The following is a 72,089-nucleotide window of genomic DNA, read 5'->3' as shown; positions in this document are numbered from 1 at the left end:
TTAATAACATGCATAGATGTTGCTCAAATGAACTAGTTTTCATAAATATTTCCTTCACTTATCTTCCTTATAATGAAAAGGATCTTGTTTTGCATCTAGCGTTCAAACGACCATATGAGTACTTGAAGGCTTCGCTTTATCCTTATTTAAGCAACACATCAACTTTTGGGTGTAGTTCGATTGAGTATCAAAATACCATCCAGGCAATGCTCGATCTCTAGTCTGGCCTAATATCTTTCATCTCAGATTCTGATTTAGGTGTATGGCAGTTTTCTCAAGCTCTTCCAGAGTGTTATTCATGTCGTCAACATAAACTGCAGCGATCGCAAATTCGAAATGTGACTTCTTAATAAACACGCATGGGCATAGTTCATTGTTCACATAACCCTGACCAATCAAATACTCAGTCATACTACTATACCACATCCATCCAGATTGGTTCAATCTATAGAGTGATCTTCTCAATCTAATCGAGAAGGTGTTCTGTGGTCTAGACCTATTTGATCCAATCAATGTAAGTCATTCGGGAACTTTCATATAGATTGCTGCATCAAGATACCCATAGAAATATGCATTTTCCACTAGGTGGGTTCAAATAACCGAAAACCAAAAAAATTGAAACGAACACCAAAAAATACCGAACAAAAAAGAAACTGAATTGAACCAAAATTGGTTGGTATGGTTTCGATTTCAATAATTTTAAAACCGACCAAACCGAACCGATATATTTAATTAGTTTATAAAATATTCAAATTAATTATTTTTTATATATTTAATTACTTTATATCTCTTCACTTTGTCTCTCTACCAGTGTTCTAAAACACGGTCTAGGCGGTCGCCTAGGCGCTAGACGGCGATGCTCCGCCGCGATTAACTCGAAATCGTTCACTAAATCGGCAAGGACATTAAGCGGTGTAAGGCGGCCGCTTGGACGGGCTCGGCGGACGTCGGGCGATCTGGGCGGTCTGGAAAAGAAACTTCTGTCACGAGACTCACAACCTTCTTGTCTCCCCAAGTCTCACCGTCTGCCTCTCTGTTTGCTAGAAGAAAAGTCGAATATGGTGAGAGAGAGAGAGAGAAAGAGAGAGAGAGAGAGAGAGAGAGAGAGAGAGAAAGAGAAAGAAAGAAAGAAAGAGAGAGAGAGAGGGGGAGGTAGTGCAATTGCAGGGATGGGTGATGGTGACATGTTGTAGAAGCTTTGCAGAGAGAAAGGGAGAGAGGTAGTGCAATTGTAAGGATGGGTGATGGCGATAGGTTGTAGAAGGTTTGCAGAGATGGGGAGAAAGGTAGATGAGATTTGTGTAATTGTAGGGATGGGTGATGGCGACGGGTTGTAGAAGGTTTGCAGAGAAGGGTGCAGTGGCAAGTTGTAGAGCTGTGAGTTAGGGTTTTAACTTTTAAGCAATATGCAACTTTTTGGTTTTTGCTTTAGCTATAGCCCCTTTAAACCATCGGTGAAGGATTTAAAAAAATGAATGCAAGGCCATTTTAATTTATTGAGAGGCCCAACAATATGGGCTTACAAAATGATACAATTTTTTAACTTTACATGTATCCTCATATTTAACATATATACCTATATATATATTCTTTATTTTTTATTTTTTTTAAAATAACATAGTATCAATGTTTATTTATATATATTATGTCATAAATTTGATTAATTTATAGGTGGTTTGAATTGTGAACTTGTTGTACATGTTTCATCCTATAATACTCCTCACTATTGTTATATGGCATATATGTTTAATGTATTTTAAATTTTGGACTTGTTAGATGCTCTTTTTGCATTTTATCAGTCTTTTATTATCTATGGATTTGATACAAATATAATTTTTTGTAAGTGTCAATATGCATTTATTTACAAGATATACAAGAAATTTACCTAAATCCGCCTAAGCCACCTAGGCGCCCGCCTAGACCCCGCCTAGCTGCCTAGGCGCTAGGCGCTATCCCACCGCCCCGACTAGCGTCTAGCGTTTTTTAGAACCTTGCTCTCTACCTTTCAAGAGCTCTGTTTTTTTTTTTCATTTGTTTGTTATGCTGTTTTCTAAGTAATAAAATGTCCTCATATTTTTTTCCTCCAACATTAAAAGTCCTCATTTTTGCAACATTAAAACCGCATCAGTGGCCTTCTCTCTAATAAAATCCTCGCGTTGTGACAGAAGCTGAAAAATCTCTGACGTTGTACTTCCTTTTTTGGTCCATCATTAAAATCCTCAGAAACCTCACGCTCTATATTCATCTTGTCACTAAATCTCTCACTTTCTTTCAACTTTTGTAGCCTTGCTGGGTTGATTCATTTGGTTGAAAGGATAAAGTTTTGTCTTTTACTTAGAATTATAGATGTTTGATTTGGTTAAAACGATAACAATGTCAAGTTAAAAAAATTAAAAAAAAAAACTGAACTAAACAGAAACCGCTCCAAAATAAACTGAATCGAAAGTAAACTGAACCAAAACTAAACCGAGAAAATTTCAAACTAATCCAAATCGAATAGTAAGTTGGGTTCGATTTTCTATCACGTCCATATTCAATTTTTTGAAAACTACCAAACTGATAAGTGAACAAGCTAAAGGTCGAGCGTCAGGCTGAGATATCTTATGGGAATTCTCTAAGACTCGGCCCTCTTACAAGGAAGATCCTTAATACCCTTTTCTAAGCAAAGACAAAACAAAAACTTGCTTTGTAGTTGAACACCGGAAAAGAAGAACCGATTGAACACCTTAACCTCTTTAACCTCTTTGAGGCCACCATAGCATACCGGATGCATGTTGATGAAGAACAAGGTATTCTTTTTTCATCCACTACCCTTTTTGGTTGAACTCTTAATTAGTACTGCCATCTTCACCTCATGACGGTAAATTCCTCCCATGAGTTGAGGAAACTCTTTCTTGCTCAACACATCTTCAAGACCACTCGCTTGCACTCTGCAAATGACATGTACATTATCCACCTAAAGGCAGACAAGTCATTGCGTGAATATGCCAGTCGTTCCAGCCATAAGTAATTTTCCCTCAAGGCCTTCACAGCTGGTATACGTGACTGTTTCTTCAAGTACATGATCAAAGTCAACACTTAGAAGACTTACTTAGAGTTAACGATACAAGCTTACAACCATGCATATCTCGAAGCAAGAAAATATCAAGGGAACCCCTACGACTATCCCCCATATATAGGGCTAGTGGAGGTCACGTTCTACCAAGTGAGAGAGCTTCAACCTTTTAGACAGTTGTTGCATCTCCTTCTACCTTACCTAGCACTGTGCTAGGTTAACAGACCTATCAATCTTAGGGCAAGAGGAAAGATTTTCACCCTCAACAGTCTGATTTTAATAAGAGGGGATAATGTTTGTATCAAGACACCTAAGGTGAGCATGTCTTTAACTAGTATGATAATAGGTTAAGTCTCACTTTTTTAAAGTAGGGTACTGTGTATTGAAGAATGGCTACTTGGTGACAAAGACTCAAATGGATGAACTATTACAATTATTAGTGAGCATACACACTACAAATGTTTTGACCTTCAGCCATTCGAGATTCATTATAACACAAGTCATTCGAAAAATACTTAATGAAGAGGCAATCTTGAAAACTTCATCATCTAAGTCTTTTAATTTCCAAACGATGAAACACTTGGTCTAACTCTAAGCTAACTTTATACTCTAACTCAGAGCTTCAACATGTATACTTTAACACAAAGTAAATTAAACTAAGTGGTACAACCAGTATGATTGGTCAAGAAAGCAACATTCTGATGCATATTCATACCAACCAGGTAAGGAACAGTACAACTCGTACCTGTGGACTCCTAGTATTTACCAAACAATAAAAAGCCTTTAAGCCTTACAGCTTGAAAAGGGCATAAACAAGATTGACTCAATCCAGTTAGAGGTGCACTTAAGCTTGACAAGTGTTATAGTCAACAACTAAGTCTTATTACAAGTTACACGGATTTCAACAGTGTGCGATGCTCCAACAAGCCAACAAGGGCTTCAGTGCATATGTAATGCTTCAACTTAATATTGTCTACAAGTCTCTTCGACAAGTCTGAAGTTTTACTAACCTAGAAAGCTACACATGATATTCAAAGGCCAAAATTTCTACACGATTATTTCCATCAACTTGCTAATCACAATAATGGTGGTCACTTGCCAAAACTCTTCCCCCTTTTGCATCTGCTCAAGACACTAAACAAATCTTTTAATCTGAAGCTCTCCAACAAGCTTCAAACACCATCAAGCTCTAGGACGAGTTCCAACCTTTATTAGGGTCTTGCAGGAGATGAAATGAAGAAAAATTAATTTATATGATCTTATGAGAGCTTCAGACCTTTCGCTCTTCAACAATGCAAACTCTTAAATCTGGTGTGGGTTCCGATGGAAGGTAAATCAATTTATATAGCTTATTGAGAGCTTTAAACAAGGCATAAGCCCCCAACTCTTTAGTGACCTAGTTTGCAATCAGCAATATGAAGCATTATTAGACATATACTTTAACTATACAAGAAAGTTAAACATCATAGCTTCAAAAAATTATTGGGCTCCCAAGGGTATGGTTCCATTGAAGCTAATTTTGGGCTATTTGAAAGCCTCAAACATTTCTATCGAAATCTAGTTGGGTTCCCATGGATATGGTTCGAATGAAACTAATTTATAGGCTCTCTGAAATAAGCCTCAGGCACTTTATACTCTAACATTTACTAGGACTCCAAAGGCAAAAGCTTTAGACACTTTGAAGCTTCTCCATGCACTCTTGAAAAAAAAAACATGAGCAAAGGAAGCCAACAACGGCTTTGGTGTGTATGATAGGACTACAATGGCAATAAATGGTTAGCTTCGCACACTAATGCTCACAAGTGTGCGAAACAAAATCATATTATGTAGTTTCTCCGAACCATGAACAACTAGAACAAGTAAACAAAACAAAAAGCTTTAAACATTGATGATCGCAAGTGTGCAAAGCAAAATCCATTTATGCTACCATTACCTTGGTATGAATACAAGCTTCAAACGGCCTGCATAAAGGCGTTGGAGGGAAGCTCAACCCTCATAGCCCTTCGAATATTCAACATGAAGGACACAAAAATTTTCAAATTTAGTTTCAACTAATGAGCTTCAGCCAAGACAAACAAGTTTGAAGCTTCCCACACTTATGCAAGTATGAAGCTTCACACTTATGAAGGATGAAAGCTTTACATATCTTCAAAGGCTTAAAGCTTCACACATTTATTAAGGACGGAAGCTTCACACACCTATAAAGGCATGAAGCTTCACACTCGTATTAATGTTGGAAGCTTCAAATGCTAAGATTTGCAATTACTAAACTCAACAAAGCATGAAGCACTAATGCTTAAGACATTGAGAGGCAAAATCCATTTATGTGGTTTCTCTTTTTTGGTCACTTAAGCTACAATAAAAAAAATTTCAACCACAAGCCTTCAACAAAAACCTTGTAGATTTAAAAATTATCCTTCAGCGACTCGGGAAGATAAGACACCTCATTTGGTAACCTTCCTTGCTCAGAGACTTGGGGGGACTCCCATTATATGCTACTACACTTCTACACTTGGTAGCTTCATGATTACTTAGTGAATTGGATTTTGTAAGTCCCCAACAGAGAAGCTTTTCATACCCAAGAACTTGGGGGAGCATTGTTTGTACCATACTTCACCAACCCCGCAACTATCGAGCACTAGTCAACGAAATATCTTTAAAGACCTACTGAAGGGTTCGTGTTAAGACACTTATGCAAAGAACATGAGTTCCTCTTTAATCAAGAGACCAATCACAACGTACACGTGTCAACACCAAATTAAAACTTCTAAAGTCCCACATCGACCGCGAATGAAAACAAGGGACTCTCCTCAACTATAAAATAGATCATTTTTCCAACAATTGATCATCATATCATTATCTACTTAATTCATTGTTAGAACTCACTAGGTGACCGAAGCAACCTAGCAAGGACCACATCTTTACATTTTATTTTGTTCCAACGTCAAGCTGTTTTTATGCATCAACACAACTTATTTATTTAGTGGGAAGACTTTGTAACTGTCTAATACAAAACATTCTTACAAGTTGATCAGTTCTTTCAAATTTCATTTATTTTACTTCGTATTAATAATGACGCAATATCATTGATGTCAATGCAAATTTCTGCTATCTTCAATCTTGACGAAAACGCACCTGCAAAACAATCAACACCTTTGATCAAAGACCTAAGCCTCATGCGCCCACGAGGTAAGGAGGGAGGTTAGGCCAATGGATCTCTGATGCCTAAGTTAGTTTCTTTAAGGAGAGTAAAGTGTTTACGGCTTTTTTAGGGTAGCAAAAGCTTATGAGATTTGGTAGAATATGGGGTATATATAGGGGAGAGGGCCAGCCATAGTGTTAAGGTTTTACCCTACACATGACAACATCCTATTGGCCAATGTTTAAGGAGAAATATTCTTAATATATTAAATTGGAAATAATATCTTGAGATAATGGAGTAATTATCCTTAATTGATTTAAATTCGGATTATTTACTTGATTAGAGTCAATCTTCAATTGGCAATGTATTAAAGACAGGATTTGGGTAATTAATCCTTATCTTTAATGCTTTGACTTTTCCTTGCCAAGGGCAGGTGAGCTATGGGTAGTCATATTCAGCTACTAAGACCTTCAGGGGTATGAGCTATGGGTGGAAGTATCTGAGGAGCCTGCCCATTTATTGAGCGCAATCTTGTCTTTCTTGAGCAAAAATCCACGTGCCGCCTCTAGAATTTTTGGGATTATTTTAGGCTCCACAAATGCTACTAGGCTGCATGTAGGAGGTAGTAGGTGTGAAAATCTCAAGCTACATGGATTTGTAGAGTTGTTTCCCAATTTGAACTTGATCTATTTTCTTGAATTGGAGATAGACTTATTCTAGGAAAAGAAAACCAATGACCCCTAATACCTATTTAATTCTACCTTAAGCAGGGGATTAAATAAATTTGGAGAACAATCATCATCGCAACAAGGAAAAGACAAGCTAGAGAAATTTTTTTCTCCCCTCTCCCCTAGCTTTGTTCTTCTCTTGCCCTTGCAAAGAGTCGTATATCATTATTGTTCTTCTACTCCGTGCTGCACCAAGGTGAGAAAAATTTGGATCTTTTTTTTTTGGGAGTATTGGGACTTGAAAAATTGGCTCGGCAAGGGCCTGAGGACGTGTGAAACAGATGGCAAAGTGCCACGAGGCTGCTGCTGGCATGGCACAGAATCGGTTCAGCTTAGGCCGAGATGCTAGTGGTGCGAGCTAGGCTTATCGTGCGGCTTGCGTGGGCCAGGTGATGGCTAGGCACGGGCCAAGAGTGCAGGGGCGCAATGCTAGGCTCGGTCCCACTGGAATTCGAAAGAGAAAGGGAAAGACCGGTGTGGGCCGGCTCTCTGGTGTCTGTGGTATGGGCTAAAAAGCCTTGGGCCCTTGTTGGGTTTACCCGCGAAACATAAAGGGGGGAAGGAGGCGTGGGCCTCATTCCGCGTTGGGCTGAAGCGGCTTAGGCCGCGTGTAGGAGAGATAGTGTGAAGGCTAGGCCTTCTTATGGCCTGGTCGTGTACGTGAGCTGTGCCTTGGGGACTGGCACTGGGCCATTGAGCTCTGTAGTCATTTATGTTTTTTTTTTCTCTTCTTGCGAGCTGCCTTCTAAATATTTTCATTCGTAGTTTTTGCAGGAACTTTGAGATGTCTTCCTTCGATTGCAAAAGTGACAAATATACTCCACCTTTATATCATTAAGGTGGTTCTTCCGGCAAAGTGGGCTACTTCAAGGCTACACATGTCAAGATCAATTCCAACGAGCTATTCTGGAAGTTTCTTAAGATGTACAAGCATGCAATTCTGTCAAGGGTTCACGTGAAGCGGGTGAAGGATGATAACGGCCATGAACCATGCAAAGAGGGTGTCACTGCTAAGAAGTGGGCTATCAAATTCCATCTATATTACTTTGTGTTGGGATTTACTTTTCCCATGCCACGTCTTTTCTAGAAGGTGATATGCTCCATGAAAAATGCATGCTCAGTGCTCATTGAATACAGTTCTTGCGATGGTGAGGTTCTCAAACTTGAGCAGGTTCTTTGACCTTGGCTTGACCATAAACGAGTTTTGGTACTTCTTTGAAATCGGCCACAAGGAAAATGATGTGAAAAATAAGTTAACACACAAAATTAAACCCTCTTTTTATCAAATGTAGTAAAGTATGTAAGTAGGGATCGTTCTAGGCCGGGGATTAGGAGGGATTGCTAAACACTTGAAAACTGACTTAAAAACATAAAAACAAAATTTAAAACACTAAACTAGACTCAAAGAATGCAAAACTATACTTTAAAATACTTAAACAAACATAAAACTCAAAACAGCAACCTAATGACTCAAAACTGCCTAAAAACCACTTTCTGGGCAGTTTTGAGAACCTAACAAGAACTTGGACGAAGTTGGATGAAAACTTGAATCAAAACACTTAGAAACACAAATCAAAACACTTTCTAACTAATCTAAGACTTCAAAATAAAGGGGGATTTGTTTTGGACGAAAATTGAAAACAAAACAGAAACTTTAAAACAAAACAGATTGTAAAACGTTTTTGGATGAAAAGGATGGATAAAAGGCTAGTTAGGAGGTTCTTCTCCACACATGACACACTTGCAAACAAAATGATTTTCAGTTGTTCTTTCAATAAATTATGAAACTCAACACCCCAAGTTAATTAGATACGCTTAAATTAACCTTCAAGTTCTCCTTAAGTTAATGAATTGGATGGAAAAGCGCATACAACAATTCAAAGCATTCCTCAAAGGTTCCTTACGTGATGAGCACAATAAAGATACAATCAAGAATCATGAAGCACAATGAGAACTATAAGTGTTGACGAGGCATTCGTTACTATGATGAGCATGAAACTAGTGCCAAGAATTCATTCAACGCGATCGTTTTCAAGCGACCTTCACTACTTGTGATTATAAGATTGTAACTATTAGGTGAAACTCCCTCATAATCTAGCATCATATTCATGCATGAAAACTAAGCGTGCACTCTCAATCAACATACACAAATAAGTTATCAATCAAGTAGATGAACGAATTGCATCCGCAACTTATGAAATAACAACTGAATGTAATCAAATCATATTGCAAGCATGTACATGGTTTCGAATCACCCCCCAACTAAGGGGGTTTAGTTCCTCATTCTTGCAATACAAAGATACATAAAATTAGACATTAAAATCAAAGGAAAGAAAACACCTAAAATGCTCCAACTTGGAAAGCAAGTGCATCAATGGATCTCCCTTCCTCCTTGTTGCGGCATGAAGCTTGTGGACAGATTTTTGGGTGGATTTATGGTGTAGAATGGATGGGGAATGATATGGAGGGGTTTAGGGTGAGTGTGGAAGAGTGTTTGATGGTTGGAAGGTGGTGGAGAACTAGGCAAAGAGGGTGGAAGAAGGTGGAGTGGCTGTTATGTTTTCTAGGCACTAGAATGGTGTTTTTGGGGTGTTTTGCTTCCTAGGGTGTGTATGGACGAATTTCTGTTATAAAATGATGAATATGGGGGATTGTCCTTTGGCCAAGGGGTGTAAACATGTATTTATAGGCCCCAAAAACCTTAGAAAATCAGGTTAGGTTAAGGATGAAATGCATGGTAATTTGTGTGTGTGGTGTGCAATGGTCCAAGGGTGAAAATGAAGTGATGATGCAAAGTGTGAAGGGTAAAATGGAGTGGTCTTGAAGCTAGGGAGCATGAATGATTGTGTACATTGCATAGAGATGGAAAGGGAGGTGAAAATGTGTCAATAAATGGGTCAAAGGTGCAGCAACATGTGGTACACAAGGCATGGGATTCCAAATGTGAATGATGGAGCATCAATTGGTGCATGTAATGGATGTAAATGTTGTCTAAAATCTAATGAGTGAAGGGAACAAGAGGTATCAAGCAATTGAGTATAATAATTAAATGAATTGAAGCATGAAATTAGAAATTATGTAGGGGACAAGAGTGATCAAGCATGGCATGGAATCCAAAGGGAATTCTATGTGGTTTGCATGGCATGGAATGCAAGTTGGGGTGACAGATTTTGGGGCTGTTTTCTTCATCTTTTGGACCATAATTCTTCATATTCTTGGCCTCTTTAGTTCTCAAATTCGTCCATCCACTTGGCCCATGCATTTGCTATCCATTCCAAGCCCGAAACATGCTCCAAAGGCCTCCAAAATGCATCTTCTTGCTTACTTTGTACTTAGAGTCTGAAAACACACGAAAATGACTTTAAACATTAAAATAACTAAGGAAACACGACATAAATGCACAAGAACAAGCCAATTAAGTCGCATAAATATGCTCCTATCAGAAAACGTGGGGCAGCTGAGGTCTTGCCATAAACTGCTTGATGTTTCCTGCAAAGGTGATCATAAGTGGACGAAGATACCTTGGAGGTTAGTGGAGAGTGTGAGTCTGACTCCTCCCCTAAGCTGTGTGTTCTAACTGTCTTTATTAGTGATAAGTGAATTGCTCCATTCCAGGCCTGCTTGAATTTTTGTTGAGCTGCTCCATGACTTTAGTTTACTGATCGTCCTTCTTACTTTGTGTAGATTTAGAATTTGGCTCAACTCCAAGAACTTCAGTGATATGAAGAAAGTGCACATTGTTTTGGGCATTCCCGCTGAGTATAGTGTGTAAGATTCCACATTGTCCGAGGAAGAATGGGTGATGTGCCTTATGTGTACATGTTCACCTGTCTATAGTAATACACGTTTTGGGTGAAAGCCCAAGAACAAATCCGTGAGGGCGTGGCCCAAAACAGATAATATCTAGCTATGGCAGAGTCGGTATGTAACAATTTGGTATCAAACCCATTTCCCGGCCAGAAGTGTGCCGACGAGGACGTCGAGCCCCTAAGGGGGTGGATTGTAAGATTCCACATCGCCTGAGGGAGAGGGAGTGATATGCCTTATATGTACATGCCTACCTCCCTATAGTAAGACTCGTTTTGGGCAGAAGCCTAAGAACAAATATGTGAGGAAACCCAAAGAGGGCAATATCTTACTATGCAGACTAGGATATGACATCGTGAGTGGCGCTGGCTGCTCAGTCCTCTTTGTCATAAGAAATGCGAGCTGACTCTGAAGAAATAGATAAAGTGAATAAAGGATGACGCGTTTACTCGTCTGATCGCTGCTGTAGAGCCTGCTGTAAATGACCTTGGAAAGAATAAGTCTTCCTCACTTGCTTGTTAGCCTTCGAACGATAAGAAGCCAATGACTTCTTCTATTGCTCACGGGGGTTAGTTTGGTACTAAGAAGCTTGTCATCGATCTGACTTCTCCTAAGGGGACAAAAAAGTCTGTTGAGTCTGAGCTTGTGAAACCTACTGCTCCGAAGGTAGCCATATCCATTGCTGAGAGGATTACCCATAAAAAAGGTTCGATGATGCTCTCGATGTCCGGTTTTATGCCGAAGCGTGTATTGGGAACTAAGTCTGGTTCGACTTCTGAAAGGCTCAGTTGCTTTGAAGAGATGGAAGGTGGATTCTGCCGCCAAGGTAGCACCTGGGCCTATTCCTCCTCCTATTATGACTAATTCATTTGTTGAGAATAGGAAATCTGCTTACACGGGTAGTTGTGAGAGATCCCTCGAGTCTGAGGCTGGAGAGTTTCTTGAGGTTTGTGCGCTACTAAAGGCTGACCTGCTTGAGGATGTTGATGTATACGCTAAGGTCGTTGACAGTGTTGGGAAAGTTGTCGTCCGCTCAAACTCTTTTATGAATCGTTTTACCTACTCAAGGAAGTTCTCCCTAATTGCTACAATGCATAAGACTTTGATCTTGGCAGCTAAGCCTATACGCGTTGATCAGGATGCTATCAAATGTGCTAAAGAGGTTGAAGTGGCGTTGACAACTCGACTGCTGAAAAGATCAAGAGGCTTGAATATGTACTCACCGTTTTGAAGGGGTCTAATGTCTTTGCCCCCACTTCTAGGCAGTTGGAGATCGCTCATCAAGAGGTCACACACATTTGAAGGTTAAGTTTAGTGCGACTCAGGAAATCTCGAAAGCTGCAGAGAAGGAAGTCAGTCGTGTTTCTCCGATGGTCAAGAACCTAGAGCGTGTCAATTCGGATTTAAGATCTGCTTATTCTGCCAAGGACAATGAGTTTGTCTTCATGCATGCAAAAGTGTCTCGTCTCAAGGATGTTGCAAATAAGCTTGAGTTCAAGGAAGTGGATCTGCAAGGTGCGCTGCCTGCTAGTGAGAACCTGAAAAAGGAACTGGATAAGCTGCAGGGTGCTCATATTGGGCTTATTGAGAAGAATGTGTAGCTGAAGAATGACAAAGGTGGTCACGAAGTGGCGCTTACTTCTTGTCAGGCCGATTTTCACAAGCTTGGCTATGTAGGCCGTCGAATTATGAGTTTTCTGAGAAGGACTTCGAGACTTTCTTTATTTCTCCAGTTAATCTGCTTAATTTCTCTTTTGAGGTGGCCTTTAATTAAGCAGCTAAGGATGAGATGATGGAAGCTTTGGTTGCTAAGAATGATGCGGCTACTGAAGGTGTGGCAGTTGAGGGACTAATGGTTGCGTAAGTTGCCGATGAGTATTCTTTTAGCTTAGACTTAGGAATTTTCTTATTTTCCTTGTTTTTTTTTTTTTTTTTTTTTTGCTTTATTTGAACTTTGTTGGCCTTTGAGCTGGTTTATCAATTTGCTAGAAATTTAATAAATAGATTTCCTTGCTCTACTTCATCCTTCTATTACGCCATGTCTTTTGCAAAACTTTACCATATGACGGGCGACTAGGTGAGCTGCTTTAATAAAGCAGTCGATCCCACGTCGTTACTTATGTTTTAGTTTTGACTTTGATGCTCAAGGAGCTTTACCCACAAGAGGAAAAATGAAAGATTTCTAACTTATAAAGTTGACGGCCAAACTCATAGCCTCTGAAGGAAGCAGGTGAGATCACATAGCTGCTATAGTCGTGAATGTCAGCGTTAGTGGCTGCACGAGCCTTGGCCTTTCCAGGGCATATTGTGAAGTTTTTAACTTATAGATTAAGTGGCCGGACACTTGTTTCGTAGTAGAACTGCACGAGCCTTGGTCCTCTTGGGGCATGTTGCAAAGTTTTTAACTTATAAAGCCGGCGGCCTAACATTTGCTTCTTGTAGAAAGTAGAGGAAATCTGTGTAGCTACAATAGTTGTACTTCAACTTTAGCAGCTGCACGAGCCTTGGCCTTCTCGAGGCATGTTGCGAAGTTTTTAACTTATAAATCCGGCAGCTAGAAACTTGCTTCTCATAGAAAACAGAGGAAATCCATGTAGCCATTATAGTCATACTTCGGCTTTAGCAGTTGCACGAGCCTTGGCTTTCCCAGGGCATGTTGCGAAGTTTTTAACTTATAGAGTCAACGGCTGGACACTTGCTTCTTGTAGAAAGTAGAGGAAATCTGCGTAACTATTATAGTCGTACTTCGACTTTAGCTCCTCCAATACATAAATCATAGATCGACGGTCGGAAGCACTACTTTTAAATAAGTAGAGAAGTCCGCGTAGTCATATTAGCTATAAGTTTTAGCTAACAGATTACCTAGGGCTGCCTGCCTATTGGGTCATTGGCCAAACGTCTTACTTACAAAAATAAATGACCCATGTGACCACTTTAGGTTGAGAGGATCTTCAAACAAGCATGTCGTTTGAAGATCCTCTACTATACTTTCTCAACGCTACTATACGTGATCACATATGCTTGTTGGTGCTTGTTGGAACAACATGCTACTATATGTTAGGTTGCATGCCTCTTGTTATAGCTAGAGAGGAGCCACTACTGATAGGCCGCAATGTGGGTGATAACCTTTTCGTATTATTCATCTTCCAAGTCTAAATTAGTGGCCATCTCATTCTCTTTCTCCTCAAATTCAGCAATACAGTGTTAATGCTTGGCACCACGATGTTAAGAGGGATGATCGACTCAAAGCCATAAGCTAGGGATAATGGAGTTTCGTTGGTTACTCGTCTCTTTGTGGTACGATATGCCCAGAAAACACTATGGAACTCGTCTAGCCATTTGCCCTTCTTGTCTGATAGGGACTTCTTGAGGCAGTCGATGATGGTCTTGTTGGACGCCTCGACCTACCCATTACCCTGTGGATACCGGATTGTGGACATGTGCTACTTAATGCCATATTTTTCGAAAAACTTCGCCAAGTCTTTGCCCACGAACTGCGGACAATTGTATATGACAATGGAGTGAAGGATGCAGAAGCAGCAGATGATGTTCTTCCATATGAAGCGCTCTATGTCCGTCTGTGTAGTTGTGGTCATGGGTTCAGCTTCAACCCATTTTGTGAAGTAATCGGTTTCTATGATCATCATGCCTCTACCCTCAGTGGTAGGCAACATTGGTCCTACTAGGTTAATCGTCCACTACATGAATGACCAAGGGCTCATTTGCAGATAGAGTTCACTGGCAGATAGTGCAAGCACGGGCTTAAAGCGTTGACAATTGTCACACCTTTGTACATACTCATTGGCGTCTTAATGCATGGTAGGCCAGTAGTAGCCGGCGTTAAGAGCTTTTTGTGCCAAAGAATGGCCTCCAGAGTGATTTCCACAGACACATTCGTGGATTGAGCTAAGAATCTTTAGGTTGTCGAGAAGGATCTTCAAACAAACATGCCGTTCCACATATAGTAGCGTGCTACCTTCATCTGAAGCTTCTTGGACTTTGGTCTGTCTTTAAGGAGCTTTCTGTTGACTATGTAATCGATGATGGGATCTTGCCAGCTTTGAGTGGTGTTGATCTGGGCCACCTCGACTGCTGGTTCCTCATCTATGCTCGGTTTTTCCAAGTACTCGACTAGGATGGAGCGCCTGAGCTAATGGTCTTAGGCAGAGCCTAGGCCTGCTAGGGCGTCTGCGTGGGCATTTTTTGCTCATGGAACCTGAGTGAGTGTGTACATATGAAACTCGCTAGCTGTTCTTGTACTTTGTCAAGGTATCGGGCCATCCTTGGGTGCTTTTCTATGTACTCCCCTAAGGTTTGGTTAGTGATTAGCTGGGAATCGAAATAGATTGCGAGCTTCTTCACCGCTAGGTCGTTTGCCAATCGGAGACCTACTAATAGGGCTTCATACTCTACTTCATTGTTTGACGTCTTAAAGCTTAGAGTGCTCCCCTGCTCAAGCATCGAACCGTTCGGGGTAGTAAGGACTAGGCCTATTCCCGATCCTTGGTAGTTAGATGATCCGTCAACTTGCAAACACCAGAAATCTCTTGCAGGTGGAACTAGTATAGTTACGGTGTGCTCAGCTGCCTCTATGGCACTTTTGGGCTGAGTTGTTGCTTCTTTCAGGCTTGGGGTGAATTCTGCTACGACGTCCACCAATGCCTGAGCCTTTATTGCTGTGCGGGGTTGGTATACTAAGCCGTATTGGCCGAGTTCCAACACCCATTTCATCACTCGTTGAGAAACATCTAAACTATGCAAAATTGATCGTAGTGGGTATTAGGTCATGACGATGACCGGATGCCCTTGAAAGTAAGGTCTGAGTTTCCGAGCTGCAACAACTAGCGCTAAAATTAGCTTTTCAATCTTCAGGTATCTAGTTTCCACATCGATGAGAGCTTTAGATGTATAGAATACATGCGGTTGGGTCCCCAGCTCTTCTTGTATGATGGTAGAGATCATTGCTACTTCTGATACCGCCAAATAGATGTACATGTTCACTTCAGGCTTAGTAGTTGAGGTGACGTCAGGTACAACCTCAAGTCCTAAAACGCTTTCTTGCACTCGTCGTCTTATTTGTCCTTCTACTCTTTCTTGATTACCTTGAAGAAGAGCTTACATCGGTCGATGGATCGCAAGAGGAAACGATTGAGTACAACTGCTCGTCTAGTCAGACTTTGGATTTCCTTCAGAGTTATGGGAGGCTTCATGTCCATGATCACACTGATCTGCCTTGGATGAGCCTCAATTCCTCTCTAGGTTACAAGGTGCCCTAAGAATCGGCCTGATGAGACGCCAAAAGTGCACTTGGCTGGGTTGAGCTTCATTTTGAACTCTCGGAAGATGTCAAAAGTCTCTACCAAGTTATGGTGTGGTTTGATCGCTGCTTGCCTTTCACCATGATGTCGTCGACATAGACTTCCATGCTTACTCTGATCTGCTTATTGAACATCGTGTTTACGAGCTGCTGGTAGGTTACTCATGCGTTTTTTAGGCCAAAGAGCATGACTTTGTAGCAGTATGTGCCTCACTCAATCATAAATGCAGTTTTCTCCTTGACAGGCTCATGCATGGAAATCTGATTCTAGCCTGAGTATGCGACCAATAAGCTGAGCAGCTGGTTCCCAAATGTTGAGTCAATGAGCAGGTCGATTTGAGGAACCAGGTAGTTATCTTTAGGGTATGCCTTGTTAAGGTCGATGTAATCCACGCATACTCTACATTTACCCTTGTCTTTTTTCTTCACCAACACAACATTGGCCAACCATACTGAGTACGCCACTTCCTCAATGAATCTGGCCTTTAGTAACTTGTCGATCTTTGCCTCAATAATCGCTACTCATTCGGGTGTGAAATGTCACCTTTTCTGGATCACAGGTTTGGTTGCAGGACTGACGTGCAGCTTGTGACAAGCTATCATCGGATCAATATCAGGCATGTAAGAGGGTGACCATGCGAAAACGTTCGCCCATGCTTGCTATATGAATTTTATACTTTATTTATATTCATTATTAATTTATATTTCTTTAGCTTGGGGGAAGCTTCTAATGGAAAAAGTACTATCATTTAAGCAGGGTGACATATTGCCATTGACCTCAGACTTCACAAAGGCGGATGCTCCTGTAGGTAAGAGCTACTTCACTTTCGGTGTTCGGCACTCCCTTCGAACTGACGATTTTCCCTAAGGAAAATTGTGAGTTCTTCCTTTTCCATAAGGCTTATATATGAGCCAATCCTAGCCGTCCTCTCCAGCTGGTAAGGGTCAAGAATAATGTTCTCAATGTCCTTTTCAGGTTTTCATCCTGATTCCTCTATCAGGGCATTGTCGACCTTGACCTGCTTGCTGTAATTGCTATTTGGTGGAGGTAGAATCATTTTTCTGCACCTCATCTTCTCCGACTCCTTGAGAACTTTTACGGTACATCACCAAAACATGGCCTAGCCTTTGATCTCTCTGACTGCTCATCCTGAAATGTAAAATCAGATCTTCTGATACTCGATCGAAGTCACAGCTCCAATCTTAACTAGCCAAAGTCGGTCCAATATCTCGTTATGGGAAGATGGGTTTTTGACGATCATAAAGGTCTGCAATAAGATTATTGGAGGGCTGGTTACGTCGAGCGTGATTGTGCTAATGGCAGTTGAGGTGACTAACAATTGTAAGATATTAATTGACTGCCAATTGTAGGATATTAACTGAGTTGGCGTTGTCAACCATAATTCTATCAACGATGGCGTGGCCCAGTTGAACAGAAATCACCAAGGCATCATCATGGGGAAAGTCTAGTCCTTCCGCGTCCTACTCAGTGAAGCCGACGATTGGTCCAGGTACAATATCAATGGCTTGAACCTGAAAGATAGATCTCGCCTATTGGATCTTCCTCTTCTTGGAACTGTTGGTGGCCCCCATATGTTAGGTTTCGGCAAAGATTCTGTTGATTCGAATCGTCTTGGTTGGGGGTTTGGCATCAGTGATGCGTAAATTTCTTGACACACAAATTAAACCCTCTTTTTGACAATTGTAGTATAGATGTAAGTAGGGTATCGTTCTAGGCCGGGGATTAGGAGGGATTGCTAATCTATTCTAAATTAATTTAAAAATATTAAATAAGACTCAAGGACACAAAACTAGGCTAAAAACTCTAATAACTTGAAACACACTTAGAATGACTCAAAATAATGGAAACACTCAATTTAGACACTAGGAACTGAAATGGACGGAAATTGAATTAAAAGACTAACAACAATGAAAACTAACTAAATAATATAATTTAATAATGGGGGGTGTTTGGTTTTGACGAGAAGTAAATTAAACTTAAATAAATTACAGAATTGACAAAAACATGAAATTAAGGTGAAAGGATAGGTGATGGATTAGCTAGAGGGTTCTTCTCTACACATGACACATATGCAACCTAAATTGATTTTCAGTTGTTCTTTCAATAAGTTGTGAATCTCAACACTTCAGATTAACCGTGAACAACACTTTTTTAATCTTCAAGTTTCCCTTAAGTTATTGAATTGGACGGGAAAACGCATACAACAATTCAAAACATTCTTCAAAAGTCCCCTACGTGAAAAGCACAATAGAGATACAATCAAAGATCATTAAACTTTGTGAAAACTATAAGCATTGACGAGGCATTCGTAACTATGAAAAGCATGATACTCTTGCCAAGAATTCACTTAACACGATTGTGGATAACAACCTTCACTACTTGTGAATATAAGTTCATAACGATTAGGTGAAATTCACTTATATTCTAGCATCAAATTCATGCATGTAAATTAAGTATGCATTCTTAATCAACATACAAAAATAAGTTATCAATCAAACAGTTAAGCAAATTAAATCACAACTGAAGGTAATCAATTCATATTACAAATATATTCATGGCTTTGAATTAACCTCTAGCCAAAATAAATTTAGTTACACATTATTAAAACAGAAATAAAATATAAGTTTGGAAAGATTTAACCGAGAGAGAAGGCAGCTTGCTGCTTCTCTTTTTCTCCTCCCCGAGGCTCACGCTGCTCGCCAGTCCGAGTCCTCTCTGTTCCGTGTGTTTTCTGCGCGCCTTCCCTCTATATTTTTTTCTGTTTTCTTGAGCACAGTGCTCTGTGCTCTCTCTCTCAGCCCGCGGTTTCTGCTGGTCTGTTTCTCCCCCCTGACTTCTGTCAGTCTCCCCTCTCTCCTATTCTCACGCTGCCTTATCCCGTCTGACCTCTCTCCACGTTCCCCCGCGCCTGCTCTCCCTTTGACTTCTTTTATTCTTTTCCGCCCTCTGTGCTTGTCTTTCACGCTGCCCGCGGTTTCTGCTGGTCTCTTTCTCCCCCTTGACTTCTCTTCTTTTCTTATTTTTTAATCCGTCATTGTGCTCCACTTCCTTGGATTCTTTTCACCGTTTCTTTATTTTTTTTATTTCCTTTTTCTTAGCTGTCCCAGCAGCTCCCAATCCTCTTCCCTTTATTTCTCTGCGTGAGCTGCCTTTTCCACCTTTTACGCCTGCTTTCTTCTTTTCTCCTTCTTGGATTCTTTTGTTGTCTAGTTGGAAAGCCACGCTTGGTAAACAGATATTGGAAAAATCAATGCCGTGGTGCATATATACATTCTGCATAGGTTTAGGGACAGAGATTTAGTTCAATTATAATCGCAATGAATAAACTAAATTAATTGACCTACAAAAAAAAATCATAATGTTCGAAGTAACTATTCTGTTTATTATTTAAAACTCATTTGTGCTATTTTTATTTTCTTTGCATAACAGATCCTATAAACACAAAAATAACGTAAATATCTCAAAAATATAAGGAACTAACTAAGAAAAGACGAGTGAATTCGAAGTAAAAATATATATAAATATGATCCGATCAATCAGCGTCTGCTTCTCGCCTTGGCCGGGCAGCTAGCCTGTCGACATACTGGTTGCACTTTCCCTTTTTCACAAGTTTCTTAAGGTACTTCATCCATGTGGTGTACTCATTGGTTACGTGCCCCGAACCTTTGTGGAATGCGCAATACTTCGTCTAGTCCATCTTGGAGGTGTCCCCCTTCATGGGTGGCGGCATCTTGAACCACAGCTTATCCTTGAAGTCGCGAATGATCTAGTTGATTAGGACTGAGAACTTGGTGTATGTCTTAAGCGTCGTGCCTCCCTTCATCGAGGATCGGTCCCTTAGTCTGCTTCCTGGCTTATTCTTGTCGGTTCTACGTCTTTGCACGGCTGCTCAGGTGGCTTCTGGGAGCGCTTGGCTTCATCCTAGAATGAGTGTTTTTTTACCAAAGCATAAGAGTCTGCCAGGGTCAGGATTAGCTATCCGAAAAGTGGATGATCTGTTGGAAGCCCCTTCTAGAAGGCTAAGCACGCAATGCTATCATCGCATCCAACGATCTTCGCCTGCTCCACCTTGAACCTCTTGACATATGTGCAGAGTTACTCCTTCGGGTCATTCTTCATGTTGACTAGGTGGTCAGACTTCTTCTTAATTGAGCGGTAGGACGAATATTCTTTAGTTAAAACCAAGGAAAGTTCACTGAAGTTCTAGATTGAACGTGGCGGCAAGGTGTGGAACCAGTCTTTAGCCTTGGAGCATCGTGGCAAAGATTTTGCACATAAGAGTGTTATTGTTGGCGTAGAGGGTCATGGCAATTCGGTAGTGCATCAGGTGCCTGTCTAAATCTTTATCTTTTTTTAACAAGGTGAAATGCAGCTGCCTGAACTTTTACGGTGGCTCCGTCTACTCGATATTGTCTATAAACGGTGACCTGCTTAAGTTGGCCATGTTTCTACAAAGGGCATCATCGGTAATAACAATGCACTAGAATCCGCGCAACTGCTCTGCTACGAGCCTTTATACTTTCTCCTGGATTTGTGCCTAGTAAGGCAGTGAAGCCTCCAGCTACCCCCGGTGCTGACCTGCTGGTCCATGTTGCTCTACGGCATGTCCTGCTCATCTATGCTGCTGTTACGATGCACGTGGTTAGTTCAGTATTGCTCACCGTCATGCTTGGTGGGGGCTACTAGTGGAACTTGAGCTGGACTGCTTTCGTGCTCTCCTCGGTTCGCCATATGGTTACCTACTCTAGTGCCTCGCAAAAGGATCTCCTTGTGGGCTTAGCCTCAAGTGGACGATTAGCTGGGAATATCCTGAGTGCTCTTTGGAGTGTGGACCCAACCTTGAATGCACACTGACGCGTGAGCCAAGGCAGGAAAGAATGCTTCTCTATGCATCTAAACCTTGAATGCACATTTTCCCGAGGTTCCAAACTAGAGTGCGCACTTCCCGAACGCACGATTCGTGACGGGCTGAGCGGCTCTTTACCGGGACGTCACTTGAATGAGTCACGTTATTCCACCCTTGTCCTACTTCAGGACACCTCGTCTAGGGCACACTGTGTCTCGATGCGCTCAAGGAGTTGGCTCACCAAGGTGGTTTGCTGCGTGAGGGCACTTGTTAGATTAATGACATGTTGGGGAGGTCATGCCCGCCATTTGGATTGGAAGAGTTTGGATGATAGGTGTCTCTATGCGTGGTGGAAGTATAGTGGACTGCAAGTACAAAGCCTGAGCCCAAAGCAAACATTCCTGCAGAAAAATGGGGTGAAAATAACCCTAAGTCCATCGCGGGACCGGTGGTTGAAATCTAGATCGATAGAGGTGGCCTCGGATTGGAATGTACCGTGGGTTGAGTCGTCAGAGCGGGTTGCAGAGCGAGCCAACCCGGTTAGGTAGTCGGTCCGTGAGTGTAGATGTGCTAAGCTCGCACATGTGGCGGTTGGCATTGGGTTTGCACTGTGCCTTGGGCTAGCGTTGGTTCTTCACGGGCTTAGGCTCGGTTAGCAGCCAAGTGGGCTCGAGTTGCCTTAGTAGTAAGTTGGGCCTGGGCTGCATTTACAGTAAGTTGGGCTCAGCGTTGGGCTTGGGTCGTGATGGCTGGGCTCTAGTTGTTGCGGCTTAGGTTGCTGCAACTTGGGCTACCTGGCTGGTGGCTTGAGCTGCTGCAACTTGGGCTTCCTGGGCTCGGCTTGCGGCTTGGGGGTTCTGGGCCTCCTACCTAGGGTTTTGAGGGCTACGGCGCTGCAAGGGTAGTGACACTTGCATCTGGGCTGTAGCCTGGTGGCCCTACCGTGCTGCCAGGTCACAGTGGCGGCGGTGGGGCTACTTCCACCGTTGCGTAGAGCCTTGAGGATCGCCGTCTCGGGGCTATGTCCTCATCTCCACTCTCTGGTCCAAATCCTTGTATGTACAGAGTTCCGTTTGTCGTGGTTTCTGAATTTCCCACCATTGTATCCTTTCTCCAATGATTGATCAATAAACTTTTGTAGGGAAAATTAATTGTTACGACGTGTGAGAAATTCAACGTAACAGAAAATTCAATAAACCAAATGCAAGAGGCTTCTTCGAGTATTTGAATCAGCTTTCAATAAAAGCACAAATTTGTTGATGAAAATTTTTGCCATCTTCAGTCTTGACGAAAATGCACCTGCAAAAATCAACACCTTTGATCAAAGACCTAAGTTTCACGCGCCCACAAGGTGCGGGGGGTTTAGGCCAATGGATCTTCAATGCCTAAGTCAATTTCTCTAAAGGGAGTAAAGTGTTTAGGGCTTTTTTAGGGTAAATTTGGTAGAATATGGGGTATATATAGGGGAGAGGGCCGGCCATAGTGTTAGGGTTTTACCCTACACATGGCGGCATCATATTGGCCAATGTTTATGGAGAAATATTCTCAAGATATTAAATAGGAAATAGTATCTTGAGATAATGGAGTAATTAACCCTAATTGATTTAAATTGGGATTACTTACTTGATTGGAGTCAATCTTCAATTGGGAATGTATTAAAGATAGGAATTGGGTAATGAATCCTTATCTTTAATGTTTTGACTTTTCCTTGTCAAGTGCAGGTGAGCTGTGGTCAGTTGTATTCAGCTACTAAGACCTTCAGGGGTGTGAGCTGCGCGTGGAAGTGTCTGAGGAGTCTGCCCATTTATTGAGGGCAATCTTGTCTTTCTTGAGCAAAAATCCACGTATCATCTCTAGAATGTTTGGGATTATTTTAGGCTCCACAATTGACATACCCTCAATATAATAATATTGTGCTAAGAATGTCTAACAAAGTCCTGCTATAAGTTTGAACATAGAAAACTTGCAAAACCTAACGAAAGGAAATACAAATGGTTGGTATGGTGGTACCCCAAAGGCCATTGCTTCCTCATTGAGAAAGTGCACTACTTTATTTATTCGGCTTTTTACTCGTTTGGAATTCGACAAGGAAACGTTGATCCAAGAAAGTGCTAAATTATATAGTGTCAAAATGCCAAACACGTTGACAGTTAAACTACTCTTAGGTCGCACGAACACTCCAAAGTTCCGAAGTATCTGAGTATGTGACACTCCACCACGCCGACACGCCTCAAACGCGTCCAGAATATGGGTTGGACACGATCAAGTCACTGTTAAGACACGATCAAAATACGACCGGAACATTTTTTTTAATATAAAAAAAAATTTTGGGGCAGTTTTATAAATATCAAACCTTCTAAAGCCTAAAATTTCCCGACCCCTTAACTTCAATTCTATTTCAGCCCTTCTCTCCATTCCTTCGCGGCGTCTCTACTCCCAAGTCCTAAATCCAATCCTATTCAGTCTTCTCTCAAGTCATCTATTCGGTCCTCTTTCTCTCGAAATCACAAACCTTTCTTGATGAACCGAAACTAGAGACAGTGAGGAACACGAGTACTTTGTTATGTATTATGCATTCGAATTCGAAGTATTGTTTTTACGTATGTAATTTTTTTTTATTTAATCGTCGTGTCCTAGCTGTGTCAGTATCTTTCCTTTTAAATTTTTTATGTCACCATATCGTCGTATCCCTGTCGTTGTACCCGTGTCCGTGTTCATGTCCTTGCGACCTAGCTTTGTGGGGCTTGGTTGAGCTGAGTGTGTGAACATTTCCTCCACCTCCACATGTACTGAACTTAAAAGTGCGCCGAGTGTTGAGAAGAGAAATGTGTTGACATAGTAGCTTAAGAAAATCAGAAAGGCATCACTGCCGTCCACGTATAATTAAAGTATTGCCAAAACAGTTTATTTGAGTAAGTTGGACTATTTAAGCTTAATAGTCAAGTCAAGTAAAGACAACCAAAATAGAGCTGTCAACTAGCCGTACGTTGTTATCACTTGTGTCATCAAAATTGCGATAAGATGATAACGGTATAATTAAATCCCTAATTAATACGGTCTCAAGTCTCAATCGTATTTCTAATGAATATTATTATAAGGTACCTAAAATCTTAATGTATTAGGCAAATTTAGGGTAGTGGCCAGAACTAGTTAATACCAAACATTTCCCTGCTACTGGTCTACTAATAATTTCTCTTTCATTTTCTAATGAAGACTGAGTTCAAATCTTATAAAGAAGAATTGTTAACCATAATTAAGAATCGTTAGTTCGTTAATAACTCAGTCTTCGCTTGCACCCTTAATTTTGCATTCGTATTTAGTACCTTAATTTTGCATGATTTTTTTGGTGAAATTGCAAGTCATCTCTACTGATGAAAACACACGGTAACTAGGATCCATGATGAAAACACACTTCATTGACGCAAAAGAAAATTAAAGAATACTACATATTTTCAAAGACGACGTATATATAATGAAAAGAGTCTTAGCAAAGATAAATAATCATAAATCTTCGACTACCAAGTATCAACAAAAAAAATAAAAACAAGACTCTAGTACATAGGTATCTCACTTTTTGTAGTTGAAACCAAACACAAAACTAGAACATACCCACAACTATTAATAACATGCTACGTAAATAATTTAGAAATAATTGTCAAAGAAGTAAAAAAGAATAGATGAAACCAAAACCTCCCCCAATCCCCACCAAAAACATTACAATAATCAACCAACCTAAATAAAAAGGAAACCAAGAGAAACACAGATTATATTTCATTCTTAAATCTTAGGAGGACTCAGGTTATTTAATTCTTAAACCCTAAAATAGATAAATAAAATGAAAGAAAAGAAGGTATGAAACACGCTTGTGTTCCAAGTTCCAAGTATTAAATGACACAAATCTAGTTTAATCAAAGAGGAGGTTTGCCCGTACCTTCACTGCAACTAGTTTAATTATTGTTTAACTAATTAATTAATAATTAAGATTCATAAACCTTGAAACGTTGTTTGACCATTCAGCTTTGGTTTACTCCCCTCAGTCTCCTCACTATAAAACCCGCCCCTCCACACCCTTCCTTGTCACCACTCAACACAACTCAAGAAAACCTCAACTCATCGTTGTTTATTTCACAATGAGCTTCTCTGCTGCTTCAACCACACCGGCCGCCGACAAGGGCAACGGAGCTTCAATCTCCGCCGTCCATCACGACATCATCACGGCCCACATCCTCACCCGCCTCAACGGCCAGACCTTGGCCGCTGTGGCCTGCGCATCGTCCGAACTACGCGCTTTCTCCACCGAAGGAAAACTCTGGCGGGACATCAGCACCGCCATGTGGCCTTCAACCACCGATACACGTGTTAACGACCTCATTTCCACTTTCCCAGCCGGTCACCGCTCTTTTTTCTCCGACTCTTTCCCGCTCCTCGACTACTCCCCCTCCCAATTCGCTCTCAGCCCTTCGTCTCGCACCGCGGAGTTAATCTCGGCCGTCGATATTTTCTACAAAGGCCAGCTCATTTTCTCTAAGGTTCAGGAATCAGAGACCGAATCCGGGTGGTTCTTATGCTCGCCCTTCCGGGTGGACTTGCTTGACCCGAAGGAAACCTTTCCGACACCAATCCGACATGTCGGAGAAGGCCAAAAGTCATTGAAGCACTTGGAGGAGAACTTGAGCTTGAGCTGGATCGTGATCGATCCAACCCGGAAACGGGCGGCGAATTTGTCGAGCCGGAGGCCGGTGACGGTGCAGCAGCACTGGCTGACGGGGGAAATACAGCTGCGGTTCACGACGATATTGGCGGGGGAGAAGAAGGGTGAGTATGTGCAGTGCGGTACGGTGGTCACGTGCAAGGGGACCGAAGGTGGGGAGCTGCACGTGAGGGAGGTGAGCATGCATGTGGAGGCCATGGAGGAGAATCATTTGAACGGGAGGGAGAGCTTGGTAATATTGCAGAGGGCGATCGAAGGAGGGAAGAGGAGGAAGGAGATAAACGGGAAGGCGAGGTTGGAGGAGTACTTGGAGATGAAGAGAGAGAGGAGGAAGAGAAACGAGAGGAGAGAGAAGGCTTTCGACATGATCTGCCTTGCTGCTGGGGTTACTATTTTCATGGCGTTCTGGTCATTCGTCTTGTTCAGATAGTCTAAGAGATGATGGTGATGATGATGATGATGATGATGATGAAAAACCCAGAAAAGGAAGCAGTTGGGTTTAGTTAATTTACAGTTAATTACATAGTTAAATTAATTATTTATACCAACATGTATAGAAAGGTTCGTAAAATGGAAGCAAAATGGGATTTCGATTATAATCATTTGTTTATTTATAGGAGTAATTAGGTTTTCATCCTTATTTTTACTACTCTATTGATTAAAACCTTATTACTTTTCAATTTTTGATCAAGGTCCTTTGTATTAATAATATCATTAATTATTTCAATAATAAAATATTTTTTATTTCTAAATATATTCATTTAATATTAAAAATGTTACAATTAGTATATTTATATTTATGGCTAAATTTTTTATCATATATTTTTATTTTTAGTTTGTACCCATTTTTAATTTGCAACCCTTTTTTAATTTGTACCAATTTTCCTTTCAATTTTAATTTGTACCCATATATTAATTTCTTTTTGTGCCCATATTTTTTACAGTTTTATTTGTATTGTACCCATATTTTTTTATTTATTTGTACCCATTTTTATTTTTGCTAAATGTACCCATTTTGAAGAATGTACCCATGTTTTGATACAATCATTTTTTGGTTATTTTTTATGAATGTACCCCTGTTTACACACACACAATAGTATATTTATATTTTAATATTTTTAATCCCACAAATTATGTTTTTTATTTAAAATCTCATTACTATAAACAACTATAAATTTTAATTTTTAATTTAAAAAATATAGTAACGTACATAGAAATAAATTATCAATTAATTTTAGGGACTTGGATCAAAAATTGAAAACCAACAAAGTTTCAGTCAAAGATTGTTCATAACTAGGGACCGCATCCAAAGTCTCCCTTATTTATATGATCGCATATGTGATTATGTAGTGTAGCTCTTTATACCCCACATTAAATTGGTTCAAATTAGGTGTACATGGAAGATGCATGTGTCCCATTTTCTGTTCTAAATCTTGTACGTACGTACTATTGTTCCAAAATATTGTACGTACTAATTGGTTAATATAGTGTTAATCGAAAAAAGTTGAGGTTCTACCATAAACTCATTTGGTAATATATGGAGTAACCTAATTTATTTATAAGTCATTATAAGCCATGTAAGGTTCATCTCCTATCAACGTGAGATTCATTCTCAACATGCTCTCTCATGCATGAAAACTTTTTAAGCCTAGCATTTTGACAACACAAATTGAGTGAGGAGGAGCACATGTAGTCATTGGACTTCACACGTGAGACAAGAACCATAAAGAAAGTTGAGGTTCCACCACAAAAACATAACGAATATCCAAACTTACTTATAATCCACGCAAGGTACCTCTTCCTACCAATATGAAATTCATTATCAAAGTTAATCTCTCACTTGGGTCACTTCACAACAAAATCTAATAATACGAACCGTATTATTTCAAAGATCATTATTTGAAATCCTTCCGAAAAATTAGTGAATATCCATGCAGCGATGGTCTGAGGATGTTGGATCCTTTCAATCTATCTTGATATATGAAATCGCAACTGATTTTCTTCAGTTTAATTTATTAAGAATGAAAAATGTCTTTTTGTAACAACCAACAATTGATTGATGATTAGGTTGTGAGTATTGAGATTAGTATATGTGGAGGTGGAGGCAAAAATGCCTTTTTGTAACAACCAACAATTAATTAAAAGATTAATAACAGCAGTGTTTGCCTTATGTATTAATTTCTTAAGATATGATAAGGACTTTTGTCTTCTAAATTTTTCTCACAAAAGAAGGGCGAGTGCTTCATTAGTGGATTACCCTAGTGGTTATTTAGAATCTTTCTCGCCACTTATTATTTCTAGTTAGTGGTATTCCTTTTTATTTGTAACTGAGAAGTCTTAGGTTCGATTCTTATCAAAAGTGAATTTGAACAATATTATTACTAGTCTATTGTAAGGTTAAGCCCACCCATCACCTTAGTATGGGTAATATCTTTTGTTAAAAAAAAGAAAAAGATTTTTCTCTTTAATTTATTGCGTTTGAGGGTTTAAATCTTTCCTTCTCCTGTTTAAATTAATGTAAAATAATCGTTATTATAGCACTCTAAGGCCCTGTTTGTTTGTTAGGACTTAGCTATTGTCCTAATCCCTTGTTTAACCTGGTTCAAGGATTAATTTTAATGAGAATAAGGAATTCACTTTCACTAAAGGCTAATACCGTCCAAATCTCGGTATTAACAATCCCGTGCCTCCTCATCTGTGGTGACCCAGCTAGCCCACCATCACCACGACATCTCCCTCCAACTCTCCTTCCCCTCCCAATTCCTTCTCCCTATACCTGACTGGAACCCTTGTGCACTCCCACTATCTTGCCGTCGCACCCTCCCCTCCTCTTTTTGTCAATGGTGGCGGTGAACTGTGAGAGATCAAATCAGAAACAAATCTTCAATAATTGCAATTGGATCAGGATCGAAGTCGGAGTCGGAGAGTTTGAGGAAGCAGATTTAGCAATCAAATATGGGTATTTGTTGTGGAAAATTTTTCTTAGAGTGTTTGCAATCAAGCAACCCATTTGATGCAAATTTGAAGCTCTATGTGAGAGAAGATATGGGCAAGGATAACGATGATGGCTTATGATAAGTTTTTTTATATAGTTTTTGTTTTTTCAAAGGCAAAACTAAATTTAAAAAATGGCAAAAAAGAAATATTGGTTTCAAAATTTATTAGTTTATGGCTTAGTTTGGTACTGCATCAAACGTTTTATAATTCTTATCTAGCTTAGTCCAAGCCAAGTTAGTACATCCAACTTAGTTCCATAAACTAGTCTAATCCGAAATAATCCAGTACAATAAACGCACTTTAAAAATCTAATAACAACTCCATGTTGTTATGAGTATCACTAATATTATATCACTTTCAAAGTAAAATAATACGTGGTAATGACTCTGAAACCAGTCCTGATTTTTAGCGAATATGATGAATAAGATGCCAAACTTATACTGAAAAAGAAACCAATAGGATAGTGCAAGAAATAAAGAACATGAATTTTAAAAGTTATTATTTATTGTTCTTCGCACTGCAGTCATTTCATTAGAGTCAAATTCTTTGGGCAAGCTCAATCAAATTTACATGTTTTCTATAGCTTTGCTGTTCTGATCAGTCAACACGCACGTTTAGAGTGTGCACAAGACCATTGTTTTTTAAGATAATGTAAAAGTTTTACAAATGGTGCGCAGACCGTGTGACTATAAATCAACTATATTTTTCTTGTGAATGCTAACATATAGCAACCTGCAACCGAACTTGATCGAGTGAGTAGAATAAATTTAGCTGTGGTATGTCGAATGCGTTCCTGACTTTTGTATTTTGGCGATTACGATTGAGCCCCCGTCTGCAAATTCAAATGTTGTGCGCGCCTGCCATTTTAGAAAGTCTGTTGATGTGATAAGACGTGAAAGTGATTTTTATTCTATCCAATCGACCTGGCATCATTTCTGCAAATGTTTGTGTGGATATATTTGGACCATCATAGATATTACTAGTGAATAAGATGATGAGAATATTTGGTACTACATTACTGGTCACTCATATAAGGACATTCTTTCACATTGTGTGCTACAATAATGTACTTTGATGCTTTTCAAATTAACAGCAAGATACGACATATACGACATCACTGCACTATCAACATTGAGGTTATAAAATGTCTTTTTCTTCAATAGTGTTGTCTATATTGTGAAATTTAAGATATGTGTACAATGGAACATAAAATAAATAAGACACAATATTTACAAGGGTCAACAATTGTGCTTACATTCTCGAGGCAATAGCAGTAGTGTCTCTCATTATTAAACTGAAATTACAAAGCAATGGAAAGATTTTTCTTCTATGTAACATTGTGAACTAATAGGTCGTTATAAAGAAAACATATAGTTACTTGCTAAGGCAAAGAGATGTTAAAGTAGTACATGCAGCACGAGACTAGTGATCGGATCATATTTATATATATTTTTACTTCAAATTCATTCGTCTTTTCTTAGTTAGTTCCTTATATTTTTGAGCTATTTACGTTATTTTTGTGTTTATAGGATTTGTTATGCAAAGAAAATAAAAATAAAACAAGTGAAATTTTATGTAATAAATTCGTCAAAACTGTCTGTGTAGATCAGCTTTTAAATTAAATTAAAAAATATCACTACTAGAAATTATAATTTTGCCGACAAATTATAAGCCGACAAAGCAAAATTTTGTCGGCACAAGAGTCCTTTCTCGACGAAATTTTTAATTTGTCGGCTAAATACTCACACTAGAACCAATTTACAATGCCAATCTTAGCCGAGAAAATTGAAACGTTAGCCGACGATTATTATGTAGGCGTAAATTCGATGCCCTGACAAATTTTGTTTTGACGGGTAAACTTTGGCGGGAACTTTTCCCGCTATATTGAAATATTAGCCGATGATGTGAGGCAACAAAGTATTTCATCGGCAAATTGATTAGAGAGGCAATAAAGTATGTCATTGGCAAGGTATTAATAACTCTACGTGAGAGGTTTTCACTAGTGCACCTATCCATTTTTTTCCGGGGAACGCAATCAAAGCTCTTGGCAACTATTTATGCTCTCATTCTCTCTTGTTTCTCTATATGAACGGGAGCATAGATAAAGAGATATCTAGCATTTCATATTTCTAGATTGTAGTTTTATGCCATCAATAATCTATATTGACAATTTGATTTCATAATATGTGAGTGTTTGAAAAGTTCTTCCTATCAATTCTAACTCCAAACTACTTTCTAGCAACAGATAACTTGGTTTAGGTTATGATCAATTATTAGTCAATTACAATTGTAAATTTGAATACAGTTGTATGTAATCATCCATTCTAATTCGACAAGCATATGGGACGGGTTTCGGTGAATACAATTTGCTTAAAAACAACTGCGAGGACTTTGCCAGCTATTGCAAAAGAGGCACGAGCGTGAGCGAGCAGGCTGTGAGGGTTTGGTCTGTGGGGAATAGTTTTGCAGATTCAACATATAGTAGTAGTACTAGTAGTGCTGCCAAGTTTTCTAAAAACATAACATATAATTATAAGAACAAACTTATAATTTTCCCATGGCAATCCAAACCTATTTTGTCGGTTCAAAAAACATAACATATAATTATAAGAACAAACTTATAATTTTCCCATGGCAATCCAAACCTATTTTGTCGGTTCACATCTGCCAATTGCATGATCTCCCTCCCATATTCTGTCTAATCCTATTTTGCCGCCTCATGATCTCCCTCCCATAATATTTCTATTATTCCAATTGTCGGTTCACATCCCTCAATTGTCGGTTCACATCCCCCAATTGCCTGATCTCCCTCCCATTGCATGCTATTCCTATTTTGTCGCCTCATGATCTCCCTCCCAATTGCATGCTAATCCCAATTGCTCATGACTTCCCTCCCACATTCTTCGCTCACGCCATTCGATTTCAGTTTGATAAGAATTCTTATTTATCTTCTAACAATTGGCGGGGTCTTTCCCGCTCAAAAACAATTTTGACGATTTATATCCCTAGGTTTACGATTCTTGCACTCTTAACTGATTCTCATCCACGCCTCTATCATCTCTCTCCCTTCTCTAACTCTCACGATCGTCTCCATACTTTTGCAGAAGCTGCACCACAAGCAACCAGGTTTATTCTTACCAATGAATTCTAATGCACTGCATATATGTATTTACATTTAACTTAAACTTGGTTTTGTTTTTGTAGATGCCAATGATTAGCCAAAAAAGGAAACGACCTCTTGTGTCAACAAGAATCCCGCCTCTGCCATCCCAGTCACGGTGTACATCTGCTATCGGAGCTCCTCCTACTTTTCGTCAAGAGAGGAATAGGCCTGATATTTTGAGGCAGACTTATCTTTCTCGTACACAATCTCATTCTATGGGTGGTGTGACCAGGAGTGATACTCCTCAACTAGAGCCAAGAAACATTGATCCTCCACGACCTTGGTGGGAAAACACCATACCTTCTTCGCCCTGTACTCGTTCCCAAACCATGAGTGGTCCGAACGAGACCTCTCTTCATCACACTCAATCCCAAGGTGCAGCAGGATCCCAACTTGATGATACTCATAATGATTTACCTACTGAAGCACCTGCCAGAAAGAGGAGTGCAGTTCGTCGTCGACACGGGAGTAAGAAATTTAATAAAATTAATGTTATATACCATGATGATCAAACACCCCCTTAAGTTTCAGCCGAGTCCGACATGGAATAGGGGTTCTAATTCCAACTACTAACTAAAAGTCCTTATGTATACATCGCTGCATGTAATCCAATAAACTAAAGGACTAGTATAAGTACGAGGATTTTTTGTTGCAGAAGATACGAATATGGAATAAATCTAACAGAAAGTACTGAATTTTTTGTTGCAGAAGATACGAATATGGAGTTTCTGGCATCACATATTGTGTCAAGTCATAATTAAACATGTTCTTGATCGCATATTAATGCCTTTTTGCTTTTCCATTGTAGGTGTTAATGGTTCTGTACCAAACTTACCAGATGAAAGACCAGTGCGCGGGGCATGTCGGTTGGTTAAAACCAATCGTATTGTTCGTATTACACAAGCAAAGATCAAGGTCGTTATAGACCCAGTGCATAGGCGAGCAACTGATAAAGTTGTTCATAGCTTGTTGGCACATGATACCGGGGCTATTGTTCGCCAACACTGCCCAATGAACACAGCATATTGGAAAAGAATGTCTGACGAGTCGAAGTCAGACCTCGTCTCGGAGATCACTGTGAGTAGAACCACTAATTTAAGACATATACTTTATAATAATCTCTATAATGACTTGAATTTTACTTTAGAAACATAATTTATTTTGTTTTAGTTTTGGTTTGAATTTATTGGAATAAAATCACAACTCGTTTTTAATTATCTTAGGTGAACTTCGACTTGGACACCAATATTCAAGAACATTATGACTATGTTGATAGACTCATGTCTAGACGATACAAGGAGTTCAAGTATGAGTTACATGCATACTTTTTAGAGTGGGCATCGGCTGAGGAGGCATTGGCCAATCCTCCGATAGAGATGGAATCAAGACCTGGGGAACCTGGACAGTGGGAGTTTTTATGCGAACATTTTCAGTCAGAGAAGTTTCTGGTATTGTTTTAGTTGATTCATGCATGCATTTAGTCTTAATTTTTTGTTAAGTATATGGCACTAGCTAAGAAACTGTTATTGTGTTGTGAAATATAGAAACAATCAGAGGCTAACAAAAAAAATCGAGCCCAAAAGAAGTATGAGCATCATGCTGGTTCACGCCCACTCGCCTACATAGTGGAAGAGTGTACACAGGTTAAGCAACGAATGTTTTAATGCTATGTTTGCAGCAAATTAGAATTTGGAGTATACGTTTTGGGTTTGAGGGATAAAGACTTTTGACTGAATATAAGGTTTTGTTTTTTAAGAATTTAGTTGCTAGCATGATCCATTTTTATGACTGCTTAATTTCTGCCATTTTTATGACTATCTTTGAACCTAAACTAATAAATGGCAGGCGGGTTCCCAATTCCCTGAGATTGATACCTTCGAAATTGCTTATGCCGGGAAGAACAAAAACTGGACCAATGAGACTGCCAAGTCCAAATTTGTAAGTCTAAAATTGTATGTTGTTTTAGTTTTGCATAATAAAAGAAGTTCTAATCTGGACGAAGTTCTAATATATGTTTTTCATTTGAAAAATAGGATGAGATGCTTGCTAGGAAAGAGGATTATCTTAATGAATTAGCAAAGGATTATCCGGAGGATACTCCCTTGAATGAGATAGTAGTACCTGATCAAGATGTTGGTCTTCATATCCTTAATGATGTACTGGGTGTTAAGCCTGGTAAGCAGATACGCGGTTTGGGTGATGGCCGAGTTCGTGAGCTTGGTGGATCAACTTCTCGGACGTCACTGAGAGCACGTCAGTTGGAGGAGGAACTGGTAGAGGAAAGAGCTGCTCGACAGGCAGCTGATGCAGCTCGTGAAGCAGCAGATCAGCGAATAGTTGCATCTGATACGGCTCGTGCAGCAGCCAAACAAACTCTTGCAGTTATGATGCAAACATGGCAGCACTCTATGGTAGACCTGGCAGCGCGGGTTCCTGGATGGGAACCTCCATCATTGATAATACCACCACAAACACAACCTGATCAACATGTAGCTCATGATGAGAACTACAATGAGAATGAATAACCTGATCAACTATAAACACAACCTGACCACCAGAAACTCTTGCAGTATAGTTTATTTATGTTTTCAGGCACGTATGCTTATGTTCTAATCTACTTAGCTAGGTGATTAATTGGTACTGTTATGTTTATAAAAATTACAGACCTTTCCAGGATTTATATAATCTACTTATGATGTATTTGGTACTGCTAGATTTGGATTGGTACTGTTATGATTTATTTCTGTCTATTAATGAAATTCTTCATCCCAAATGTCGGAAGTTGTCGAATTCAAATTGCTAGCTTGCCAAGATTACTGATACTAGGCGAAAGATATTCCTCCAACAGCTGATTCAATATCATCCATATCCCCGGACATGATTCATCAGAGATTAAATAAATTATAGGCCTTTAATGGATTTATGTAATCTACTTATGTTCTCTTGAGTTATAATCTACTTGGTTGGGTGATTGGTACTGTTATGATTGAATAAATTATAAACTTTCAATCCTCTCTGCCAATTGTTCCAAGTCAAATGAGGTGTGTAGTGGTTTTATAAGCTTCTCGAAGTCGTATTCGAGCCGCTCACGTGGTGGCTTCTTTTATTACTTAATAAGGTTGCTCTTATGTTTGAAATTTAAAAAGACCGGAAATATTGTCGCGGAAGATGTAAACATGAATTTTTGGTTAATTGTTCGGCGAAAGATATAAACATACCTTGTTACACTTTAATAAAAAATGAAAACTAACGAAAAATCCTTTAAAATATCATGTAATATTTTGGCAGGGATCTTCCCACTCAGAGATAATGTATGTGAATCAAATAAATGAACGTTTTATCATGAATTTGTTACTTGGTACCAACACCCACTACTGCAATATACCTTATCAGTGGCGAAGCAAAAACCGACAAGAAACCCAATTTCTGTCAGAAATTTAGCAAAAATCCGACATAAAACAATGTAATGTCGGATTGGAATAGCGACACTAATGCTGGTGTCACAAAAGGGCTTCAGTTTAAAATATTTACAATGAATGAGCTCGATCTTCAATTTAAAATATTTACACTAGTGGATACCACAAATTCTTATGTTATACTTAATGAAAATATAAATAAACTCTAAGTGTTAGTGAATCTATCATGTTCATGGGATACGCATTATACGAAACTAATTTCAACGATCCAACCGTCAAACTTGTTTATATATGCTTCGAGATCGCATACGCCAAAAATTGCAAAAAACAAACATTCAGAGATTATGTAAGGAGACAAAACGTTTTTACGGCTATAAACGAAAAATCACGATTTAACGGTTATTTTAACTCCGATTTTGATGATTTTTTACAGCTACACTCCTTGATCCTATATGAATACAATGAATAGCTCGATCTTCAATTTAAAATATTTACACTTGTGGAAAGTATAAATAAACTCTAAGTGTTAGTGAATCTATCATTTTCATGGGATACGCATTCTACGAAACTAATTTTTACGATCCAACCGTCAAACTTGTTTATATATGCTTCGAGATCGCATACGCCAAAAAGTGCAAAAAACAAACATTCAGATATCATGTAAGGAGATAAAACCTTATGACGGCTATAAACGAAAACTCACGATTTAACGGTTATTTTAACTCCGATTTTGATGATTTTTTTACAGCTACACTCCTTGATCCTATATGAATACAATGAATGAGCTCGATCTTCAATTTAAAATATTTACACTTGTGGATACCACAAATTCTTATGTTATACTTAATGAAAGTATAAATAAACTCTAAGTGTTAGTGAATCTATCATTTTCATGGGATACGCATTCTACGAAACTAATTTCAATGATCTAACCGTCAAACTTGTTTATATATGCTTCGAGATCGCATACGCCAAAAATTGCAAAAAACAAACATTCAGAGATCATGTAAGGAGACAAAACTTTTTGACGGCTATAAACGAAAAATCACGATTTAACGGTTATTTTAACTCCGATTTTGATGATTGTTTACAGTTACACTCCTTGATCCTATATGAATACAATGAATGAGCTCGATCTTCAATTTAAAATATTTACACTTGTGGATACCATAAATTCTTATATTATACTTAATGAAAGTATAAATAAACTCTAAATGTGCGTTTGTTATACATAACAAAAAATATCAAATCAGAACCCTCTATTAAAATTAGAGATCAGTATAAGACAAAATGAAATACACGAATTGCTAGCTAGTGATATTTGAATGTACCATGCATGTCACTCACAATTCTAAACTTATTTAACAAATAAAAAGGACGCACGTGCGGGAAGAGCAGTATCAACATATAGATGCGGGGAGTTAGAAAAAAAAGTAACAATTAGGCGCACGAAGCGCTCATCTCTCTCCGTCCCATTCCTTCTCCCTAGTTGCTGCAAATAGACAAACCGACAGCCTCCTTCCGGTGGAAATCGAAACCATCGTCAAAGTCAAATCCTAAAAAAGGTTTTTCCCTCCTAATTGTCATCTTCAATTTACGTTTCTGATGGATAAACCCATTAGTTTTCTGTGTAATTCTCTTAGGGTTTTAATATTTTTTTTCGGATTCTTTTGCCAGTATATTGTGGGTTCTTCCCCTTCTAATTCTCATCTGAAATTGTTTTACATTCTGCGGGGTGGGGGATGTGGCTGGGTACTATATATGGATTGGTGGAATCAGGGTTTAATTCCTTTCAAATTTTTTACTGGAATATATAAATATATATATATATATATATCTCTCTCTCTCTCTCTCTAAATTTGTTCAATTTTCCTATACAGAGGGCGGTTACAAGGCTGGGCTTATATACTGAAGAATCTGATTATATTCTAGGCTAGCTGCTTTCTTTGGTAAGGTATGTTGTTACACCGTCACCCTCAGCCTATCTTATTCATTGTTTGATTGCTAGTCCTAATGAATGTTGCATGTGAAATTAAATTTGTAAACATGTAAACAGGGAGTAGATACTTTATATGCCATGGACAGGGAATGGATACGAAATCCGAATCGAGTGAGTAGGGAATATTTAAATGGGATTTCAGAATTTTTGAAAACTGCAAGCAAACATGTCAACGCTGAGGGTTATACTAAGTGCCCATGCCAGAATTGTAACAACTGTAGATTAAAGTCATTGAGAGAAATTCAGCAAGATTTGGGTAGATATGGAATGTCATTCAATTATACTACATGGACTCATCATGGGGAACGATTGAGAACTGTTTCAAGTTGTTCAAACCCACAACCAGTGTCGCGACCTATTACTGAAATAGGAAGTGATAATGATCATGTAATGAATGTAATCAATGATCTTCATCCACACACGCATGTTAGTCAAAACAATGCGTTGGAGGAGGATGATAACACAATCAGCAATGATAATGTGGAAGTGGATGAGTCCAGCATGCCTAGAGAAGAACATGAAAAGTTTGAGAGATTATTAAAACAAGCTCAACGAGAATTGTACCCTGGGTGTGAAGGTTTCTCTGTACTAACGGCAATTGTGGAGTTCATGCATGGCAAGGTCATGTTTGGAATGTCCAACACATGCTATGATTATTTCATGGCACTTTTCAAACGGATGCTTCCGAAAGATAATGTTTTGCCTCCATCACATTATGAAGCAAATAAGATTTTGAAAGATTTAGGGTTAGGGTGTGAAAAAATTCATGCCTGCAAGTATGATTGTGTGTTGTTTTACAAAGAAAATAAAGCGTTAGATCAGTGTCCTGTTTGTAATGAGCCTAGGTATCATAAGAGTTCTCCGGACAAGAAGCGGAAGATTCCGAGAAAAGTGCTACGATATTTTCCACTTAAGCCAAGATTGCAACGGCTGTACATGTCAGTGCACACGGCCAATGATATGAGGTGGCATAAGGAAAAGAGGGTTGATGATGATATCATGCGACATCCCGCTGACGGAACTGCATGGAAAGAGTTTGACAATATATATCCTGACTTTGCAGCAGACCCTCGGAATGTGAGGTTAGGCCTTGCCACGGATGGATTTAATCCATTCAATAATATGAGTAAACCTTATAGTATGTGGCCTGTGGTGGTTGTTCCATATAATTTGCCGCCTTGGAGATGTATGAAAAAAGAATTTTCCATTATGACATTGCTAATCCCAGGTGATAAAGCACCTGGAAGAGAAATCGATGTGTATTTACGACCGTTAATTGATGAGCTGAAAGAATTATGGGAAAATGGTGTGCCAACATATGATAAGGCTACTAATTCTATGTTTAACTTACGTGCGGCATTGATGTGGACAATCAATGATTTTCCAGCTTACGCAAATCTATCGGGATGGGGCACTAAGGGCTATAATGCATGCCCTGTTTGTAATGAGGACGGAACATCAGAAAGGTTCAGCGACAAGATTTGTTACATGGGACATCGACGGTGGCTACCTTGGAATCATGCATGGCGGGATAACAAAGACTCTTTTGATGGGAGAACTGAATATCGTGCTAGACCTCGGGAGTTCTCAGGGGAAGAGATTTTAGCACAAGTTGCTAATTTAAATTTTGGTCGGATGGGTAAACATGACAACAATCCGGACAAGAAAATGAAGAAAACGCCTGAGCATCGAAATTGGTCGAAAAAGAGTGTGTTCTTCGAGTTGGAGTATTGGTCAAAGTTGAAAATCAGGCATAACTTAGATGTGATGCACATCGAGAAGAATGTTTCTGATAGTGTTGTTGGAACAATACTGGACCTAGAAGGAAAATCTAAAGACACGCACAAAGCTCGCAATGATTTGATGAATTTGGGCATAAAAGAAAATTTGTGGTTAGAGTGGGACGGGAGTAAGTGGAATAAAGGTCACCCATTTTATACCGTGGAACCAAAGTTCCAAAAAGAATTCCTTGAGTTTTTGAAATGGGTAAAGTACCCAGATGGATATGCAGCCAGTATCTCTCGAAATGTGAAAGTCGGTGAGAAAAAGATTTCCGGATTGAAGAGTCATGATTGCCACGTGTTATTGCAGCGACTTATTCCCGTGGGTATTCGAAAATTTTTGCCGGAAAATGTGGTTGAACCGATCATTGAATTATCGAGCTTCTTTCAGCAAATATGTGCCAAAACGTTGTGTGTGGTAGACTTGGAAAGGCTGAAAGAAAATATTGTGTACATATTGTGCAAGCTTGAACAAATATTTCCCCCTGCATTCTTTGATGTAATGATTCATGTCATGATCCACTTAGTAGATGAAGCGATACTTGCTGGGCCTGTTAATTTTCGGTGGATGTACCCTATAGAAAGGTAGCAATATTATTCTCCCATTTAATCTCATTGTTCTTATGAAATTGTAAATTTAAATTGTAACACTTTAATTTCTTTGCAGACTATTGGGAAGGTATAAACGCTATGTGCGGAACAAAGCACGTCCTGAGGGATCTATTACAGCGGTATACCTTTCAAATGAATCCCTCACTTTTTGTGGGATGTATCTCCGTAATGTTGAAAGTTCTTTTAATCGACGTGAACGAAATATTGATGGTGGTGTGCGACTAGAGAAGCTTTCTGTATTTGCTCAAATTGCAAAACCGTTTATGGGTAGTTCAAGTGTTGAATTTACTAGTGCTGACATGAAGATAGCTGAGTGGTTTATATTCAACAATTGTGACGAGGTGACACCATTCCTTGAGTAGGTGACATATTCTGTATTTACTTTAAGTAGTTTTTTTCAAATGCTCTAATATTTATTTGACTTATTAAGCAGGGAGCATGAGGAAATAATAAAGCGTGAAAGTAGTTCAAACGTGGAGCAAAGACACAAAGATAAGTTTCCTTCTTGGTTTCGTGAACATGTAAGTCAAACTTTGTAGTTATTGTAACGTGTTTCATTATTTTAAAATAATTTGTGCATAACATTGTCCATCATATTACTAGATGAGGAGCTTGGGAAAGGAAAAGTCACCTTTATATAATGATGAGTTGTTTGAGTTAGCGAGAGGTGCTGTGCGAGCTGAAACATATCAAGGCTGTGTTGTGAATGGGGTTAAGTTTGTAGTTGCCGAACGAGATGATAGATTAATCACTCAGAATAGTGGGGTGTATGTGCCTGGAGATGTCGATACTGGAGAACTAGAATTTTATGGAAAGTTGACTAGTGTCATTGAATTGTTATATAGACAGGGGTATAAAGTGGTGTTATTTAAGTGCCACTGGTTCAATACAGACCCTTCTAGACGAGGGAGTATAAAGCGCGACTACCACTTAATATCAGTCAACACAAACACTCGTTGGTATGATAATGATCCTTATATTCTTGCCACTCAAGCGAAGCAAGTGTTTTATGTGGCTGATCCTAAGGCAGGTACTGGTTGGAAAGTAATTCAAAGAATTCAACATAGAAATGTATGGGATATTCCGGAAAAGGGGAACTCTGAGGGTGATAGTAGTGATGATGATGTGACATACCAAGAGAACTCTTCATCAGACATTCCTGATATGGCACAAGTACAACACATTGATGAAACTCTGACTCCGTACTGCTTGGAAAACGTTCCTCCAGTTGCAGTTGAGATTGACTCCATCATTATAGATCTTGGGGCTCTTCCTAGAATTGATGAAAATGAATTCATTTACAATTATAATGAAGAAAGTAGTATAGATACTGATGACTACATAAGCAATGAGGAAAATAGTAGTCATGGTGATGATAGTTCAAGCAGTACTACTGATGACGATAGTGATCTAGATTATTAGTAAGTCAGTATTTAGTTTGCTCATTGTGTTTTTGTCTAAATAATTTCGTCATTTTGTATATGCATTTTCCATACCACAATAATTTGCTAACTTGTTTGTTTGTTTTTGTATTCGTTTTCCATGTTTTTATTGGAAAATGAAATAATTGTATTTGCTTTGATTGAATCGCATATATGGATGAAAAACATGTTCTTAATTGAACTATTTCATTTGGGTTCGAGTTTTATGATCTAGGTTTCCAATTTTTGGTTGATTTGGCCATCCATTTGTATAATATTGGTGAAAACAATGCCCTTTGACTTTAATTCCAGATTTCCACTGTAATTTTTCGATATTGTGGTCTAGGTTTGACATATTTGTTTTTCCTTTCTATAACACTTGCAGGTTGTCTATGGCTCAGTGGGATTCTGGGCTAGATAGCTTACAACTGGTATCAGCACGGCATGGAGACCAATGTGAGGATCATTCACACTAGGTAATTTTGATATTTGAGGATTAACTTGATTAGTACATGCCTATATCTTCTTGTTTACACTGATAAAGATTATAAACAATGATGAATTAGGATGCTTTAGTATAGTTTATTAATGTTTCCAGGTGCATATGCTTATGTTCTAGAGTTATAACCTACTTAGCTAGGTGATTGGTATTGTTATGTTTATATAAATTATAGACCTTTCAAGGATTTATATGATCTACTTATCATGCTGCCTTGTTTACAGAGTGTGATAATCATGTTGCCTTGCTGTTTATAATGTTTATCTTGTTGTTTACAGTGATGAATGACATATAAGTAGTTGATGCTAACTTGATTATTACCTGGTATCTATTAAACATGTAATTTTGCTAGGTTGTGATGCTGCATGGCGTTGGTAAGTTAACTTGATTAATAGATATCTTTATCTTGTTGTTTACACATTTATGGTTTCATAAGTTATTTGTTTAGAAATACCACTCTAGTGTGGCCTTGCGTTCCTTAATGTCAATGATATTTAGCACCCTTAACGTTTGCTAATCAAGTTTTTTAATTTGTTTTTCTTCTACAGTTGTTTGATACTGGAATGTTTCATGATGATCCTTATCGTTTCTCGATTTCATGATGCTGCATATCAACTTGATGAGGACTATAGTGAGAATGGTGATACTTAAGGATATTTTATCTCTATTATATTAATCTCGAAATGAAAACATAGATATTTTTGTATTTTGTAACTACACCGAATTGTGAACCTTACATTAGTTTATATTACATGAATTTTGTGTTGTTCCTACATTAATTCTTCATTCACGCCCCTTCTCGATCTCTTAAGCTTGCTTGTTTGTGATGGATAAAAATATTATTAAAAATTAGAAAATATTGGACTTGACATGTTTTGTCGGCACAAAATTAATTAGCCGACAAATGTTTTTGTTCACAAAAGATTCAACCAACTAATTATTTTGTCTACACAAGTAATTTGAGCCGACAAACCAATTTGTTGTCATAGGACTACGTAGCCGAAAAACCATTTTGTCACGACAAGATTACTTAGCTGCCAAAATGTTTTGTCGCGACAAGATTACTCAGCCGACAAAATATTTTGTCGTGACAAGATCACTAAGCCGACAAATAACTTCATCGTGACAAAACAACCTATGCTGACAAAATATTTTGTCGCAATGTTGTTTTGGTGACGGGCACAGTTTGACGGCTGAGATTTGTCGCCTTTAAAATGAGCCGACGAAATATCAAGATTTGTCGAGAAAGATCTTGCGCGACATGCTTTTAGCGACAAAATTGCCGACAAAGTTTTTCGTTGGGAAAGGCTCTTTGCCGACGAATTTTGACTTTTGCCGACAAACTAAGTTTGTCGGCAAAGTGGAAATTTCTAGTAGTGTATATATAATAATGATAAGTCATGATGATGTTTGAAACATCATCATGATGGTTTTGTTTTGTAGAAGAAAAGAAAGGAACGGATGGAGAAGAAGAAAAGAAAGGAATAAAAAAAGAAAAGAAGGAATAAAAAAATTTAAAAGAAGAATAAGAGGAGGGCAGCGTGAAAGGATCCAAGGGGGAAAATGGAGCAGAAAAAGTGATAGAAACGGGGGGATTAGAAGGAGACCTGGTGGAGGATACAAGCTGCCTTTGGCAGCGTGGAAGTTAGGCGTGGGGAGAGAAGCAAAGCTGCCTTTGCAGCTGGGCAGAGAGCAAACGGAGAGCAGAAAAACAAGAAGAAGAAAAATAGAGAGCTCACGCCACTGCTTGGCAAGGGAAAGAGGAAACCTCTGCACTCTCTTATTTCGGTTCTATTTTCCTAAACTCATGTTTAACTTTTGGTTTAATTTGAGAATAATGTGTAACTAATTTTATTTTAGCTAGAGCTTAATTCAAAGCCATGAATATATTTGTAATATGAATTGATTACTTTCAGTTGTGATTTCTGAGTTGTGATTTAATTTGCTTAACTGCTTGATTGATAACTTATTTTTGTATGTCGATTAAGAATGCATACTTAATTTACATGCATGAATTTGATGCTAGAATATAAGTGAATTTCACCTAATCGTTATGAACTTATATTCACAAGTAGTGAAGGTTGTTATCCACAATCGTGTTAAGTGAATTCTTGGCAAGAGTATCATGCTTTTCATAGTTACGAATGCCTCGTCAATGCTTATAGTTTTCACAAAGTTTAATGATCTTTGATTGTATCTCTATTGTGCTTTTCACGTAGGGGATTTTTGAAGAATGTTTTGAATTGTTGTATGCGTTTTCCCATCCAATTCAATAACTTAAGGAAAACTTGAAGATTAAAAAAGTGTTGTTCACGGTTAATCTGAAGTGTTGAGATTCACAATTTATTGAAAGAACAACTGAAAATCAATTTAGGTTGCATATGTGTCATGTGTGGAGAAAAACCCTCTAGCTAGTCCGTAACCTATCCTTTCACCTTAATTTCATGTTTTTGTCAATTCTGTAATTTATTTAAGTTTAATTTACTTCTCGTCAAAACCAAACACCCCCCATTATTAAATTATATTATTTAGTTAGTTTTCATTGTTGTTAGTCTTTTAATTCAATTTCCGTCCATTTCAGTTCCTAGTGTCTAAATTGAGTGTTTCCATTATTTTGAGTCATTCTAAGTGTGTTTCAAGTTATTAGAGTTTTTAGCCTAGTTTTGTGTCCTTGAGTCTTATTTAATATTTTTTAAATTAATTTAGAATAGATTAGCAATCCCTCCTAATCCCCGGCCTAGAACGATACCCTACTTACATCCATACTACAATTGTCAAAAAGAGGGTTTAATTTGTGTGTCAAGAAATTCTCACATCAACTAGCAGCACACCTTCAACATTTGTTGGTTGACAAGAAGTGGTGCGACGGTCTTCAACATTTCCACATGTGGGTCATCTACTATTATAACATTTTTCCTTGGATGACCACAAGTCTTTGATGGATTGTCTTTAAAATTTCTCCAATGAGAACTCATGAGATGAATGGATGGTCTAAAGGAAAGAAAAATACTTTCATATGGCCAAAGTAGCAAACTCTTAGACGCTCCCCCAAGCTTGGATTAACTAACTTGTCATGGGGCCAATGCGTGTTGGTGCGATTCTTGAACTTCTGAAACAAAAAATTTGGCAGATAGTTGGTGAGTTTGTGTACCATACTTGTTTTCAACAAGTTTCTCCAGTTTCCATTACTTAATTCAATATGTGAGCGAACTTTATGTAAGCGAGAGAGATATTTGGATTTTGCTTGCCCAATAAGACCATGACTATTAGCGAGTTCATTGGACTAGAACAAGCACATGTCTATAATTTCCCGGAGATATAAATAGGTAAGCTTCGTTTCATTTTAATACAAATATGTTGGCATTGTACTTCACAAGAAGTGTAACATAAGATTCAGTGTATTGTGCTAAATATAGTTAAGCACATACTTCACTGAAATATGGTACTTCTGGACCAAGTATTAATTCACCATTTCCCTCATGAGGATGAATGATCTTTCTTAGTGTCTAAATATTGGTTAATCATTTAAGTGTTCTGTGGATGCAAATTTCTTCCTCCTCGATCTTGGACGATTTTGCACCTACAAAACAATTAACACCTTAGGTTAAGGCCAAGAGCCTCACGCGCCCACGATGAATGGGGGGGGCTTTGGCCGAAGAACCTCCGATGCCAAAGTTAGAATTTAGAGAGAAAGAGTGTTTAGAGAATTTTGGGATTTTTGCCAAAGTGTTGGAATTAGCTTTTTGGTGAGAATGGGAGTATATTTATAGGGATAGGAGGTGGCTAGGGTTTTTAGGTTTAATTTAGGTTTAATTAGCCAATTTATTTGGCTATTAAACATAAGATGAATGTTTTGGTGGTTTTTGAATTTATTGGGTAATAAAAAGGAAGAAATGGTGAAAAGGGTAGAAAAAAGTGATGGATTAGGTTTTGAAATGGGGATAGCCGGCCATGTGGTGTTTTAGGGTTGAATTGGATGTATTTTGTAGTTATTTGGATATAATGGATGGTTTAATTGACAATTAATGGGTTAATTAGGCAATAAACCCATTAATTAGCCAATTAACATAATTTAAAAGGAATGTGTTTGGGAATTACCTTGTAGAAAGGATTTGATGAGATGGACTTTGAATTGTTACCTATTTTGGGCACTTCTGTCTTGGTTGAAAGAGGGTTGCCCGCTGCTTGCGCGTAGGAACCTCGTTGTACTGCAAGGGTATTTTTGTCATTTTTGTCCAAAAATCCACGTGTCGCCCTGTGAATATTTTTGGCTCCACAAATGCCCCCATACCTGTTGGGCTGCTCGCAGAAAAGGGCAGCAGGTGTAGAGATCTTCTTGCTTTAGGAAACTTAGGACTGCTTCCTATTTTGATGTAGATTCTCTCTTTAATAGAAAATTAGATCCTTCTAGGAAAAGGAAATAAATTTCTCTCAAAGCCTATTTAAGTCCACCTTAAGTGGGTTATTAAATCAACTTTGGATAGCGATTTATTCTACCCTACAAGAGAGAGATAGCTTAGAGGATATTTGTTCCCCCTCCTCTAGCAATCTTCTACATCTTGCCTGTGCAAAGGACCGTCTTTCGTTGCTTTCTTCGTCTTCTTCGTACCGCACCAATGTAAGAAAAATTTAATTTTTCTTGCCTTATTCTTGGATAGTGCTATTGCGGGGTAGCCGTCGGGGTGGTGCGGCACGTCGGCTGGCAGGGGCCAGGAGCTAGCTCGGCATGAGCTGAGGAGTCGTCGTGGCAGGGACCACTGCTTGGGCAGCTTGGCTTGGCTTGAGCCAAGGACAGCTTGTGCAGCTGGGGTCGAGGATTGCGGCGCTAGGGCACAGTGTTAGGCGAGCCGCATGGCTCATGTCCTTTGGGCTCTTGGACCTGACTCGGGCCAGGCTGGCGATTGAGAGAAATAAGGAGATTGCGGGTCTCATGGGCTGCTGGAATGTTGGGCATGCAGGCCTTCTGCCTGCTGGAATGCTGGGTTGAGCTCCCCTGCTGAGTACCATGAATGTCGTTGGCTGCTTAGTCTTCTTTGCTGAAAGAAATGTGGGCTGCTCCAGAAAGATGAGGTAAAGAGGATCAAGGCGAATACATTGGCTCGTCTGATCGCTGTCGTGGAGCTTACTATGAATGAAGATGGAAAGAAGAGATCTTCCCCGCCTGCTCATGAGATGTCTAGTTAAGAAAAAACTGAAGACTTCTTCTGCTGCTCATGAGGGTCCGCTTGCTACCGAGAGGTATGTGATTGACATGACTTCTTCTAATGGGAAGAAAAATAAGGCTGCTAGATCTGAGCATGTGGCGTCTTCCATGTTGAGAATGGCTAGTACAATTGTGGATAAGATTGCCCAGCGTAAAGGTTTTATCATGCCCCCAGTGCCGAAGTCTGTACCAGGACGTTCTTTGAGAGCCAAGTCCGGTTCACCTTTGTAGAGACTTGCTATTATGAAGAGTGGTAAGGTGGACTCTGCTGCTAAAGTGGCGCCAAAGCCTGCTCTCTTTGCTGCTGAGATTGATTCGCCTCAGATTCAAGATCTTAAGCTTGCAATTTCTGAGCTTCGTTTCGCTGCTTATGCTAAGAAGGGAGTGGATGAGCTACAGCGCGTCTGTGTTAGTCTGCTTAAGAAGAATGAGCAGCTGAAGGGTGAGAATGATGGGCTTGAGGTTTTAAGACGTTCTCTATTTCTCCGAAAGACTTGCTTGCTTTTACTTTTAAGGCTTCCATTGGTGAAGTAGTTGGAGAAGTTAGTGCCCAGACTGGGGCAGCCAGGGGTGAAGAGTCGGATGATGCCGCTGCTAAGAGCGTTACGGCTGTTGAAGGTGTGGCGACCGAGTAGTCGTGGGATGTCCAAGCTGCTGTAGTGTAGTATTTTAGGTAGCCTTTAGTATTTTCTTTGTTTTTCCTTGTAGCTTTTGTTTTGCTTGAACTCCTTCGGCCTTTGCTAGTTGTTTATAAACATGTTTTCCTTCATTTTTCTTCATCTTCACTTCTTTTGTTCATGCCCTAACCTTTAGACTTGATAGACCAGTGGCAGGCATGCTACGTTTTTATAAGCAGACAAACTCGCGTAGCCTATGCAGCCGTAGGTGTTGGTGTAGAACTTTGCAAAGTTGTTAGCCATAGGGTTGGCAGCTGGATGCCTTACTTACAGAAGCAGACAAGTCTGCGTAACCACTAGGCTGTTAACCTTGACTTTCTTCAATTCCGTAGGTTGCGTAGCAAGTATCACAACACTTTAGGACTTGGTGTAGGTTGTTCCGCGCTTGGCAGAGGTGAAGCTTATCGACTACGTAGCATGTCGGCAGTGGATAAAACTTTGTATATGCGAGCTAGCTTGTTTAACCTTTCACAAGAATGTGCGGTTGTATAAGTCTAGTGCGGCTTCACTGCTCGAAGGGCAAGCCGTAGGCAGTCTTCCGGAATCCGTATGCTACCTTAGTGCACTCGGTAGCAGCTTTAGGATTCCAGGGCAACCGTCCATCGGATGTACTGCGTAATGTGCCCTCTCCGTCTCTAGGGCCCGGTTCCCCACGGATTAGGCCAAGAGACCCAAAATCCTTCAGTTAGCTAAGCCTTGAAAAAGACCATTGCGGCTACTTCTAGGAATCCCGGCGCAAGCCATCATGCATCTAGTTATACTAGGGCAGCCAGGCTCATCCACGTCTGGATATTCGGAGTGTAAAGTTTATCCTCCCGTCTTGGAGAGCTGACCCATATGGGTGTCGGAGAATTGGTTTACCCTCTCGCACTGGAGAGCATGGTTGGTCCCTCGGGGGGTGTAATTCCTGCGATGAGTCCCTAAGAAGGGCGCAGTCTTCTTTTGAAGTGCAGGAGTGATTAGTTGTTGTAAGCATGCAGCCAAGCCAAGTTGTGATTACTTCTAAATTCCTCATTGAAAAACGAGTGAAACGAGCGAGAACTTTAGCTGTAAGGTAGGAACTGCATAACAACTGGATAGTCCTCAGCTTGTGAGGTGGTGCCCGTCGAGCTTATTGAGTCTTCGGGTTTTGCTGTAGCGGAAGGTCACACATGGTACTTCTTCAGATTGTAGGCCATCCATTTCTTTTCAATCTTTTTGCCGCTTCATGGTGGTGAGGGTGTAATTACTTTTGCCCCCTACTCTGCTGATCTTGTACGGACCTTCCCAGATGGGATCCATCTTTTTGGAGCCTTCTCTGCCGGCAGTGATGAAGGCTTTTCTGCATTGTCGACATGCAAATGCCATAAGTCTCCATCGGGTGGAGTAGGCGCAGCTAGAGTGTGCTCGGCTACTTCTGAGGCATCGTTGGGCCGCTCTATTGCGTCACCTAGGCTCAGCGTGAAGACGTAGTAGGGAGCTGTGGAGATGGGGCCATGTCATACGCAACATGAGATGCTCAACTGCCGGTATTGGGCCACTCTAGAGTTGAATCATTGAGCAAGGGTCGGCTAGGGCCGTGTGATGCGCAGCAAGAAATGGTACTCAACTGCCGGTACATGTTGCTCCTATGTAGAATCTTTTAAGGTGACGAGGACAAAACTTGCTTTCGAGTGTGTCATTCCAGTGTTGCGTTGGTCAGAAAACTTTACATCCGCCAGGGTCTACGCCTTTATCGTCGCGCATCTGGATTGGACAGAATAGTACGTCATTAGGATGATTGCATGCGTTTGAAAGTAAAACTTGTGCTTCTGGGTTGCAACAACTATCGCCAAAGTTAGCTTTTGAATTTTTAATAACATCGAGGAGAGCTTTTGAACTGTAGAATATAGGTAACTGTGGAATACAGGTAGTCGGGCCCCCATCTCTTCTCGCATGATGGTAGAGCTTATTGCTACTTTAGATACCGTCAAACATGTGAATAAGTCCTCCGCTGCTTCTAGAGATGTGATGTCGGGTACTTCTTCAAGTCCTTGAATGTGCATTGGCAAGCCTCATCCCAAAGTGCATACTTCTCTGCCAAAGCAAAAGAGTCTGCCAGAGTTAGATCTTCTTTCATGATAAATTTTCCGAATAGCGGGTGGTCTGCTGGAAGTCCTTTTTGGAAGGCTGCTCTAGCTATCGAGTCGTTGCATCCGACTATTTTTTCCTTCTCTACTTTGAACCTCCTCACATAGTCGCGAAGTGACTCCTTTGGGTTCTTCTTGACGTTGAACAAATGATCAGATTTCTTTTTGATCGAGCGATAGGATGAATATTCTTTGGTGAAAACCAAAGAAAGTTCGTAGAAATTCCGGATGGATTGTGGCGGCAGGGTGTAGAACCAATCTTGGGCCTCGCCTTGTAGAGTGGTGGCGAATATCTTGCACATAAGCTCATCGTTGTTTCGATAAAGGATCATTGCGCTTCAGTAGCGCTTTAAGTGTCTCTCCGGGTCTTCATCCCCTTTGAAAGATGTGAAATGTGGCATGCTGAACTCTCGTTGAGGCTCAGCCTGCTCGATCTCATCCGTGAAGGGTGATCTGCTTATGTTGGTCATGTTCCGTCGTAGTGCCTCGTCGGTGACCTCGTTGCGTTGGAAATCATGCAATCGCTTGGTCAAGAGTCTCTCTACTTCTTCCTGAATTTGCCTTTGTTGGGGTAGCGGAGCTCTCGGCTGCCCCCAGCCATGACTTGCTGGTCTAGGCTGCTCTTCCATGTGTTTGGCTCATCTATGTCGCAGATGCAGTGCATGTGGTGCGTTCCTAGCAGGCGAGCGAGTTCTTCGCAGGCTGCTGGTTGAACTTGAGCTGGATTGAGTGACTGCTTCTCTCCGTCCGTCGTGCTGCCTACTCTGATGTGAGGTGGATGATGCTCCTTGTGGGCTTAGCCACGAATGAACACTTTCTCCGGAAGGTTGCTCATGTTGACTATCGAAGTGTGACCCCAACTGTGAATGTATGCTCATCCGTGGGCCTAGTCGAGAGTACACACTCCTCCGCGCGCTAAGACGGGAGTATACGCTATCTCGGGGGCCCAATTGGGAATGTACACTGCCTGAACGTTCGGCTCGTGGCTGGTCGAATGGCTGCTTGCCGGGACGCTACTGGAAAGGTTCGTCTGCCCTTGTTCTACTTCGGGATACCTGATCCGGGGCACGTTGGATCCCGATGCGTTGCAAAAGTTGATTCACCAAAGTTGTCTGTTGTGCAAGGGCGCTCGTCAACTCTATGACTTGTCGAAACAAGTGTTGTTCGCCATTTGGATTGGAAGAGCTTGGAAGGATTGCGCCTCCTTGGGCAGTGGAAATGTGGTAGACTCCGGGCGCGAGATTTGAATTTGGAAATGTCAAATCTGCGAAAAAATGTGGTGAGAATGCCCCCGGCTCGATGGTAGGTCTGGATGGTTGAGATAGTCTTGGGTCGACTTGGGCTGCTTGGAAAGCCACTGGAGCAGGATGGGCCGTGAGAGTGGGCTGCTCGTCGGGAGCAGGCTGGGTCACAAGAGCAGGCTGCTCGGCAGGAGCAGGTTGGGCCGTGAGAGTAGGCTGCTCGACGGAAGCAGGCTGGACCACGAGAGTGAGCTGCTCGTCGGGAGCAGGCTGGGTCACGAAAGCAGGCTGCTTGGCAGGAGCAGGCTGGGCCACAAGTGTGGGCTGCTCGACGGAAGCAGGCTGGACCATGGGAGTGGGCTGCTCGTCGGGAGCAGGCTGGGTCACGAGAGCAGGCTGCTTGGCAGAAGCAGGCTGGGCCACGGGAGAGGGCTGCTCGACGGAAGCAGGCTGCTCAACGCACGGTGCATGTGAATGCGAGGCTTGGGCTTGGGTCCACGTAAACTTGGATGGCACGGCTTGGGTCGTGGTCTTGGTACCGTGAGCCTTGGATGGCACGGCTCGGGCCGTGGTGAAAGCTTCATGGACCTCGCCACGAATGGCTACCGAAGTAACCATCGCGGTGGTTCCCATGGTGGAAACTCGTGGTGGTGATGCCGCTCCCTTTATTGTCGCATTTTGCCTCACGGATCTCCGCACTCCCATTTCTTGAACACTAGAATTTTCACTTATGGAATTTTCTAAATTTCTAGCCATTATATTTTGCTTATACGTTTTATCAAAGAACCTTTGCAAGTAAAAAATTCTAATAATAAGAACGTATGAAAAATATTCAAATGGACTAGAAAATAAAGAAAAAATCTTTTTTGTGCGAGAGTCTTCTACGAGTATGGATTTCAACTCTCAATGAAAAAATCTTTTTTGTGCGAGAGTCTTCTACGAGTATGGATTTCAACTCTCAATGAAAGCACCAATTTGTGGATGCAAATTTCTTCCTCCTCGATCTTGGACGATTTTGCACCTACAAAACAATTAACACCTTAGGTTAAGGCCAAGAGCCTCACGCGCCCACGATGAATGGGGGGGGGCTTTGGCCGAAGAACCTCCGATGCCAAAGTTAGAATTTAGAGAGAAAGAGTGTTTAGAGAATTTTGGGATTTTTGCCAAAGTGTTGGAATTAGCTTTTTGGTGAGAATGTGAGTATATTTATAGGGATAGGAGGTGGCTAGGGTTTTTAGGTTTAATTTAGGTTTAATTAGCCAATTTATTTGGCTATTAAACATAAGATGAATGTTTTGGTGGTTTTTGAATTTATTGGGTAATAAAAAGGAAGAAATGGTGAAAATGGTAGAAAAAAGTGATGGATTAGGTTTTGAAATGGGGATAGCCGGCCATGTGGTGTTTTAGGGTTGAATTGGATGTATTTTGTAGTTATTTGGATATAATGGATGGTTTAATTGACAATTAATGGGTTAATTAGGCAATAAACCCATTAATTAGCCAATTAACATAATTTAAAAGGAATGTGTTTGGGAATTACTTTGTAGAAAGGATTTGATGAGATGGACTTTGAATTGTTACCTATTTTGGGCACTTCTGTCTTGGTTGAAAGAGGGTTGCCCGCTGCTTGCGCGTAGGAACCTCGTTGTACTACAAGGGTATTTTTGTCATTTTGTCCAAAAATTCACGTGTCGCCCTGTGAATATTTTTGGCTCCACATGTTCCACTCATGATCTTCAATCTACATGGTTCTTTGATACCCATAAGTCTTTTCATGGATAAAAATCATGTTCGCATATTGCTTGATTTGCAGCTTGAGAATTTGTCCTTCAACATTTTATAACCTTTCTAGACTCTATAGGAGTCTCAATCTAATATTAATTCTTGCAAGAGATTTAGTATGTTGCAACAATATTATAATGACAATACTCACTAAGGCAATTTGTAACATTCCATTGGTATTGAGTACATAATTTTTGTTTTACCCTTTCAGGACTTGCATTAAACAATTTGAATCATTCAGAGATTTTCTACACTTCATGACACATTTTTTCTTGGAATTTATACAAAGCAATTTGCTTATATTTATACTTGAGTAAATTACTTATGGAGATATGCTTCGAGATTTCATAAGCCTTCATATGATATATAATCCTCCATTGAAATGGACAACTTTCACAATGGGAATCATGTTACAAGAGCGGATTACAATTCCAAGTTTCAACTAGGAACCTTATGTCATATCATGTGAGAGTATTTCACTGTTTACCAATGCACATATGTAACAATCTGGGTTCAACATCATTTGGCAATTTGTATTATAGATCCACTTTTTTCACAATCATACTAAATTGTAATGGAATTGACTCTTTCCATTTTGGCCAATATTTTTCTTTTTGTCAATGAACAAAAGAACGCACTTCGATATTAATGTAGCTCATTGATGAATCTAGTAGCTATAGTAAAACTAACATTAATATTGGTTATCATCAATTTATGATCCCACAATTCTCACGTGCATGTGCATGCATAGTTTATAAGCACTTCATTGCTTCAGATATCCTTGCCTCTTCAAGGGCTTTACATTGTCTCTTCTAGGACAGTCATATCTTATCAAATGAACTGTTTAAAGAATTTGAATCATAACCTTCTCTAGAGTGTTATAGAGTTTGTGACACACCCTGACCCGGAATGTCCACTTGGACTCCGAATCGAGATGCGCTGGCTAACACCTAGAAGGTGACGAGCCATAAAGTGTAGTGTAGTGGAACATGTGAATAAATTTAAACCTAAAAGTGTCTAATTATAAGAGTGCGCTTGTGAGCGGGAATGAACCCATTTCACACGTGATGTCAGAGCATAAGTAAAGTACAATAAGGTAGGATAAGAATTATAACATCGAAGGTAGCTACCTATACTGATATTTGCCAAGAATCCTTGTCGATACGAAAAGTTTAGCTGTTAAAACCTGGAGGGGCGAAAAACAAGGGTGAGTGGGCATAAAAATAAAGTTTTATAAAAACCTTTTTGAAAACATTGTAACCATTCGCCGTAAAACAAGTATAGTTTCCAAAATATACATACTACGTATGGTATAAAAATACTTACCGTAGCCTGCAATACCTTAAGGATTCAATATGTCAAAAAATCGTAAATAACTTCTAGTAATCACAATATCTCGCGGAAATAAATATATCACATTGAATGCTCATCAACACATGCTGGCACACAAGTTCATGCAGAGCTATTCTGACATGAACAAGATTGGGTGTAACAATGATATACACTCTAGTACTACAATCACGTGAAGACTGACGCTATACGCAGCACATACGAGTTCTAATTGCCTATAGCAATCTAAGATAGGACTGGCACCTACAATGGATCCAAAGTGAGCGTACGATGCGATGTGTACATACACATGAAAAACTGGCCCTAGCTCGGGTGAGTACTAACATCAGTGCAGCAACCGATGAGCAGATGACATAAATATAGTCATGCCACAGTGATTCGATAATTCTAATCGACATAATATTATTCACGGTCATAAATATAATTAAGGCATCAATAATAATACGCATACCTATGCATCCCTTAGGATGTAGCATAACGTCATAATTTCTATCAATGCGCTAAATCTTAATAATGTTACGTTTATCTAGGCGTGTTGTGGAAAACTTTTTATGAAATGTATAAATGGAAACTAACAATTATATATATATATATAAAGAAAAGACCCACTCACAAATCTTGTCACCGAGTGGAACTCGCCTCATGGGCATCGAAGATCCTTGTGATGCGTTTTACCTAAAAATGAAACCATTATGTAAATACGTAACATACTAACATATAAATGCGTTTTTGTACAAAGTAAAACTAATAAGGAACTATTTTAAAATGGTCGAATTTCAAAAAACAGAGGGCGGATTTGGGTCCAGCACGTCGAGACAACTAAGGAAGGACCTCAGGTTCCTTCACCCGCCGCCGCACGCGCCACCACAAGTGGCTGCATTGGCAGCCACGCATCGACGATCAACGTGAGCCCACGTGCACCACACACCTACGAGTACCACCGTACTAGCCTTCCTCACGAAAGCCTGCGTTTTGCAAGCTTTTTTTCTGACTTCCTGAGCTCCTATCGAGCTCGATTATTAACCAAATTCAATGATACAAAAACCACCTTGAAGCTAGAAATATAAGGAATCAATCTATACCTACTGGAAGCCCAAACGTGATCTGTGTGTTAGCCAGGAATTTGGTCTGAAAGTGGCCAAATGGCCACGAGTCCTAGTGTTCTAGAAATCTGGGAAATTTTTCCCAGGTTACTTCTAGCATTAAATCGTCACCCAATCACCATTTTTTAGGATAGAACAACATAAGAGCCTCGAAATAAGGAAGATTTGAGGGTCTCGATACCATGGTCGGAGAGATTAATGAACAGTGATAAAAGTTATTGTGCAGTTCCATTTTTCCATTTAGGTGTCCTGAGTAAACTGGCTACAAGGGTGGTGGTCTTCCATGAGGTTGATGGTGATGGTATGGTGGTGGTTTGGTCAAGAGGTTCGTTGGAGTATGGCGAAATGGTGGTTCCTAGGCTTGGAGAAAAACAAGAGATGTGAAGAAGAAGAAGAATACCTGCAGATGGTGGTGTCATCATCCAGGTTGTTGCTATCCAATAAGTAGGGTTTAAGATCTCTAGGACATGGGATGGGAAAGAGAAGGACGGGATAGTGTGAGGTGAGGGAGCTCAGCTCCATTATTTTCACAGAGAGAAGAAAGAGATGAGAGATAGTGAAATAGGAGAAAAAGACATGATAAGATGGCAGAAAAGAATAGGGAGAGATGAGAGGGAAACATGGGAGAAAGGTGAAGGAATGGGGCGTGGGCCCCACATGGTACACAGCCCAAGGCAAAAAACAAATCAAATTATCTCTGGTAAACACGAAATTACTAAAACGCCCATCATACTCCGTAGTCTGTAAAATTTTTGTCGTAACTCCAAACTCCGTTTCGCTTGCACCTATGTGTTCGTACCACCAAGTACTTCAAGAATATGGTAAGATAATAGCTCAAATGTGCCACGAAATGATGATCAACAAAAGTCAACAATCTCCACTCTAAGGGCATTTTGGTCAATTCACACTTTTAAAATTTATAAAATCGTAAAATTAGGGACAGGTTGTCACAGTTTGGATTTTTAACCTTCACTTCTGGAGAGTTGAATCATTGGAACCTATGTGTCTATCATGCTTGGGGCATGACACATTAAAATTTGCTAGTTCATGGATTGTTTTTTTGAGACTTCAACCAATACGGCGTTTTTGTAATTTGTTAATGCATTTAGTAGTTAATTATTATTCGTTAAGATTTATATTACCTTTTTGTACATTATTTGAATGATATTCATCTATGGCTCAACTACGGTGCACATTGTTCGTCTATGGCTAGTGAGTCAACAGCTCATGGTAGCATTTGGCATGGGCTGGCAATTGAACTTGAGCTAGATTGCTCTCGTGCTGCTTACACTAATGCATGGAAAGAGGAACTCCTAGCAAGCCTAGCTATGAATGGACACTTCACTTGAAATGTTTAGAATGCTTGTTAAAGTGTGGACCTAACCCCAAACACACACTGACTCCTGGGCTGAGTCAAGAATGAACGCTTCTTTGCACTTTATGGCTGGAGAAGAAGTTTTCCTGATGGCCACACTAGAGTGTGCATTGCCAGAACGCTAGATTCGTGGGAGGTTAGGCGGTTTCTTGTCGGGATGTTGCTGAAAATAGTCATGATCACCTACCTTTGTCCTACTTCTAGACACCTTATCTAGGATGTGATGCGTCTCAATGTGCTTCAAGAGCTAATTCACCAAAGTTGACTGTTGCGCTAAAGCGCTGATTAAGTCTGCAATCTGTCAAGACAAGTGTTATTCGCCATTTGGGATGGTAGAGCTTAGATGATGGGCATCTCCATGGGTGGTGGTAGTGCAGTGAGTTGCAGGTGAAAAACTCAGGCCCCAAAGGAGGATGGGTAAACCTACAAAAAACTCAGAGAAAAAATACCTTTAATTCAGTTGCCGATCCAGTGGCTAAAATTCATGTCAGTTGAACCAATCTGAGCCACAGGGTGAGCCACTAGAGCAAGTCGTGGTGCAGGCCAACCCACCTGGTTGGCCGCTGGGCTAACGCTTGGTCCTCCTAGGCTTGGATGCTCCTCTCTACGCCTAGGTTGGGCCTCCTACTTGTGGGTTGCAACGCAATGGCATTATGGGCTACTGTCTAGCGGCCACATGGTGGCTGCTGGGCAGTGGTCGTGGTGAAGGTGGTGCTTCGCGGCAGTGTGGCTCTTCTTATCGATCCAAATCCTTGAACGTAGGGCATTCCGTTCGTTGTGGTTTCAAAATTTTCTATTCTTGTATCCTTTCTCCAAGGACTAATCAAAGAACTTTTCTAGGAAAAAATTTATTGACTAGGAGCGTAGAAATTCTACGTAGCATAGAAGCATAGAAATTCAGTGTAACATAAATTCCAGAATAATTGTGAGTACTTTCTTCGAGTATTTGAATCAAGTTCTTAATGAAAGCACCAACTTGTGATAGCAAAATCCATCGTCTTCAGTCTTGACGAATTTGTACCTACAAAATAATTAACACCTTTGATCGAAGACCAAAGCTTCACGCACCCGTGAGGTGGGGGGGGTTTGGCCAATAGATCTCCAATGCATAAGTCAGTATTTCATAAAATAAAAAAATAAAATAAAATAAAAAGTGAGTGCTTAGCGCTTGCATGCCTACCATGAAGCTTACCAAAATTTAGTGGAGATGAAGGTATTTATAGGAGTGGCTAGCCATGGGGATAGGTTTGCTCTACACATGGTAACATCCTATTAGCCAAGGTGTGTCATCCGTTGGATAAATGAGGAAAGAATATTCCCAAGATATGAATTATGTGATAATATCTTGGGATCATGATAAGAATTCCTTACTTGATGGAGCTAACCTTCAATTGGGAATCTATTAAAGATAGGATTTAGTAATTAATCCTATCTTAATGCCTTTTAACTTTTTCATGCCACGAGTAAGGGAGCTTTGAGCAGTCTTAGTCAGCTGCTTGGACCTTCTGGGATGTTGAGCTGAGTGTGAGAGTATTTGAGAGCCATGCTCATTTATTGAGGGCAATCTTGTCTTTCTTGAGAAAAAAAGTTCATGTGTCGTCTTTTGCTCCACACTATTCACACACCCCTCTTCCTTGTTAGTTTTTATCTGTTGATCTTCTTTAATTCATTTGATCTTATGACTGAATATTGAGAGGGATGTGTGAAATGTAAAAGTAGGTGTGAAGATAGCACCACTCCTTTCATAATTCACAGGTATGATCCATACGTTCATATTTAATAATGTTACATTATGAATTAATAACGACCAAGTGAATAATCCTAATCGAATGTTTTATACATTTGCTAACTAGACAGCCAACTAAATCATTCCGGGCAGTGAATAATCGTTCACCTTAATTGAAAAGACATTTGTTCCACTCAATTTTACTTTCATCTAGTTTGCCTTGATTCCACCATGTTGTTTTTCTGTGTTTCTTGCCCTGCAATTTTCAATTATCTTTTCTCTTGCACTTGCAATCTAGTACTTTCTGCCATGCAATCTTTATGAAAAAACGACCAACAAAACAAATAACAAAATTTGTTGGGTTGTTTTGGGGTACTCGGTATTCTAAATGTTTTAATCTTCACGAGCTATAGGACCAACATCATTCGAAGGTAGTAGCCTGCCCTGCCTAGAATAGTCATGTTTGACTGGGCTTACATACATTCACTCACTTACACTATTCCCCCTTAGCTCACCCTGTCCGTGCCTTTTTCTCTTCTAACATAAGCTCCAAGGTAGAGATGGCATTCGTGGTGTGTTTCTTGTGTTCGTGTCGTTTTTGTGTCATTCCTGATAGTTTAATAGGTCGTTTCGTGTAACACCTGTTAAAATGAACGGTTAATATGACCCGACTCAAAATCGACCCATTAATATTATCAGGTAATATGACCCGACCCATTATCCGTTAAGAAAAATCTACTCAATAAACAATGAAAATGAAAAAACGTAATTTGACCCAAAAATATGTAAAACATAACACTAAATTAATATATACATACCACATTGTCACATAAATATTACTTCAAAACATTAAAAAAAAAATTGTCTTTCAAGTTTACATACACCAAAATAAGAGCCTAATAAAAAACATTAGTTCATACTACAAAATACAAATGTTCAAAGATATGCAAAATGAAGAGAGTTACGTTTCAAGGTTGAGGAACCTTGCACGTTTTTTACAATAAAACACTTCAATTTTCATCAATCACCAAGGGGAATGGTATTGCAACTTTGGCTTGATATATTATCTTCAAGAGTCATATTGACGATGTTTTCACTAAGATTTTCCATAATCCATAAGCTATAGATCTAAATTTAACCGTTGATTGTCGTTTATATTTACGCTCTATTTTTCTCATCAAATTTTGCTTTTTTTCTTCAGATTTTCTTTTTTGAAAACATGATCTCTTAGAGAATGCAGAAAGATTAACGGTTCGGATTGTTGATATTACGTTCAAAGTTTTACCATTTGTGAAAATATACTCGAAGTTTATAAAGTCTCTAGAAACTATATAACATCAACTCATATTTTAGTTAACCGTAAATATCAAAATGTTATATCAACGATCCAAACTGTTCATTTTTCTACATCCGTTAAAAGTTCACTTTTCAAAAAAGAAAAACTAAAAAATGAAATTTGGTGAGTAGAATAAAGTATAAACGACAATGGACGGTTAAATTTAAATCAAAGGTTTATGGATTCTGGTGTTAGATTTCAGAGTTGACCCCTTCATGAAAGTTGTAAAGCTTGTCATTACGAGTGATCGTTTTTTTTTTTTTTTTTTTTTACATTTTTCACACTTCTACAATAATTTTATTAATTTTGCACTCAAATAAAAAATACTATTCATGAGATTTTGAGGGTTTTGAAAATCTAAACGACCATGTAATCATTGCCTAAGTGTAGAGGATGCAATCATGAGCTTTTATATACGCTTTCACATTTTTTCAGACTTATATATTAATGATTATAAATTTTATTTATTTTGAACTCCTTTAAAAATACTATTCATGAGGGTTAGTATGATTTTAAAAATTCAAATGACAATGTACCCATCCTCAAAGTGTAGAGGATGCAATTACGAGCATTTGCATGTTCTTTCACATTTTTCGCACTTGTAAATTAATTATTATATTTTGAACTCCTTTAAAAATACTATTCATGAGGGTTTGTATGATTTTAAACATTCAAATGACAATGTACCCATCCTCAAAGTGTAGAGGATGCAATTACAAGCATTTGCATGTTTTTTCACATTTTTCGCACTTGTAAATTAATTATTATATTTTTTTTAATGTGGTTGGTATTTTAAAATTACTTGATATTTTTATTTTTAATGTGTTTTATAATTTTTTAATCTCATTGTCACATCCCAGCCCGGGTCCACCACATCTCGGGCCCGTTTCACCACCGTAGCACGATATTGTCCTCTTTGGGCTTACCATTCCCTCACGATTTTGTTTTTAGGAACTCACGAAAAACTTCCCAGTAGGTCACCCATCCTAGGAGTGCTCTGGCCTCCTTCTCGCTTAACTTCAGAGTTCCTACAGAACCCGAAGCCAATGAGCTCCCAAAAGGCCTCGTGCAAGGTAAGGATGGGAATATACATTTAAGGATCACTCCCGTGGACGATGTGGGATGTCACACTCACTCTTTGCCTATATTATACTATAAAAATAAATAAATAAATCTTAAATTTTTAAAATTGATAAGAAATAATAATTAATAAACAATATATACATACCCACTATATCTATTGTATTTTATAGTAAGTTTTTTTAGTAAGTTTAAACAATTAAAATCATCAAAATAACCTTTTCCTTATCGTGTCAAAACAGGTTACCTGCATGTCACTCTCATGTAAACCTGTTAAGGACCCGTTATTAATGGGTTCTTCTCATGTGATCCGATAACAACCCAATAAGTTATCGTGTTGACCCGAAACCTGCTATTTTCGTGTCGTTTATGTGTCGTGTTAACAGATCGTTGAAGAAATTGTCAGGTATACTCCAAGGCTTCACATCAAAAATCAAGGTCTAATGTTAAAACACCCAAAGTACCCGTATAGCGGAGCACCCAAAAAAAGTCGCAACAATTAGACAATAAGAAAGTTTGGCATGTCTTTCTGTACAAAGCTGTTCTCTCTATACTTTTTCCATGAAGCAAAAGTTCAGCTGGAATAAAGGTTTGGTTGGTGTCAAGAATCAGAAGAACCGAATGAACATGCCTTATTATGTTGTAATGTTATTAGTCAACAAGGAACGTTTTGTGAACAAAGCCAAATGCTCATGAGCATATACTTCTGTTCTACTCCGTCTATATATTTAATGAAAAAGCTATAACTTTCATGGTTTCCTACTGTAACTACAAGGAAACATTGTAATGTTCGACTAAGTCGGCACGAGATAAATTAGTATGTAAACTTCAACTACAACAAGGCCTGCAGCAGCAAATTAATATAGTTGAATGCCTTTGCCTTCTCTTTAGAATCGCCACAACCATCACCCTATATGTAGTCCCTTGAAGCACAAATATGTCATCCAACTCAAATTTAGTTAATCAGGTTTCAACAATGGCCTCCAGAACATCCAGCCTCAGATTCCTCTCACTACTAGTTTTTTCGTATGACATTGTTCAAATGGCAATGGCCGGAGACCCGGACATTATTACTGACTTCATAGTGCCTCCAAATGAAAATGGAACAGTAAATGGAAACTTCTTTACATACACTGGCTTTCGTGCCCTTGTTGGAGGAGGCCCTCCCACTCCCTTCAACGTTATGAAGGCATCCTTGGCTGAATTCCCTGCTCTTAATGGGCAGAGTGTTTCGTATGCCGTCCTTCAGTTCCCAAATAATGGCACGACCAACCCACCACACACTCATCCTCGCTCTGCTGAGTTACTTTTCCTCGTTGGCGGTACCCTTGAAGTTGGTTTCGTTGACACCAAAAACAACCTCTTTAGGCAGACGCTTCAGGCAGGTGATCTTTTTGTGTTTCTCAAGGGACTTGCACACTTACAACGCTGATGCAGAAAACCCAGCCATAGCAATTTCTGCATTTGGAAGTGCAAATGCAGGAACTGTATCAATCCCCTCCACCTTGTTCACCACCGGCATCGACGACAATGTGTTGGCTATCTCCTTCAAGACTGATGCTGGCACCATTCAGAAGCTCAAGGCCGGTCTTGCCATAAGGAGAGTCGCATAATCAAAGAGGCGATGACCAGTATTACATTGTTTGTTGGATATTTACCAATAACGTGTACAAAGCGTGTACCATCAACCTGTATTACATTGTTTGCCATAATTAATTTATGGAAAAATTAGTATCCGGTCCCTAGTTCTTACTCTTCATTGACTAAGACCTTATTAATTCTCAAATTTTGATTCAAGTCCCTAGCATTAATGTGATAATGAATTTACATGTTTATTATATAATTTTTTAATATAAAAATTAGTAATTAATTTAGGGTTTAATACTCACACCTCTAGTAAACTTCTCATTAATTTTCAATTCAAACATTTCCCAAATAATAAAAAATTAAATTAAATTAAGTTTGTACTTATTAGTTTTTTTTTATATATAAAAAGATTCTCAATTTTTTAATCTTAAATGTACCCATTCATATAATTTTTCAATTTTTTTAATCTTAAATGTACCCATTCTTCTCAAATATATCAATTTGTTATATGTAAAATGTACCTTTTTTTAATATAAAATCCATTCAATTTTTTTAATCCATGTTTAAACTTATATGGGTACATTCTTTTTCGTCAATTTGAGAAAATATCCATGTTTTGGTACAATAACTTTTTTTGTTAATTTTGGTTAACGTACCCATACATGTATGTACACACACACACACACACACACAATATAATAGAGATTATAATTTATATTTTATTATTTTTAATCCCATAAATTATGGGTTTTATTTAAAATCTCATTAATATAAATAATTACAAATTTCAATTTTTAATTTTTAATTTAAAAAATATAGTAACTTACATTATTACATTAATGTTAGAGACCTCAATCAAAAACTACTAACAAGGTTTCAATCAAAGAATATTGATAGCTAGGGACCGCATCCAAAGTGTTCCTTAATTTATTGTCGACTAATAACGTTTCCTTGATTATTTGTGGTGGATTAATATTTTGGTTGTGTATTAAAAAAAAATTTGGTTTTGTATTAAAAGAAATATTTTGATTCTACAATTTATAAAACTTAGAACTGTAGTTAGAATAGTTATGGAGAACTTGAGTAAACAAGAAAGCAATAAACTCTCAATTAGACAAAACTCTCAATTCGTTGGTGGAGCATGTCCATTAGGTCCGACCAAGGCCTAGATTTTTTAAGTCACCTTCAATACCTCATATGATGGCGCCGAAACTGGGACTCTGATTGGTGACTCTGGTGGTACTTTCATTCGACTTAGGCTGTTTAAATATGCATGCATGTAGCGGCGCATGCAGAGTGCTGGGGTGCTAACTAGGTCAATTTTTTAAGGTGGTTCTTGTTCAAGATTAGAGAGAACACACAACGTACTCTGACTGACTTTTAACGTGTGAGGTTAGCTAGGTTTGCTTTATCGCGTGTAGGTTCCCACGCAACCAATAGCAAAGAAAATTCTAATTAGAAAGCAAGTAGTTCAAAACCCTCCTTGATCTCCACTGATCAATGCTCAAAGATTGTTGTCTCTAGAATGGTAAAAATCATAACTTGACAAAAAGGAACGTAAGTAAAAAGTTAAACTTGCAATAAAAATAGGGTAAATGGTGAAAAGTTAAGGAACAAAAAAAGGGTAAATGTGAAAAGTTATCCAACACATTATGCTCTTTGCTGCTTTGATGCAAGTTTCCTAAATCCTAGATTTTACACATAGCAAGTACATCTGCATCTAAAAAACGAAAACTATGAGGTAGAGAAGGGGTACAATACTAGCTCAACACAAAATTTCATGGGCTCCAAGCATTTGCATCCACCATCATTAATCTAATCATCACGCCATGCTGATGGCCCGCCTGTTCCAATTTCATCAACATGCGACCGCTGTAGGGTAGAACCGTTGGACAACGGTGAAGCCAAGAATAAATGAGGGGAGGGGCAAAATTTAAAAGTGTTAATAAAAAAAATATAGATAACCAAATCCTTTTACATGTTAGACAATATCAATGTTGTTTATAATGTATCAATACAAAGAAATATAGTTACAATTCTGCCGGCGAGGTTTCAAGTCATAAAAATGTGGCATAATAGGTTCATTATTAATAAAAGCAAAAACTTCTCTTTCAATGTAAAAAACTAAGCTATCACTCAACAATGGATTTCCATTTTGCTACGCAGTAGTGTTTTAGAATTTTATAACACTATTTCTTATAGTTTTGTTCCATTACATAACTGTATAATGAAAAAAAAAAAAAACCTTAGACTCTTAATTTTATAGTAGTCTACTATATGACTAATAACTAATTAAACTAACAATTTAATTAATCAATATCAATAATCACATAAATTATTCAATAATCATATAAGCTATTCAATAATCATTAATTCAATTTGATGAGTCCATATTTTATTATATATTTTACCCTATTCTTAGTATTAATTTATTGGTTATTTTGGTAGAATTTTGATACTTTGTTATATATTTTCAATGTAGGACATTCAACTTCCTCTGAAGCAAAAAATAATCAAACAGATGAATTTTCGAGTGATTCCCATTGGAGGATGCTCGTGAGTTGTTCAAGATGATTGTACCAAAATTCCAGATTTTTCTATCAAGCCGTTTGACAGTGGCGATGAAATTAAGGCCCAGCGCGCAGCTTTCCCAAATTAATGTTTCTGGACGTTTTGGGTATTTTAGAGGTCAAGATGGCATATTTTGAGGAAGATTCCTTCTGAGGATTTGTAGGGGATGTCTTCAGCTTTCAAAAGAGACCTTGGGACCAAATCGGAGTTGATTTGGTCAGCCAAAAGACTAATTGCCTGAGAACTCCGAACTCTAGTTCAAATAGGAAACCTTTTATTTTCTGTTTTATCATTAATTATGTTTCCTAGTTTTATTCTAAGACATTTTAGGGTTTTATTTTGTATTAGTATAAATAAGATATTTAGCCATTAGGTTAGAAAAGGAGAACACACGCACTATTTGGACAATTGCTTTTGACAATTCAAGTTTATTTTAAAGGTGTTTTCTATCCATGGTTTTAACAATATTTTAGTTTATGGTTGTTTGTAACTGGTTTCGTATGCTAGGATGATGCCTTGAGCCTTAACATGAACATGTAGTTTTTATTTAATTGCTTATGATATTATGTATGCATACTTTGAATTATTAATCAATGTGCTTTAAACTGTCTCTATATCTTAATGCTTAGCTACCATTAGGATGTTTAGATAAGTAATTTGATGCAATTTGATCGGAATACCATTGGGGGATTGAGTATTGCTTCTTGTGATTAATAGTTGTAATTTCACCTAGGATGAATACCATGTCTTAGGGGTTGCATGGTTTTTCAAAGGGTTTTCACAAAGCATAATGAGTCATGCATGTTTGATATACGTTCTAACTTGAATGTCACGAGTAGAATATGAATTAGGAAAACCTAACCTTCAAAGTTGGATGAGTAATTCATAAGTAATTGGTAAATCTACATATGATTGTTAAGGGGATGGTGGAACCCTAGGCTTTTACAATTTGGTTTTCAAAACTATTTTCTTTTGTTTTCTTTACTTTGTTAATTTATTTAATTGTTTTTAATTAAATTCGTTTTTAATATTTTAGGTCATTAAATCAACCTCTTCTAAACTTTGTTTTCAAATAGTTAATTAAGAATTAGTTTAAATACAAATTATTCATTCAATCCCTGCGAAAAACGACTTTGCTTTAGCCGTTTATACTACAACTACCTTGTTCTCTTGCAAGTATTTTTAAGTGTTTTTATTCCTACTTTTCCATGTAGTAAAAATCTCTATCACAATTCATCAATAATAAACCATTTCATTCATCAATAATCATATAATTCATATCAATAATTAGTAGTCAATACCATAAGCTATAATTCCATATCAATTAAACACAATTTCATATTAAATTATCAAATAGGAATTTAAATTAAAAAAAAACTAGAAATTTAACTTAAAAATTGGCTCTAAAATCAAGTTTTGAAGCAGAAGCTATTGACTTGGTTTGGAACAGGAAGCCGCTAGCTAAGGGTTGGCTTAAAGGCTAGAAAGGAAGGGAGTAATCTGGGCAGAATAACTGATAACTGATTGGGTGAGGGAATTGAAAAAAAACATGCTGGGGTTAATGGGGTGGTCCCCATATTGTATTATATATATTTTTTTTTCATTAAATCAAACGACGCCGTCTAGTTAGGTCTTCCTTTCATTTTGGGCTGAACTTTTCAGGAAAAAAAAAGAAGTGAAACTGCACGCAGTAGTAGCAGAAAACATAACCCTCACCTGCAAATTTTATGATGGACCAGAAGGGCTGCTACTCGCTCCTGGGCTTCATTTCCGGGGAGATAAGGGGTGGCTGCCCTTCGTTACTCCTTTGTAGCTTCACCACTGCCGTTGGAGACCCAGTTTTTTGTTTTTTTTTTACTCTTACAAGGGCAACTTATTTATCAGACACTACAATGAAGAGACATGGCTAGCATACAACTACTAAAGCATGGCAGAGCAAGAAACGAAAATCTACTGATAGGGTTTTTACCACCTGCAAAAGTAGAGATAAAAACACTTAAAAATACTTGCAAGAGAACAAGGTAGTTGTAGTATAAACAGCTAAAGTAAGGTCATTTTCCGCAGGGATTGAATGAATAATTTGTATTTAAATTAATTCTTAATTAACTATTTGACAACAAAGTTTAGAAGAGGTTGATTTAATGACCTAAAATATTAAAAACGAATTTAATTAAAAACAATTAAATAAATTGACAAAGTAAAGAAAACAAAAGAAAATAGTTTTGAAAACCAAATTGTAAAAGCCTAGGATTCCGTCATCCCCTTAACAATCATATGTAGATTTACCAATTACTTATGAATTACTCATGCAACTTTGAAGGTTAGGTTTTCCTAATGCATATTCGACTCGTGGTATTCAAGATAGAACATATATCAAATATGCAATATGTCTGTGGTATTCAAATCAAATATAAACATGCATGACTCATTATGCTTTGTGAAAACCCTTTGAGAAACTATGCAACCCCTAAGATGTGGTATTCATCATAGGTGAAATTACAACTATTAATCACAAGAAGCAATACTCAATCCCCCGGTGGTATTCCGATCGAATTGAATCCAATTACTTATCTAAACATCCTAATGGTAGCTAAGCATTAAGATATAGAGACAGTTTAAAGCAAAATGATTAATAATTCAAAGTATGCATACATAATATCATAAGCAATTAAATAAAAACTACATGTTCATGTTAAGGCTCAAGGCATCGCCCTAGCAAACGAAACTAGTTACAAACAACTATAAACCAAAATATTGTTAAAACCATGGATAGAAAACACCTTGAAAATAAACTTGAATTGTCAAAAGCAATTTTCCAAATAGTGCGTACATTCTCCTTTTCAAACCTAATGGCTAAATATCTTATTTATACTAATACAAAATAAAACCCTAAAAGGTCTTAGAATAAAACTAGAAAACATAATTAAATGATAAAACAGAAAATAAAAGGTTTCCTATTTGAACTAGAATTCGGAGTTCTAAGGCAATTAGTCTTTTGACTGACCAAATCAACTCCGATTTAGTCCCAAAAGGTCTCTTTTGAAAGCTGAAGACATCCCCTACAAATCCTCAGAAGGAAATTTTCTCAAAATATGCCATCTTGACCTCCAAAATACCAAAAACGTCCATAAACATCAATCTGGGAAAGCTGCGCGCTGGGCCTTAATTTCATCGCCACGGTCAAACGGCTTGGTATAAAAATCTGGAATTTTGGTACAATCATCTTGAAAGATTCACGAACATCCTCCAATTGGAATCACTCCAAAATTCATCCGTTTGATTATTTTTTGCTCCAGAGGAATTCGAATGTCCTACATTGAAAATATATAACAAAATATCAAATTTCTACCAAAATAACCAATAAATTAATACTAAGAATATGGTACAATATATAATAAAATATGGACTCATCATCTACCCTAAAAAAACAAGCAAACTGCCCAGGTAAAGAAAAGCCTCTAAAAATTCAAGCACCTTAAGCAAAAGCCTACGGCTTTAATATGGGACTAGCTTCCCTACATGCCATCACGCAAAAGTATAAGGCTTTAACATGGGATTAACTTCCTTACATGCCATCACGCACATGCCATCATGAAAAAGCCTACGGATTTAACATGGGACAAATTTCCCTACATGCCATCATGCAAACCTAAGGCTTTAAAATGGGACTAACTTCCCTACATGCCATCACACAAAAGCCTAAGACTTTAACATGGGACTAGCTTCCCTACATGCTATCGCGCAAAACACATATATCTTCCCCTACACATATCATGCTAACAAGCCATAAAAACATAAGAGAAATGAATTCTAGCTAGGGAAAGCATGTTATATGACTGTTCGTGCAAAAGCAGGCTACACGCAGTCAAGCAATCATGCCAAGCCAAACAATGCACCAAAATTAATCCTACTTGAACATTCACCAACAAGAAATCAAGCCGAGCTATGAGGCAATCACACAATGCAAAGCAAGAAGAAAATCAAGGGTGCGCATCATCATGATGACACTAGCAGCCACGCAAGAAAGAAAAAAGTCTCATCAGGAAAGCCAAGTTTAAAAATCCCTTAGGCCTAAGTTTAATTATTTAGCCCACTCAAGGTCCTTCAAAGCCCAAATAATCAAGGGGGCTAATGTTGAGGCCCAAAAATGTCACATGCAAGACTAAAAAAAACCTCAAAGACCAATTGTCATGCAAGCCTCTATTCAAGCCCAAATACATGTAAAGGTGCGAGATCGAGGAAGAAATATATTTACAAACAGGTCATGCTGCAGTAATTAGACTGGATATTTATAAACTACGCCATGTGTATTTGTCATGCTAAAATAAGCCCAAGTCACATACTCGGGGCTTGTCAAGTGAATTGTGGTGTGGATGGTTACAGAAATTCATCAGGCCTATGTGGAATCAAGATTATGGAAGACTTTGGGCTGCTTGAGCGCCTAAAGATCCAAGCCCATAACCTTTGAAGTCCACGTATGCAGGTATTGAGAAAGAACCAACCAAAATTTACCTCTTTCCCTAGCAAGCTAACTAGCTCAGTTAGGACTGAACCAGATTCCAACTCTAAATTCACACGAAAGTCCATCAGAACAAGCACTTAATGCTGACTTTCCCTTCCCAACTTACGCAAAAATTTAACGCGCAAAAGCTATGAGGCGCACTACCAAAAGTAGCGTATGTGGAAAGTTGAAGCAGGAAAGCCATGACTCAGAAAGAAAACACATTGTAGGTTCTAGAGTCTAGCTTCCTTACACCAAAATAAAAGGTAGCAGGAGAAATAAGGATAAAGGGAGGAAGAAACAAGCCCTAACTAGAGATTCCTTGGGAATGAATAATTCAACTGCAAATATAGGTCAAGAACCTTAGAGAGTGGATCCCCCAATCCCCCCGCTTCACACCGAGAACCAAAGAAAACTTAGAAACATCACCTTGCAACCTTAGTATTTTCCATGTCCTTCCTCTAAGTATTCCAGCCATAGTAAACCTTGCTGCCACCCTAAGAAACCCATTATCCAGTAGAAAACACCATACAATCACCCAAGCTCTTTGTCTTTCATGCAAAACTAATGAGCTTTTAGCTTCCGCACCACATTTCTCTTAATCAAGTCATCATTTGCCTAAATCATGCTATCTTCAAGTCATTGGTCCAGCTAGGATATTTCTTAAGACGTGCTATTTTTTTTTTTTTTTTTGAGATATTCCGGGACTTGGTACAAATCTGAACCAATGAAGACAATAGGACGTTCTCAAAGCCCAAGTCCACCTTAACCTAAAAGTCCCCCAACAGAGAACCTATTCAGTTTGGGATTACAAATGCAATACGATATTTTCTCTAATTCAATACTCTTGATCACCTTGTTTGATATGATAGTTTATTCATGTCTACTATCCAATGTGATTCTCTTACTTGTATGATTACCTAGAATGTGATTTGGAACGACTTCCTTAATCTCATTCTTGCTCTGGCCAGAGGTTATTAATCATATCGTAGACAATTCTCCCCTAACAATTTGAAGGTTAGACATCTCTTGTTGGGCATTCACCTTCCTCTATGGTTAAGTAGCTTAACCAGAATTATGTTGTGGATACCCTCTGATGGAATGTCTTTGACACAATCAAATATCAAGGACTTTCAACTCAACACATAAACGCTCTACACAAAACCTCGCTCTACGCGAACTCTTCTCACACCTTGAGAAATTACTAACTGCCTTAACTCCGTCAACTCATCTTCAATTTTGAGTAATAGCATTGTGTTGACAACCTGTGACATTTTCAGTTCGGATTAACAAACATGGGAGTCGTAGGATTAGGCGATCATGAAAGTATCTTCAGTTTGAATTAACAGCACTACTTCAAGTTTGGCTAATTATATATCCAAGTGTTAGATGAAGGGGAGTCTTTGATTCTTTCGCCGAACGAGGTCACTTCACTAGATTCCAACCAAGTGAAGTGTTCTATGATTGGTTATTCCCATGTACACTCTAGAGTTCGACATTCTAACGAATGAATAACATTTACCATCAAGGCACTTATCTCTTTTGAGTATTTGTATCCTTACAGTCTGATACCGATTAGATGCACCAATAGTTTCACAAAAATAGTTGAGGTGGCCGAACCTGGTGCAAAAGAACTTGAACTTTGCAATGACTAGCAACCTTGTCTTTGGGTTCTAAGACCCAAGGTCGAGACATATTCCTTCCTTGTCTATAACCGCTAAAGTACAAAAGTCAAAAGTGCATTCGACACCATCACCACATCCATTCTACTTGCTGACTAAGCTCGATCGCTAGTTGGCATGCCCACATTCACCATAAGGATGTAGTTAGCTCATTACTTACTAGGCATGCGCACCACGTACGCTTGATAGTTTTTTAAGTTCAACATGATTGTTGTAATGACACATTGTTTGTCATACTTAATTCACTATTTGTTGTCTTTGGAAAAGATTTACAAAACATGACAAGAACACAAACTGGATAAGGTTAATTGCCACCAACCATATCCTAAAACACCCTTCTCTATCTTATTTGCAAATCTCCGTCCTATCATATAAATATGAGAGAAAGTTATATATTCATCCATGTGGTGTACAAATGAAAGTATATGTATATTAAAGTTATTCAACTTCCCCGGGAGGACTTAACATAGGGAATTGGATCCACTGCGGACCTTAGTGTCTGGAGCCTAGGGATCAAATCATCTGGGCCTATAATTCGTGTGTAAAAGAAATCAGAACTGTTGGTTTTATGTGGTGGGCCATGAAAATGAGTTATAATGGGGACCGTTGGATTGAATTTGTGCGGCCCTGATGAATTGATCCCTAGGCTTCTTACACTAAAGTCCAGAACGGATCCAATTCCTTAAAATAGCCCCTTTATACACCAGTTTGGGTTTTGGGTTTACATGGTTTTTAGTGTACTGGGATCGCCCGGGGGGGGGGGGAGGAGGGTGGTGGGGTTGGCGGTGCTTATGGCTTCCGGTTTAGGGCTCGGGTTTTGAGCGAAGCCGAAAACTCATGAGCTATACCCTAGAATCAATGCTACTATGTTTTTTTTTTTAAGTGAAATTCTAAGATAGCCTTTAATTCTACCAACGTTAATTGTTACACCATGAACTTCTTGCAGAGTATAGATGTAAGTTATTAAGTGAATGTTATAAAATTACCAATAATTCACTTGTGGGATCTACACCTTTACATTATGAGTTAACGAAATGAATCATCCTAATTGAAGTTGGTTTTATACACTTGTTAGACAGTCAACAAAATTATTCCGGGCAGCGAATAATGTTTTACTCAATTTTAATTTCATCTAGTTTGCATTGATTCCACCATGTTGTTTTTCTGTTTCTCTTGGCCTGCAATTTTCAGTTATCTTTTCTTTAGCAGTCTGCCATGCAATCTTTATGAACAACGATCAACAAAACAATT

At 38.8% G+C, this 72,089-nt stretch overlaps 2 protein-coding genes and 1 long non-coding RNA gene across 10 annotated transcripts; 2 read left to right on the top strand and 1 right to left on the bottom strand.

Annotated features, from left to right (window-relative positions):
- Positions 1 to 31,067: 31,067 nt before the first annotated feature.
- Positions 31,068 to 31,779, bottom strand: LOC139189687 (uncharacterized). Its single transcript, XR_011573534.1, has 2 exons — positions 31,271 to 31,779; positions 31,068 to 31,196 (listed from the first exon to the last, which is right to left on the bottom strand). It is a non-coding gene; the product is annotated as an uncharacterized lncRNA (long non-coding RNA).
- LOC103436170 (uncharacterized) lies at positions 31,189 to 34,547 on the top strand. The gene is made up of 7 exons (XM_008374593.4): positions 31,189 to 31,751; positions 31,830 to 32,256; positions 32,597 to 32,865; positions 33,012 to 33,236; positions 33,333 to 33,431; positions 33,634 to 33,726; positions 33,822 to 34,547. Exons 2-7 carry the CDS (start codon positions 31,830 to 31,832, stop codon positions 34,311 to 34,313), a joined length of 1,605 nt encoding a protein of 534 aa, XP_008372815.2. The 5' UTR covers positions 31,189 to 31,751; the 3' UTR covers positions 34,314 to 34,547.
- A 2,044-nt stretch (positions 34,548 to 36,591) lies between these two features.
- On the top strand, positions 36,592 to 42,289 carry LOC103436169 (uncharacterized). 8 transcript variants are annotated; one of them, XM_070808716.1, is made up of 8 exons: positions 36,592 to 36,769; positions 37,085 to 37,153; positions 37,261 to 39,569; positions 39,652 to 39,954; positions 40,027 to 40,117; positions 40,200 to 41,017; positions 41,403 to 41,493; positions 42,065 to 42,148. In XM_070808716.1, coding segments are annotated over exons 3-7 (3,501 nt in total). In that variant the 5' UTR covers positions 36,592 to 36,769; positions 37,085 to 37,153; positions 37,261 to 37,281; the 3' UTR covers positions 41,404 to 41,493; positions 42,065 to 42,148. The 8 variants fall into 8 exon arrangements, with proteins under 8 accessions (XP_070664817.1, XP_017187776.2, XP_070664814.1 ...); XM_017332287.3 differs by having other exon boundaries at positions 37,085 to 37,158; positions 40,030 to 40,117; XM_070808713.1 differs by having other exon boundaries at positions 37,085 to 37,158.
- The last annotated feature ends 29,800 nt before the right edge of the window (positions 42,290 to 72,089 follow it).

This window comes from Malus domestica, chromosome 11 (assembly GCF_042453785.1).
Source record: "Malus domestica chromosome 11, GDT2T_hap1".
NCBI lineage: Eukaryota > Viridiplantae > Streptophyta > Magnoliopsida > Rosales > Rosaceae > Malus > Malus domestica.
This window is presented reverse-complemented; position numbering and strand designations above follow the sequence as displayed.

Bases quoted from the DNA above. Each gene is read 5' to 3' on its own strand.
- LOC103436170 (XM_008374593.4), top strand. From the start codon at position 31,830: ATGCCAATGATTAGCCAAAAAAGGAAACGACCTCTTGTGTCAACAAGA. The intron at 33,237-33,332 runs GTATTGTTTTAG...TGTGAAATATAG, and splicing joins TTCAGTCAGAGAAGTTTCTG to AAACAATCAGAGGCTAACAA. The intron at 33,727-33,821 runs GTAAGTCTAAAA...TTTGAAAAATAG, and splicing joins AGACTGCCAAGTCCAAATTT to GATGAGATGCTTGCTAGGAA.
- LOC103436169 (XM_070808716.1), top strand. From the start codon at position 37,282: ATGGACAGGGAATGGATACGAAATCCGAATCGAGTGAGTAGGGAATAT. The intron at 39,570-39,651 runs GTAGCAATATTA...ATTTCTTTGCAG, and splicing joins TGGATGTACCCTATAGAAAG to ACTATTGGGAAGGTATAAAC. The intron at 39,955-40,026 runs GTAGGTGACATA...TGACTTATTAAG, and splicing joins GAGGTGACACCATTCCTTGA to CAGGGAGCATGAGGAAATAA.